Here is a 71582-nt window from a genome sequence, read left to right on the forward strand (position 1 = left end):
TTCAGTATAGTTCCCCATTGCTGATTTTTGTCTGCCGGTTGAATTTGAGCAGCACGGTGGCGTAATGGTTAGTGCTGCCGGGGTTCGATTCCCGGTATGGGCAGATGGTAAATCATTGACCGGGCTACAGCAAGGAAAAACGGATAACAAGTAAACAGGACCAGATAAGAGACTGGTTCGAATTCCGGTGCGGGCAGCCAAACAGGGCTAGGTTATTGGGTAATTGGTTACGAGCAGGAGCTAGGCCGAACCAGACCGGACTAGACTGGTGACAGCACCCCTCCGGGAACGGACCAGGCTAGACCAGAAACAGGACCGAGACTAAACCAGATCAGACCAGAGAATATGGACCAGGAAAAAACAGAATATACCAGTTCATTAAATGTAAACATATATATAATTATTTCACCATTTAATTAATTATTTCATGGCCCTGTTTCAGTGCTTCATGGATTAATTTTATCTGTCAAACTCACCCATCGAAGTTTGACCCCCTGCCTCAAAACAAATGGTTTGGCCTTCTTTAAGCCTTCTCTAAGCCCCACCCCCTTGGTTACTGTTGCTATGCCAGGCTGTTTTCTGGTAGGTAAATGTGCAGCTGCAGTCAGGTAACAGAGAGAGACACGGAGGGGCAGAGGTGGTACAAAAACAATGAACGAGTAATGTTAGACTAGTGCAAAAGTTGCGAGTGACGAGAGCATCAATAGAAATGTAGTGGAGTAAAAAGTCCAATATATGTCCTTCAAATGTAGTGAAAGTAAAAGTATCCCTCAAAAATAATACTCAAATAGAGTACAGATACTCAAAAACTGTACTTAAGTACACTACTCAACTAAATTCTTCGTCCACCTCTGCTTGAGACAAGACATTTGTCTTATTTTACATACCAGTATGGGAGACTAGACGTTATTTTGACTGAGGTTGCCAGAATCACCTGTCCAAGCTGAGGATGCATTGGTATGACTTCAGCAGTTATGATCATCATGATTTATCAGGCCGCTGGGGTGGATTTGACAACAAACCTTCCAACAGACAACTGATGGTGAGGGTGGATCCTGCAGGAGCTCCAAACATTGGCTGAATACACTGGGAAGAGTCAGACACATGGTGCCAGAGAAAACATCAAAATAAAAAGTCCTCTGAGAATATTTCACCTAAAAGCCTTTCCTTTTTCAAGTCTCTTTTTTGTTTTGTTCATTAAAGAACCGAATTTAGAGCAAGACATTATGACATTAATATGCACACCTCCTCTGTTAGCCCATCTGTTTAAAAACCACATTTCTTAAAATAGCTTGTTTAAAACTCACCAGATCAAATAAATAATATGGCATTACATTTCCTCTGCACCTCACCTGTAGTATTTAGCCCTCCGTCCATCTTCTATCACTTCTTCTGTTTCCGGGTCGCGGGGCTGCTGGAGCCAATTGTAGTATTTATGGTTAATTATAAATAATAGGCCTGGTTAGGATTACATAACTAATACAGGCTGACACTATAATTTATAGAACTGCTGATAAGAAGTTGCTCTCAAGCCATGAAAGTGCATAAACTTTGATATATTTCCACGAACTGCCTTTGTAGCCACAGGCACAGGTTAGTTAAAAGGGGCTTTATTTTGAAAGCGGAAGTGCTCTCCCTGCAGCTTGGCCAGCTTGACACTGGTGCCGTTCAGACTGCTGTCATTGACTGGGGTGTTGGACAGAAAGGCCAAATGATCCAGAGATCGGGGCGACGAGTCCAGCACAGCATGGACCGCTGCCCGCCATAGTTACCGTCATTTTTTAATTATTTTTTTTTTATTTTATTTTATTTTCACAGTGTAGCCTGTTTATCGGCTGAAAGTGTGTGTGTGTTTCTGTGTAAATATATATATTTTTTTTTTCTGTCACAACCGACAATGGATCGAGTGAAAAGCTCCATGCAGCAAGTACCCAACGCTATCCCCAAAGTGATCCGACGGACCGGAGGAGCCAACAGCCTGGAGCTGGAGAGGGAAAACTTTGAGAGGGGGCAGGTAAGGAGCGCATTAATGCGACGAAATGTTTTTACTTTGGAGCGTGGGATGAAGATCCGGACTGAGAGCCGGATGGTGGGAGGATGTCAGTCATGTCAGGCTGTGTGCTGCTAACTCAAACTAAACTATGTGTAGTGACAGTTTGACTGAAGTGAAGCTGCATTTAAGGAGCCAACAAAAATGGCACAACTCACTAACACTTTCTCTTGTGTTTTGATTATTAATATTATTTTCCATGTATTATTATACATTTTTTTGCATGTTTCGGCCATTTCTCCAGTTTTGACGCTTCCAGGGCTTGATCCAAATTATGACTATTTGACTGGTACTTTCCCTGATGTCTGCCTGTGATCAGCAGATACCAATGAGTCCAATGCACAACAAAAGAAGCGTTGAAATGTAGGTCAATGGCCTTTTGAATTCAGATAACTGTGTTGCTAGCCTATCTGCTGGATAAACCCAGACAACAGGGATGCAAGCTGATGCTTCGTTTGACAGTCTGTCAGGGTCTTCTATAGGCCTGTTGGTCTCAGGAGGATCAGTGATCTTCATGATGGTGATGGCCTAATGAGACCTGGTTTGTGACTTCTGCATTATAATAAGGCATAGGAGATAAGTAAAGAGTGGTTCATGTGGTTTTGAAATGTTTGGTTCTGATGTGATACTTGCAGATGAATAATGAATCGTGTAGTTACTTGGCATGAAGTGTTCTTTCTCTCTCCCAGTAAACATATGTATGTAGGTTGCTGTTAGGCTGTGGAGCCCACTGCTTCCTGCCTGGTGGTCTCCCCTCCCCTCTCCCCAGACCAGGCACAGCGGAGAGAAGGGGGGAGAAAGTAGGTCAGATGAATCAAGGCAGTCAAACTGCCATGGTAATGCAGCAACATGTTTCTCCCATTTACAGCAACCGCTAAATCGGACCGTATGGTCAACACCAGCCTAAATGTGCACAGCAGGTATTTGGTGATTCTGCATCTACATGGCCTATTATAGTTTAACTCCTCCCCAACCCATACCGCTCTGACACGGGACAGTTGCAGCATGGATTACAGACAGGGAGAGACGCATGCATGGCTTTATATGTCCCAAGCCAAGCCTGGTCAGTAGGTCACTGACTGATATCTCACACTTTGGAAGTGTGTCAAGGCAACACTGTAATATGTGTGCATAGTTTGTTCCCATGCCATGTCTGAGAATGCAGCTCTGATATCATGTGTTGTGGCAGCCGAAGTCAAAACAGAGGTAGAGGTATTTGTCCCAGCTCAGATTTTTATGCCTCTGCTCTGTTTGGACCCCTTGATCCATTTAAACAAATACAACTGCTTCTCAGTCAATCAGCTCACTGAGGGTGTAAGTATTCATGCAAGATAAAACAAGCCCCAGCCCTCATTTGTTGGAAGATATGGGTGTGCGAACATGACTGGCCTGCAGCATATTACTTGGCTGTTTTTGTTTTTTATCCTAATGGTTTCTCTTCTGTAAAGCTGGAACAGTAGGATTCATACTGGGCTCCAATAGTTTCAATTCCCTGATTAGGATTTGTTACAGCCATAATACCATGCAGACATTATTTATTTATATATTTATTTATTTTCGTGGTTGATTTTTGACTGGGGATCTGGGGCTGTGGCAGGCGTTGCAGGAATCAATGATTCTGCTGTCGACTTTACAGGAGATCAGTGAGAGATAATCTCATCTGATCTGTTGTGCTCTAAAGCTGCCTAAATCTGCTGGGTGGCTGGCTTTCACCTCCCCTATAGAAAACCGACTGTCTACCTGCATAGCTGTCTGTCTGCCTGTCTGTCCCCTTTTTCTCTTCATCTCCTGCTCATAAATATCTGATGCTTTTTATAAGGTAATTCTTTAAGCTATAGACTGATTTTATTGTGTCAGCTCCTTACTCAGAGAAGCCAGCCCAAAAAATGACACCTGTAGGAAGCACAAGGACTTGGTGAGAAGATTGAAGGATGACCTGTGATGTCGATTATTAAGTGTATGTCATCCTTCATATGTTCAACATGAAACCTGAGTTCAGTCTTTTCATTCACATGAATATGATCCCCTCAGACAGCAGCGTCTCCTGGTTTGACTTCAAAGGCATTGTTGTGTGAAAGACTGATTCTGAGAAGTGCTTGCCTATCTCTCTGCTGAGTTGGATAAACAACCAGGGTGTGTTCAAAACCCTCTGTGACATAGTGTCCACATCGGGTTATAAAAAGAACGAACTGGGGCGGCCACATAGCACACAGAGCTTGGTTTTAATGACATGTTTAGCCTCATAATAGCAGCTGACTCTTTAATTTAGAGTTTGGGGGGGATTTTATCTTTGGTGTGTTTGTCTTGGGCATCATTGCATGTTTTGGTGTACTACGGTGCTCTCAACTGCAATTGGAAAACCAATAAGTAAATAGTTAGTACTGGACACAAAGTGTTTTCTCATCTTTATTTTAAGGCTACAAAATGAATGCCAGAGATGTCATCTCTTTCCTGGATTTGAAAACAGTCTGTGAATTGTGAGGGGCCACAAGAGGTTTGTCATGTGAAAGCTGGTGTAGCTAGTGATCTCTGGACCAACAAGAACCACAATTAGTGCTTGTAGAAAACTTCTGGGACTCCAGTTCTTTGGCTGGGACACAGAAACTGAGCCACCATGTGACACCACACTTTATGTTACATAATTAGGGCCTTAAAATTAGACTGCCTGCCAGCCTCCTCCTCCTCTTTTAGTCTATACTTGTCTGCATGGTTGTTGCTCATGTCTGTATGTGTATTTGAGTCCATGCGTGTTTGGCAGCGATGGGTGAAAAAGTCCAGCACATGCAGGTGCAGCTGACGGATGGACTGAAGTGCCTGTGTGTTACCTCTGAACTGACACCAGCTGGCCTGTTGGTTTGGTCAGGTTTCCATTCATGCTGCCACACAACCTGTAACCAAGTCCACACTTTGATGCACAACTGTCTATTTTGACCATTTACATATTACTTTTAGAGTAATGTTTAAGTTTCACTGTTGTACTTGTCTCTTAAGACTACGTGTACAGACCCGTTCAACCGTTCAATGTTTTATCCATTTCTCTATTTATACTTTAAAATGTATGTTTTTTTTAATTCTTACCTTCAACTCTTCCTTTCCTTTTTTCAATGTATGCCTTAATTACATTAAATGATATTTCCAATTTATGCATGCTAATTTTCAGCCATTATTTATAACCATCTTTTCACATTTATGTGTTTCATCTAATATGCTAACATGCTAACTAGTTTTTATGAACTCTCGTAAATTTTCAGGATTAAAGATTTTCCTCAAAAGAGTTGAGTTATTCTTTATTCCCCCGACTAGTGGCTCTTTTTGCGCGTCCCAGGCATATACAGTGTGGGTAGACGTGCCTTAACGGTCACCCCTTGTCTCCCCGAGACTTGTTGTGGTCCTTTTTGGTGCCCCGGCAGCTGTGGAATTTGGGGGAGGAGAGGGGCCGTAGGCCTCGGGCACAGTCAGGAATCAGCCGTGTGGATGTAGACAAGCATTTTTTTTTTTAATCCCCCTGTCTCTCTGCCTCTTTCTCCTTTGTCTTTTGTCTTTAAGATTGCCTTGTTGCTCTCCCCTCCAACGCTTATTGTCTTTAGTCTGTCTTGACTTCTTTTATATCCTGGAATTTAAAATGCTGGGAAGTTATGAAGGGATATCCGCGTACATGCAGCAGACACACAGACAGGCAATGCATGAAAGCAAGACCATTAAAACCACTGAGGCAGCAGAAACAGCAGGCGGTGGTTTGTGGCCTCATTGCACTGGCTGGCTGTAGAATAATAGAGCTGGACATGAATGACAGGTCAGTAAGTGGAACAAAGTGCACAGATGAGTTCCTGGTGGCATTAACGATGGCTTTGATTTACAGATTGTTTTGGCAATCGCTTCTGTGTTTCACAGCAAAGTAAAGCAGAAAGAAGGAGAGACACGATAGAGAGTTGTTTTTGGTTCTTGTGCACACACAGGTCAAAAGTCGTTATAAAACCTACATCCTCAGTGTAAGTGTGTGGCATGCAAATTAGCCATGCTCTCACACTTCAACAGAGAGGCCTCATTTTTAATAGTCATTTAAATACGATACAGTCCTCAGCTATGTGACAACATGTATCCTATACAGACTGAGCCTGGGCTGCAGTTCCAGCACAAGCTGATAAACATCAATATTCAGTTTTTACGCCTGCCATGCAATCTCACATAGGTAAATAACACATCAGGTGAATTTAAAGGTTCAAGTCTCTAAAATAATTAAAGGCACATGAAAAAGATTGTGCTTCCCATAACATTGTAATGTGAAAGTTGCTTGAGGCAGAGGATTCTGCTTCAAATGAAAGGTTGATTTGTTATGAGCTCCAACAGCACATACAGACAATGAAGACTTAAACTTCAGTCTTACTGAGGAACTTCCTTTTTGAATAATGCATTAGATGCCAATCGTTCTTTGACTTGTATATGTACATGCCACAAACACCTACTTAAAAAAAAAAAAACTGGGCATTTCTATCTGCATTTTTATATAACTCCATAAAATTATGACCATGCCATAGCGCCAGAGTCAGCCTTGAGTCAAGCAAAGACACAGCAACATTCAAGGACTTTGACCTTTGTGCTCTGGTTTAAGCCTGTTTGCTCAACACAGATCATGGAAATGATTCAAAGGATGTTCCCATTAATCCTTTTTCTAACAGCAACTACCTTATTAAAATGAGAAAAAAGCACAACTGCACTAACTTGGCCATTCTACTGGACTTGTTTTTCTAAAGGACTTTAGGATTTAAAGGTTTATACCTACAATAGCTTTTGGAGAATACACCAGTTCAAATAACTTGGTGCATAATTTTCGCTCCTTTCCAACCATTCAGAGATCTGTGACAGTTGAGGAAAGAACATAGTAAGGATCATTAATGTGTAACTCAGTTTTGAAGAATTGATCTGAATGGAAAAACATGGCTGGGACAGATAACACAATGACATCACAAAACAAACAACCTGTTTGTTTTAAATTGCACTTTGCACCATGCACAAACTTAAACTTGTGTTTTATACACCTATGCATTAAAATGGGAAGTGGTTAGTTTACAGGTTGGTTGACTCCATTAAGAAGGGCAGGACTTCTCAGTGGCTGAGTGCAAACCCAGGCAGTGACAGAGTGGGACTTGTATGTGAGAAATGCTGTGTGGGGATGCCATCGGCGAAGGGCCCACGCCGTACCAGGAAGTGAAGAGTCATGTTGGAAAAGAGCCGGCATTGTCTGGAGACAGACAGTTTATGCTCAGCTGCCTGGAGGTATAATGCGCAGCCCCGATGGTGTAATGAGCAGCATATTGATTATTGCGGCTGGCCAGGCCTCGGGTGGTCAGCTGATGTCCTGCGGTTGTATAGAGAAGCCTTTTGGAAACAGTGGCCAGCATGAAGAAAAAAAAGAAGAAAACTTTAGTCTGATTGTTTCTAGATAGACCACCGTGACAAAAATAGCATTGTTAACCATACAAACCAAAACCGATTTATTTATGTAGAAATGTCTTCTTAAACCATATAATCTTTGTTTTAATTATCCACATGAATAATTCATGTTAAACAGCTCTTAAGGTGTCACCACATAATGTAACAAATGCAGTATATAACACCTTACTTTAGTTCAGTTTTAGTTGACTGAGAGATAAACTGCCTCACCACTTATTCTACCGGTACAAAGCTTACGATGGTCCGTTTTAGCAACACAATTTCTATTATTGACCTAATAGTTAGAGCGGTTGTCGTGCTGTATGTTAAAGTTACACAAGATCTGAGTTGGTCCACAAGTGTCCATCCACATCACACCTCAGGGTACACAAAGGCTATATATATATATATATATATATATGTGTGTGTGTGTGTGTGTGTATGTATATATATATATTTTTTTTTTGCAGGTGGTTTAAAAGTGCATTAACCTGCCATAAGACAGAGACATGACAGGACTCTGTCTTATTCTACTGTCATAATACTTTACAAACCCGGCTCTCTCTCATTCTGCCTTGCACACTGACTCACAAAACAGAACACAACAGACAGACAGTCTCAGAGAAACCAGATGGGGGCATCAGTTACCCAAAGTTGCTCTCGTGGTGTCTGGGACACTGAGATCATTGGAGCAGCACTGGACACTGAGCTTCCCTTAAAATTTCACCTTTGAGACCAGCTGTAGTCAAGGCTCTGTGTTTTTAATAAAGCACAATAACTCTGCTCACACTCAATAACCTATTACATAGTGACATATTTTGTTTGTGTGTGTGTGTGTGTTTGTGTTTCTAATGTGTGACAGCAGGATCCAGATCCTCTCATGTATATGACCTGTTAATGTTACAGTATTGATTCATTCATTCATCACTATGATCAGCCTCTTAGAAGGATGTTTGGCTTCAGCTGTTTCACCCAAAATGAACGAACAAATTCTATCTTGATCATCAATGAATTTTTCAAGCATGAATCCTGAAACTCTGTCTTGTGAAAACGAGGCCAGAGGATTTGTAAACACCTGATGACTTTATGGATCACTTAATCCCAAAAAAAACCCCCCAAAAACTACCAATGACTCACACTGTCTAATGAATGGAGTCTTCAGAGGAGACCCAGCTGTTTGCTTATTTCCTGGATAACCGCCCCCACCCCCTCCCTCAGGACCCCTGGCGGTCCTCGGACCCCAGCTTGAGAACCACCGGGCTTGAGCCGTCCTCCTCTGCGGGCTCCATGCTACCATTGTCTGCAGGAAGAGCGGGCTATTTGCAAAATAAAGGCATCCTCCTGCCTCGGTCTGAGCCGCTATGTGGGCTGAGACAGACGGACCGGAGCGGGCTGCGGTGAAATGAGCCGGGCTTTTCTGCGCTAGTCCCGGTTCTCAGCGTTTTTTCCCTGCCGGGCAGCCTCGGCTCCTCGGCGGTCGGATGCTGGAAGTCCTTGCCGATCAAGGAGCACACAGGGCCCGCAGAAAAAAGGGAGAAAGGACGCGGAAGGAAGGGAAGATAAGGGAGTGTTTTAATACCAAATTGGGACACATGTTGAGCTAACCTCCTCCCCCCCCCTCCGGCCCTTCTCCTCCCAAATGCATTTGTTGCCTCAATCGCCTTCCCGTTACTAATTACACGGCGCGAGGATAAATCCGGCGGACCGCTCCGATCTCCGGCTCCGATCTGCGGCTCCGAGTGGACCAACATGGATCTCAGTAAAATTGTAAGTGCCCAACAACCCATTAGAGATATTATTTTTAAAGAAAGTAACAGCAGCTGGAACACAGAGGATCTGCATGTTGTTGTTTTGTTTTTTGTTTTTGTTTTTTTTTTTTTTAATAGGTGGGGGTGGTGTCCACCAGAAGTCCTGTTGCACACACTCTTAAACACAAACACACACACACACACACACTCACACACGGGGTTTGCACCATTACGTGCAAGTTATGCTCAGTGCATGCAGGGACTTGCTGTCTGGTTGGATCACAGCTTAATGTGCTAATGGGAAGTTTGGGTTTTGTTGTGGAGAAGAAAGCACGAGGGTCTGAACAGTGTGACTCCTCAGCCAGTGGTCTGTAAACCGGGACACAGAGTCCTTGAAGACCAGGTCCACTAGGCCCGGGCTGTAGTTTACATCCACTCTTATTTAGAGACAGAGTCTCCAGGGTCAAAACTTTCCCTTTAGTGACTTGCAGACACGGAATTTTAATAAACCAGCAGTATTTATTCCTGTTTGCAGTAGGATTTGTGGTCTGGGAGCTTTAACTTTAAGTCTATTTTCGAGCCCAGGACTGATATGTCTGAGATGGGCTCCCCTGTTGGCCCCAGCTTTCTACTTTTCACTTGGCCAAGTCTCCACACACAGGTTAATGGGAAAAGTTCAGCATCTTAAATATGCCATGAGTTATATTGATGTCTGTTAGAAACAAACCCAAAGGAACACAGTGTGTTGATCTGTGACCGTTACTGTATTACAGACATTAAGGACACATCAGGGATTCATTCTAAGGTGGTATATGGTCTTAATCAGAAGACGATCAGTAGAAACTGTAGAACAGAGCGGATTTAATTCAATTAGACTTTTAAAGTCGCTACAATCTGAATCTTGTGTGATTTTGTGTGACTTAGTCTGCCTGTAGTCCTTCACAGTGGTCTTTAGTGTTCTGAGTGTACCAGAGCAGGTGCACACAGGCCAAAGCAACAACACTGGCCTTTCACTGCTAGCATGGATGGATGGATGGCTGTACTTTTAGCCCCTGTGTAGGTGTGGGGGATGGTGGGTGACATGAAAGGACACCCAGAGACCTTTTCTCCTCCAAAGCTCCAGAGGAAAGGGATTGTATGAGACGTGTGTGGAGGGTGTGCTTCAAGGACATTTTTAAAACAAATAGCAAACGTAAATAGTGTAGAGAAGCGACAGATCCAAACCGTTTGTCAGTGACGATTGCTCTCTGGTCCAAAGTTCATCAGAGCGTTGAAGTTCAGACATGGTGGAAGTGTAGTGATGGAGATTCTCCTCCAGAAGATTTACTTTCAGCAGTATTTTCAAAATTATTTCAGACAGGCCTGTTGCTGTCCATGTGAGAAAAAACTTCCCCAGGATGCTTCTCCATAACCTTCTTTCACTGTAGCTATATTTTGACTTTTTGGTACATGGCGAGGTGAATTGGTATGAAAATGGAGTCCAATTTACAAGAAGCAAGACTTCCCAGACCTGCTAGTCCCACACTGCAGAAAAGGTGGTGAAGCACAGTAGGGCTTAATGGACCCAAAAGGAACAAAAATTTAGAGGAAAAAATTTTATATACTGATATTGCACTGCAGGAGCACTTTGTGTTGCATTTAGAGTTCTACTCTTTCCTGGATTGGGGATAATTTTTTGAGACAATATCTTTGTGCTGTTTTATCAAAAGGTGACGCATAAGGAATTATTACTTCATCTAGGAGACATGTCTCAGATATTTTTGGTATCATTTTGGTGTGTCTCTTTTATTGTAATTCATGATATATACAAGCAGGAAACCTCAGAAAATGCTGCTCATAATGATGGCTGATGGCATCCAGCAAAGGTCACCAGCCTGAATCGTAATTGGGGAATTGATTCAGACTGTTATTGGCTGTCTGCGTAGACTATCACTATCACATTATTGTCTCAAGTGAAATCTTGATTTTTATTTTCCTCCACTAATTACCAAAAAATATAATTCAAAGATCAACTTTGGGTTGTATAAAAGAATTCATGCATCATTTCTCACTGCCATAAAATGAACTTCCAATGCACTACTTTTACAATTGTGGGATGGATTAATTGGTGTCAGATTACTAAACCAGCAATCATTAAGTCCTTCATAAAAATACACCAACGGGCATGCAGACATGTCCGTTGGTGTATTTTGCACATGCACTTCACGACCTCTTCACGAGTTCACAAGTCTTTCAGGAAGCTGAGCTTCACCAGTGACACTCCTTTACACGAGGTTGCAGAAAGCAAACTTAATAGGCTCATAAACCTGCCATGGGGATGTAGGCCTGTGAGTTTAATTATGCTAGAGCCAGGCCTTCACTGTGTGTGAGTCTTAAAACCAGCTGTTGCCCTCCACCTCTGCTCTAAGCAACAGAAGCCAGTGCTCTGAGGTCACACACACCAAAATATCCTCTGTTTTCATGCTTTCTATTGTATCACCAAAGGCCCGGTTAGTAATGGGATAGAAGACGCCTGGTGCTTTCTATGGAAGACAAACTCCCACTTCCAGTTTGAGAGGCTTGTACGCGACTCGTATAGCCGCCCTTCATTTTTCATGCTCTTGGTTGTTATTAGGTTGATAGATGCTGAGGCAGCATTCAAGGGCAGTGTCACCGTCACATATGAACAGAGGTTTAAATTGCAATGCCGATTCTATTGATTGATGATGATAGTGCAGGTCAGCCCAGAGTCATGAAGCCCACTCAATGCCATCCCTCTGAGTTTGTAATTCTGCTTTCTCACAGCCGGGTCTTTCCCTGTGTGTGTACTGGAGTACACAGGGAAAATAGCCTTCTAAAAACGTCCCATCTTTTCCACTACCTTCCTCTCCTCACTGACAGCCTGTTGTTTGTCCCAAGAGGTGTGGACTGACTGTTGTATGAAAGCGGATGTTCACGTCAGATGCCATCCAAAAATGGTTCTTAAACAAGCAACACAGATGGCTCTGTTCAGAGGAGAAACCTTTTGAATTGGGTGGAGTTACTTATGGAAAAATATTTTGGCCTAAATGCTTTTCCATTTATTATCAGAGTTCTGAAAGCATTTGCAAAAAGTGGCCTTTCATGCTGTTTTAACATGTGGTGAGAGAGAGAGCGTGTGATTGTGTAAAATGCTCTGCAGTAAAGTCACCTTCCGGTTTCCAATGTTCGTTTTTGGTCTTTCGTATTGAACTATGAGGGGAGTTGTGCTATTTTTAAGGAAACCTATTTTCAGTTTGTGAAATTTTCCTCAAACCTAATACCAAAGTGATTAATATAGAATAATCGGCTGATCTGATTTGAAAGGATTTGTTTTGGTCCTACACTGCAGCTCTTGTTGCCGTTGATTTCGGCAAATACTCTCCCATGGAAATCACCAAACGGCAGGAAGACAAAATAAACAACTAGCTGCAGATCAGAGTGAAGTATTTCACAGCCAAATATTTCCCTTAGAAGTTAGCAGAGACCAAAACAGAGCAAAAAGCGTAACCATCAAAACACAACATAGTAAGGAATTATTACAGTTTACTTACTTCCAGTTTCATATCCAAATAAAGTGGCTCAGATAATCTTCTCAAACTTTTTTTCTTTTTTCCAAAGCTGTTCATTTGTGTGTAATTAATCTGATTGTTAGTTTATGGTGCTCCATATTTTCAGAAATGTTACCTTGATCATACCGCTGTTAAATTTGGCAAATACGTTTTTTAAATAAGTGCTTGACAGAGCTGCGAAAAAGGGGGGAAAAAAAGTTTAAACTACTGCACTTTTCCTTGACGGACACCTGGGAGCATTTGGCAGGAAATGTGAGCACTACAGCAAGAATGAAACGTTTGACCGGACTGTCTGTCTCAGTCACCGCTTGTCTGGGTTGACTGAGCAAGGTTTTTAGCCGAAGGGAGAGTCGCGGCACTGGGCATTTTTCAGCAGGCAGGCAGGAAATGGCCAGCACAGGGTGTGCCAACACAGGAAACCTGACTGAGCGCCTGTGCCACCACCTCACCCCTCTCACCCCCCTTCCACCCCAGTGCCTTAGTCACAATGACCATGCCTCAACTCTTGCACCTCAGCATTACAGTGCCACTGCATTCGCAAACAGGCATTTCCCTGTTTTCAGTCCCCCCTCCCAGCTCACGATCTTGTTAACTTACCCTCCGTAAGTCTCAGCAGCAGTGTAGCTGCCTTCCTCTGTTATGGGACACCTGAATCATTATTCATTTTAAATTAGCAACACAAAGACAATTACAACTATGATGTATAATTAACAGCGCATTTCATCATCCCAAAGTGCATGAAAGAAAAAACAATAAATATTGGTATAATATAATACAGTACAATACAATATAACAATATAATATTGTTTTGATTTAGATTTCACCTTTGTGTAATATTTATGTGTATCTGTGCTTTTTCTTGCAAGTGCACTTGGGAGATAGTGTTCGCATGTGCAGTCTCCAAATGAGGGTTGTGGATAACATTGTTATCCTGTCATCTGTAATTTCCTGAATCATCAGCTAATCGAATGTCATATCAAAATTTGTTTGGATAGAAATATCCCTGGTGAAAAGTTCAACAAGATATGGGAGCATTTTGGATAGTCTGTCTCCCCAATGACCTTTAACGATTGCTAACCTTCCTGCATCCTGCCGTATTTTGTAAAGACCGCAAACGTCAGCGGCAAAGAGGTTGGTTTGACAATGATCTAAATTAGAGAAAAGCAGCAGATCCTCGTGTTTGAAAACCTGAGATCACAAACAGATTTTGCTTCAAAGATGACCGAATAATTGATTACCAAGCTAATTCCTCTTTAATTTTCTTTCAGTTAACTAATTAATGGGCTCATCTTTTCAGCTCCCTACAGTTACAGTGGGAAAAGCCTTCAGTCTGAGTATTTAATATATCATCTATATTGCTGAAGGGGATTTGTAGCATAATGCAAATTAAAAAAAAAAACAAAAACTGTCACCCTGAAGAAGCTTTTGAGACAAAGGGTGTACTTCTTTCCTAGAAAGGTTGAGAAGAAAGCAATGAAGAAATGATTTGAAAAAAGGGCTGCTCAGTCTGTCTGCAGACCATAATGACCGGGGCCAGATAGTCATTGTATAGTAACTAAGATTAATCACTCTTCTCCCATAATAACTCATCAGGGTCACACAAGGATACCTCCTCTGCCTCTACAACCACCACAGTTTAAATCCAGGGAGAACAAGTGTTTCCAAATTTACGCTGCCCCCATTCATTTGGCTCTGGCGGGGTTTTCCACATACATCTTCCCATGATTGAACACTTCCGGCTTCAAGTTCGTCCCATCATTAATGTTGATTTAAAATGTGTCGCAACTGACGCAAAAATATCCCACAGCACCAACTTTTTTCTCCTATGGCCATAGAGTGATAATGCAATGACAATGACATCTAGGTCTAACATGGAACTTACATTGCAGAGACAAGCATTAGGCATGAGTCAGATGCTTTTGCAGTCGGGTCAGAGGAGTCACTCAGGTTAGAGGCAGAGGATGAGGAAGGGAGTTGATGAGTGAAGGCTATTTCATTAGACGGAAGATGCTTCCTCTCTCTTTCTGGGCTCTGCACTCACCCTTCAGTGGACACAGCCAGGCTACGATCAGCATATCAATGCCCAGCTTTCTACAGAACGGCCGATTAGGGCTTGCCAGGTCCAACTTAACATGCTTTCAACACTGTATCAATAACACTTTGTTCAGAAGCAAAGCCGTGGAAAAAAATTTTTCCTTAGATAACTCGATTCAAAGAGGGGTTTTGTATTCAGCAGGGATGTAATTGAGTGAATACCATGATCATTGCTGTGTATAGTGATTAAAGTGAGGGAAAGGTGAAAGGAAAATACGAGGGAAGTAGTACAAAGGATGGGAGTGGAGGTTAGCCTGCTGCGGACATGGTGACGTAGGTTTCTGCCCAAATTAAGAAATCTAACAGCGAGTGACTGTACAATTTAAGACCATTCACCTCTGATCTCCTTACCTGATTTCATTTCTCATGGTTTCACTTTGTCAGCTGGTGTCAGTGGTGGCACCACAAGGAGCTAATAGGCCATTGATGTATCGATGCCAGCAAGCCGCCTCAAGCCATTGCCAGGAGTCCTAGGCAGCTGGCATTTTCATTCAACCCAAACACAAAGTACAAAGTCTCACTGTGGGCTAATTGGGTCATCCTCATGTGGGAACCAGTTGCATTTGGACTTTCTCAATCATCCTTTCATTTTAATGTGTGAGTGACAGAAAGAAAGGGGGATGGAAAATTAGCCAATACCACGCAATTACGGAAAACTCACTGATGATATTGATGATATCTTCATGTGACTTAGATGGGTAATTAACATCTATAACCAGCTGACTTCAGAAGCAGAAAAAATATCTGTTGAAGGGTAATTTGTTGTTGGGTTTTTTTTGTGTTTTATTTATTTTTTTATTTTTTTAACCACAGTATTGCTTGTACTGATGGCAACATGTGACAATGTCACCATTTCTAATTTTACAACCAGGGCAGTGACAGGAAATTACCAGAGTTACTTCCTTACTAGCTATTATATTGCAAATGTGAGCAGAATGTAAACAAAATGTTCACTGCATTTCGTTTAAATAGCTGCATATTCCTTTATGTCATCCCCCACAATACAAATCATTATTTTTCTGAACTCTGGGATCAAAACCTGAACCGTAACACCAGTCAGTTCCAAAAAGCTTTACTTTGGTATTCTTCAAAGGTTGACATAACCTACAAGCTGTTAAATTCTGACTGTAACAGCTCACTCTTGATTTTGAAGATAAAATACAAAATAACCCTAATTCTGCTTTCTGACTTTTTCAGACATTTTAAAAATCCATAATTACGTTAAAAGCTCTGGAAAAATTAGACAAATTGACCTTGAGCTAAGCCTCAAATTCAGTTAATTGTAGTTCAAAATATAAAGATTTTCATTCAAGACTGTGATGTGAGTGAAGCAAGAATTTACTTTAAAGTTTTGTATTTTCTTGACATTTGTGCAACTGTCTGTGTAGTTGTTGCGGAGTCTTTTGTATTTTAATACGGGCCCACTTTGTGCGGCATCTTTTTTGTGCTAGGTTAGTTGTCCCCTACAGAACAATCTAAAGACAATATGGAAGAAGAAGGTGGAGATGAACAAAAATGGATAACAGCCAGTATCCAGTCAAGTGCAATGTCCGACACCACAAATGTGCTTTGTGTGAAACACCGTAATCTCTACACAAAGTTAAACGAACATCTCTCCTACAAAACATTTCTACAATAAACTGAACTGAATAAATGAACTGAACCTGTGTTTATTTTACATACAAGTAATCAGAGAAACAGCGTCTCTGCGAAAGCATTAGCTTCTTAATGGTATTGATTTGTTCACCAGTGAGCCATGCGAACCGTGTTTAGCTTGACAGGAACTTCGTAATAACGGCAATGTTGGAAAATCTGATTTTATCAGAACTGATCAACATAAATCCACCTGTTTGTGACTTTTGTTGACAAGCCACAGGCAACTTTATTCATAAGCAGGAAGTGAAACTTCTTACAACCCAAAAGCTCCAATGTAACCTTTTCATTGTTGTCAAGATCAGAGGAAACAGACTGGACTTATCTCAGCTCTCCTCTGCAGACCCTGCACAAGACTGTGTGAACCCTGCTGTGTGTTGACCTTTACAGTGGTGCCACACACACACACACACACACACAGGCATGCACGCACGCACGCACAGCTAGAGCCCTTGGCTCAGGTTGTGCTGCTGATTCAACAGGACAGGTGTTGGACTTGTTGCTCCAGTGGTAATGTGTAGTCAATATCATGCATGTTTAATGACAGCCACAGGGGCATAGCCAGCCATCGTGTTTACATGCTGTGATGTCATACATACTTGATGACAGAAAGGTGGAAGGTGTGAACGTTAAACTCTGTGATGTTGAAAATAGCAGCTGGGTCATCATTCCTCCTGAACTTCCTTCTCTTATCCTAGCGCTGTCTGAACTTTAGTGAATTGCTCCTGTGACTTAATCTGAATTTTGCATGCCAATTAGATAAAACATTTGGCTGGTGATCACATTGAACATGTCACATTGTCACACAGTTTACACTGTGCTGGTGTGTGGACTGTTGTGTAATGTTTGGTGGAGAGCATAGGAGCTGAATTTTGAACCGGATTGTTTTTGTGTAATCCTACCTTTATTTTGAGCTATGTCTCTGAAGGGATTATGGTTGTAGATAAAATATTCTCTGGACCGAGTTTCCAGACATTGTAAATCCAAAACAGGCTTTGACACGCCTGTTTGTTGTTTGTTGTAAATATATAGAAGGCGGCAATGCCTTTTTTGGTAATTATATTTGTAGAGAGTTGGATTTGTGTCATCCTGATGACACTGGTATCGTCCAGTGCGCACAAGCTGCTGTTCCTTGGTTCTCTCCTTCAGTCCTGCCCCCTTCCCTCCTTCTCTTGGCCCACTCCTCCTCTTCCATCAATGATTTCTCATGGTGAACAGCTCACATACTGGAAGAGGAGGAGCACACTCAGGACATCTGTGGGAAGTGAGATTATGAAAGAGGCCTCCTGTCCTCTGCTGACCCCAGCCATCGCACTCTCAATTCATACTATGAAACCAAAGTGACAAAGTGATTGTTCCAGCTATGTTTTTTTTTTTTCCTTGTTTTGAGAAGATTGATAATGTTGTTTTCATTTTCCTTATGTAAGAAGTGATATGTCAGCCAGATGCTGCTCCAGAACACCTTGTTTTACAACCTTCTGAAACAGTTTAGACTCAAATAGTGCAGGCGTTAAAGCAGGAACATTTCACAGGCTTGTTTTCATGTTTATTTCATCACATTGCTTTCCTGTTTGGCTGCCTAACCTTGATGGGATCTAAATAAAACGTATATCAACAGGAACAATGCTGTCAGTGCTTCTAACAGCAAAGTCAAAGTCAAGGTCAAAGTCAGCTTTATTGTCAATGCCATGAGTACCTGACATACACAGACATTAAAATTACAGCGCTCCCCGAGGCCCACAGTGCACCAACAACAACATTAGTGCACAGCTAATGAATGAGATGCCTGCTGGGTTACTCAGTCAGATGATCCAGACTGAAATATCTTGACTTGTAATGGATCAATTGCCATGAAAACGTCTACAGACAATCATAATTCAAAGGGGAAGACTCTCACTGATCTTCATCCCTTGATCTTTTTTTTTTTTTTTTCTGTGAAATGTGTCTAAAACTTCAAAGTCAAAGTGTTGCCAGGTCTGAGGAGATCACGACTGTATGAGGAAAAAGAGTAGTACAAAGTCTGTTGTGTCTCTGGAGGAAGTTTTTAGTGATGGAGCTCGCTCTCTGATGCCTGCTGCTCATCGCCGCTTGAGGGTACCGTTCAAGGCGACATTATTTTCTATTAGCATAGCACTGTAATTTCCCTCCACAAACTGTGGACGGTGCTGTTGGATTCTGGGCAATGCGGCAGCCAGCGTCAGGTCACAATTTTAATTTCTCCTTTTTGATTAATCTAATTACATTCCTATCACCCTCGGCTGCCGGCCTACTTTGTGAGGAGTGCTAATGTAATGATGTTTAGACAAAAATACTGAAATGGTTGGTATAAATTTAAACACCTGCTCCTAACTAGCTGAAATTAATACAGTTTAGCTGAAAGCACCTAGCTTGGCTGCTAGCATGACTTAAGACTTATTTCATGATATACATTTTTTTTTTTTTTTTTTTCTGTTGGAATGACATTTTCTCTGTCAAAATAGTTTTCACAGCACAGACAGGTAATATTTGGAGCTCAATCATTTTCTCTGACGATAGTCCTATTGTTAATTATAATTTTTTGGCTCAGGTCAATTTGTTTATATCCTTGCTCCACACATTTTGCGATGGCAGGTCCTTCAATAGAGCCCAGAAACAAGCCGTTTTTTTCATGTGAGCATCGCTGGAGAGAGCACACACACTATTTTGACGCCTTCCTCACTCACGTGAACTTCTTGTGCCTTTTCCGCCTCGACTCTGGTTTGATATAAAGTGATGAACGTGTTGTGCAGGTGGGAGATGTAGATGCATATGTATTGTGTGTTGAGACAGCCATTTGCTTCTGAGGCAGCCAGGCTCCTCAAAAGCAGAGAGTAGCTGAGGCCTCTCGGCTGCTGCCTTGAATATCAACTCCAGAGAAAATGGGCCAGTCATCCTTTATTAAAAAACTTTTCTGCTTCCATACCCCAGGTGGTTACAAAAGGAGAAAGCAACTTTCTGAAAGGTGGGAGGGTGCCGGATTTTAAATGGAACACTTGACACTTGAAGGATTTTCCTTTTCTTTTTTTTTTCTGTATGCAGTGAGGAAAAAAAAAACCTGTGGGCTGATCTGTACTCGCTGTTTCTCTCCTCTGTTTTCCTCTGCCTTCCTTTTCCTCCTCTTCACAGGCTGTCAGCATCAATAAGGCCATCAACACACAGGAGGTCGCTGTCAAAGAGAAGCATGCCAGGAATATCCTCATATTGTCTGTGAGTGTGTCTGTGTGGGTGTGTGTATGTGGGTCTTTGTGCTGCTAAAGTGTCATGTTGGTGCAGGATCAACACAACAAACTTAGTGTAGCCCCATCATCTACATGTGGTCCTGCAGCAGAACTGATTAAGTCATGTGTGAAACAGACATAGAGGAGCACTGTTTGAAGGAGGCTTTTTTTTTCTCCCATTTATGTTTAATCGTAATTTCACAAAGCAGTAGTCTAAAATCCCAAAATGAGGAGAATGTTTATCCAGTATGTGTAAAGTTCATTATTTTTGCTTTCCATTATGTTGCTCATTTTTAAAATGAGGTCTGCAGAATTATTTGTGAAAAAATCATGAGATTTAAAATAAACATCTGCAGTGCACACACTGAATTGTTTAGCCATACTTTTCATGTGTTTTTCTCACTTAGTACAAAATTCTATCCCTCAGCAGTTTTTTGACCTTAATTTTAATAAACAAAATTATTCTGTGAGCTGTAGAGTTTCATGAAGACCAAGTTTAAACTGCAGAAATCATTGACTTCTCGCAGAAAACGACAGATTTTGGCAATATGGGAGACATAAATCTTGACTTAAAAAAAAACAAAAAAACAAAAACTGTACGCTTCTATAAAAGGGTGAGGGTTGGTTTGAAAGGATTTCCTTCAGTCCAGATGTGAACATTGAGCCTGTTATCCTTGACTGCCTTTGTCACCCTGCATCTTGGGTACCCATCATGAGAAAGGTGCACACACTTTCTGGGCAGCGGTCAACCGGCTTCCTCTCTCCAGCAACGCGGTGCTCTGCTGGAAGTTCTGTCACGTCTTCCACAAGTTGCTACGAGACGGACATCCGAACGTACGTCATCACAGCACAAATCAGACTCTGGCTTCTTGTCTGCTCCACTGGAGCTTTGTCTCTGCTTAACACAATGTGTCTACACAGCGGTCCAAGCAACACTGTTACACTTGATAATTATACTTCATCAGATCTTTTTGTACGTGTGAGTTCTTCTCCCTGTTTGCTCTTCCACTTCCTCCCTCTGTTTCTACTATTGTCCCTCCAGGTGATAAAGGACTCCATGAGGAACAAAGCTGATTTAACTGATATGAGCAGGATGTGGGTAAGGACACAGAGACTATTTTGTTAATGTGGCCACATCACAGATTGTATAGAGATGAGTCTAAAGGAGTACAACATCGTGCCGTTGCTATTGGGGACTGTATTTTCATAAAATGCAGCCGAATAGCAGACTGAAACATGAAATATTGGAATTTTTTTTTTTCATCTTTTATTTCAGAACAGCCTCCAACTGACTTCCAAGTTGTTGGCATGATTGTTTGTAATTTACTAGGACATGTGAAATTCACCAAATATTAATAATATTATGTCAACTGCGAAATCTTGTTATGTTGTCAGAACAGAAAAACATTATTGGAGAAATGCTAAGTGAAAAGTTATGATTGAGCTAAATGAAAAGAAGTTTCACATTATTGATTGACAAATTTATCGTATACATTCATATTAACTGCATTTCAGTAAGCTGTAAAATCTGCCAGTCTGTAATTATGTCTTAAGCAGAAGTGACTCAGGCTGAGGCCAAGTCAGAGTTGCGCACTCTTTAAATCATATGTTCCCAGATTTTGCTGATGTCACTAGGCAGGAGGATACAGGAAGTTTGGGGTTTAGGTTACAGCCTGTCTATCCTGTTGGGTCATCACCCCCTCCACACCCAGGCTCAAGGAAAAAGGAAGTGAGAAGCCAGATTGTTAGGGCAATTTCACTATCGGCACACTCACAGAAGAGGAGCATGTTCACACAGAGTGAAGTGAACTGCACTTGCTCCACTTCCAATCAGTGTCTTTCAGTGAAGACTGTACACAGTGCAGTAAGCATAAGCTTATGTGCTGCAATTTAGCTCTGCAGTATGAAAATGTTAATTGTATGCTGCTTTCAGCCAAAGTGCCACAACGAATTTCTTCAAAATGCGAAATGATTTGCTTGCTCTGCAACCAGCAAAACTTCAAGTCTGCAAAGAGGAGGAAAGTGAATTTTCTGACTTTGATCTCGTCTCTCCTCTTCTCTCTTAATGTCTCTTTGTTCGTTGTCTTCTCTCTTCCCCAGGGTCACCTGAGTGAAGGCTATGGGAAGCTGTGCAGCATCTACCTCAAACTGCTCATCACCAAAATGGAGTTTCACATCAAAGTGAGTTGGCCTGGCCTATAAAACCCAGCGCCAGTCTCCCTCATCACTCATTATCTTTGTTTCAGTCTCTCCTTTTAGTGCCAGCATGTCTCTGCAGTGGGGAGGGTTAGAGGGGGTGGCTTCATACAAAATTCTGGCTTTTACACTAATGGCCTCTTAAGAATCTGTAATGTTTTTATGAGACAGCTGCAGCCACCAAAAGCCTGTTTTGATGCTATCACAGGCAGATATGGTTAGTTGTTGCTGGGGTTTAATTCGTAACCAGTATTGTGGGGCAGCCTAGGCACACACAAACACACTACACACATATATATATATATATATATATATATGCAGAAGTGTATATTATCTTCTGAGCTTACAGAGGAACAAATAATAAACATTCTCTCATCACCCACTCACTCAATAAGGGTCACTAAATCAACAACCAGCTGCACCTTCAAACACCTGGCAAACTAGAATAATAATTTGAAGAATAATTTACATCCATTTTACTTTCATCATCTATTTATGCGTAAAATATTGCACAGAAAGATAACTGCATTGCCCACAAGTTCTTTTTTCTCTTTATGGGTCCAGTGTCGTCAAACGCAATAAGAATAAATGGCATAATTTCATGTAGAGTTATCAGCTAGCTGACTTTCAGTGCTACAGTTTTATGTAAGTCCAGCGTTACTGGCAGCAAAACAGCAGTGGACTTCATGCAGAGCCAGAGTTTGTTTGGACTGGATCTAACTAGTGAGAGAAGATATACGGTAGGCTACAGGAGACAAATTTTGTGAGCAGACAAGGTTCAAACACTACATTAATCTGATTGAGGAAGCCTTCAGATATTTCACCTCAAGCTGTGTGTCGAATATTACAAACACATCAGATTTATAGGAACTTATTGTAACCTTTCCAGCTTGTTGTTTTGGTTTTTGGCCTAGCAGCATTATAATTTTATGTTACTATCTCAATTTCTTGATGCTAGTTCAGCTAAAAAAAAAAAAAAAGATTCACTGCATACTAACTGCTCAACACGAACAGACAAGATTAACAATTGGCTGCTCGACGGAAGTGTCTGATTTGAGTTTGAAGCTTTGTCCTCTCGTCTCTCTCAGAACCCTCGTTTCCCTGGTAACCTGCAGATGTCAAACAGACAGCTCGATGAGGCAGGAGAAAATGACGTAAACAACTTGTGAGTATGACTCGCCGCTGCTTCAAATCCTGTCGTTGTTGTTATTGTTGAGCAGGAGTGCTATTGGCCAGGCCTGCAGGATCCTCCAGTTAATTTTGGTGTTAATGCTCAACCTTGCGGCCAGAGGTGTGATATAAAATGAAGATGCACCAGAGCTTCTATTCATAGCTCAGTAAAACAAATGAGGATATTGATATAAGAATCCCCCAAAGGTGTTGTAACCTGCAACAAATGCAGTTTACAGTTTTAATGTAATGGATACATTAACCCTGATTTAGAGTCATGTTCACAGTGTAATAAACTCAAAAGATTGAGACAAAACAAGTTGTCAGAAGTAAATCACTATATTGCAATTATCAATCTAACGTACAGCAATTAAAACATCAGCAGGTTTGACCTATTGATCTCCTTTTTTAATTTGTTGTCCCAGCAGATTAGACTTTGTACATTTGTTAAAGTAGCCACTTTAATACAACCATGCCAGGTACTCACTCATTTTAGAGTGCCGAAGAAACAAACCGATCTTTCGTTAAAAGGGCAAATTAGAAGTTTAGATTATCAGAGGCCTGAAGAAGTAAAAGTATCTAGAACATAATTTTGTATAGCAAATCATATGTTTTATTTTGTTTCTAATTTCTTACATTTACTTCTGAAGCCTTAAAATGTATTCCCGTGTGTGTGTGTGTGTGTGTGTGTGTGTGTGTGTGTACACTTATTAAAGCATACACTCTCTCTCCCTCATAGTTTCCAGTTGACAGTAGAAATGTTTGACTACCTGGAGTGTGAGCTCAACCTCTTCCTGGGGGGTAAGTTACTCTGTAACACCAGCTGTGCCCATTTGAGACAGACCATAATGTGAGCACACATAGATGCACAAAAAATGACACTCTGACAGACCGGACGAGACTGACAGGAATAGAAATCCTTTACAGGCGGATGTGGATTCATGACATCAATAGTATTATTGCAGCTCAACCTCATCTGTCTGCTACAGGGCTGTAAGTGGTTTCTTACTGTACTGAATCCCCTGTTGTTGTCTGGGTGAGTCACCCTGGATTAATATCCTTTAAAGTATGGACAGGGCTAAAAATAGACAACCAGGATGTGACCAGGAGCTCAGAAGAAATGCTGGAAAAGTTGTACACTCCCATTCATAAATGAACAGGTGGAAATTACATTCTGGTTTCTATTTTTCATTGCCCTTCATTCTGTGTCCTGATAATGATGTTATCTCCTCCTCCTGGACTGACATTTTTAAAGGATCACACGATAAAAGGGTAAAGAGGCCAGGCCTGAGGTGTCTCTGTGTTTCAGCGTGTGTTTTCTGGCTGTGCAGGAAACCACGCCTCTGCAGTGCACAGAGGCTCTCAGGGACTGGCTTTGGTGATGGTGTGAGCAAGGCAACATGGAAATGCAAGAGGGTGTAGTGATGGAGGCAGAGAGGACAATGCTTTTAGTGTTTCAGGTTGCTGCTTCCTCTCTACCACACTTAAACCTTTTTTTCCTGCTGTTTTTACGCAGCCCTGGACGTCTTTTCTTTTCAAATACTTAACAAGTCAATTTTAGTTGCTGATGAAGTGAAAAGAATAGAGAGTTCAACTTGATTAAGTCGTAAAATTCATGATTAATGAGCTTCACTCTGTGTATTTGCATTAAAAGTAACTGATGTGTGAATGGGTGGTGGCTCCTTTCTTTGTTTCCAATGATACATGACAAGCTCACATGACTTTGTGTGTGTATATATTAATCTTGTGAATACATTTTTTCATATGCCCTATTCAGTATTCAGCTCCCTAGACATGTCTCGGTCAGTGTCTGTGACGGCAGCAGGTCAGTGTCGTCTGGCCCCCCTCATCCAAGTCATCCTGGACTGCAGCCACCTGTATGACTACACTGTGAAGCTGCTGTTTAAGCTGCACTCCTGTGAGTCACCCACCTCCTCTCTGCCAGTTGAACAGCTTGAAAACAGGCTCAGTGAAAACAGAACATAGTAAAAACTGCTCATTGTTATAGTTCTGGACACAAGTATTTTGAATTCTTCTAACAGTTCTGTTGTGACTGGACAACCATATTATTTCCAGTCTTGGTGAGTGGGAGGACTGACTCAACGTTAAAGGGAAATGCCACTTATTTTAATAATTCAGTTCGTAAATGGGCTTCATGCAATCACCAGTCATACAAACAGATTTGTTTTTAAGTGGCACCTATGAGCAACTCCAAGGAATTTTGACACTCACTAAGTCACTGTACGTTCTCTGTATTTTTTCTAGGTATTAAAAAAACCCGATATAATTATTATCACAGTTAGTGAATAATTCTTTCATAACATTAGGATAAATACACAAACACTTCCCTCTTCAGGTCCACTGTCTATCAGACTGTATCACAGTAAAAGTAGCTTGATACCAGGCATGAATTAAAGGTTAAACCTTAGTTTGCTATCAAACAAGTCACTCTCAAATCTTTGATCATACATGTTGGACTCAATAAATTCTCTCAGCTGCAGAGTTGCCATTAATTGCAGTCTGATAAACCCAAGCTGTTGATGAGGAGGTGAGATTTTCTTCTTGGAACAGTCTTTGGCCTAAACCGTGAAATAAAGCAGAGTAAAAATTTCACAGCACAGTTTGAAGGCCTGCTGTCAGAAATCAGCAAACATAAGAAAATTTGCAGTCAGTTAAATCTCTTGTATGTGCCACTTCAGGATGAATAAGGCCTTTTGTTTCTTAAGCAGCGTTATATCAAGCTGTATTTAGTTTCGCTTTTACTTTTTAGCGATTCTTTGGTGAATAAATACAAATGCAAGTGTATATTTAAAACAGGTGTTTTTTCACAAGGATTTAAAGATAAAATATCTATTCCCTGAATTTGTCAAACCAGTGGGCCCATGAAATCTTTCAAAGACCAACTTGATAAAGCAGATGTTTCCCATTTTTGGCTCTCCAGCTTTGATATGTTCAAGCTCAAATCCCATAATATGTCTGAAAAGTTTGCTAGTCCAACCACTGATGTGTTTGTGTTTTGTGTGCACCTGCAGGCCTTCCAGCAGACACTCTCCAGGGCCACAGAGATCGCTTCCAGGAACAGTTTAAAAAGTACGAAGTTCACTGGCAGTCACACACTCAGGCACAAAACCAGTCGGTCGCAGCTTCACTGTACTCAGTGAAGGGTGACCCAGAGGATGGAGCTCTCAGTACTACGCTGAATGAACTACTTGGACTTCCCTTCTCACTTCACTCACTGTTGCTCTTTTTATTCTCTCTAACCTTATCTGTCTTTCGCTCCTCTCCAGGTTGAAGAGTCTTTTCTATCGCTCCAGTAACTTGCAGTATTTCAAAAGGCTGATTCAGATCCCACAGTTGCCTGAGGTGAGAATTGCCCTCGCCAGTTCTTCTTTTTGTAAAGCTCCAAATCGCTCCAAGGAAAATAGTTTCAGGTTTTCTTTTATCAATCTCATTAATATACCAAAAAAAAAAAAAAAAAAAGCTTTGCTTTTTGATAATTTAACGTTCAGCATTGGTTGTTTATACACTATAAAACTAATCTTGATTGAAACTCAGATGTTCTTTAGTCATTGTGATTATTCAGACTACAATATTTTATTGCTTTTTTGTTAAAATGCTGCTGCATATGTCTCATACTCCTGTCCTAAATTTTCATATCTATTTGAGGGTGTAATTTAAATCCATCACTAACATGAAGTGAATAAGAAAAGACAGACATGTGTTGTACATCATGTACTTGAATGTGTTGAGTGAGTGAAATGAATTGATTTCATTGTTGTAACTCATGTTGAATGCAGACACCAGATACTGGTTAAATGTAGTATTAAAAGAAAAAATGCAATCAGCTTTTTATCATAAAAAGCAGTAAAATGTTAACTTCAGGGAAAAGTGAAAATTATAGTGAATGATTCAAATCCTCCACAAAATTCCACAAAAGAAGCCCCCACCCACCCATCCATGAATTTAGTGTACTCCTCGCATGACACATAAACCAACATGGGTGAAAACAATATCCCCATTAAACTTTCTTGTTTTCTTATCCTCGCAGAACCCTCCTAACTTCCTGCGTGCATCAGCTCTGTCGGAGCACATCAGCCCTGTGGTCGTGATCCCTGCTGAGTCCTCGTCCCCTGAGTCGGAGCACATGGTGGAGACGGATGACCTGGTAGACACAGAAATCCCCTCGCTGCCGGTAACCACACAAGAGTGTACCTGAAGGATGTAGAATGGGAGGCAATATATTTGTTTTGTAGCTTTATTTTGGCTACTTAGCTGTGTAATCAGCAATCAAAAATTTCAAAGGAATGCTTTGGTTATGGGAGTTTCAAGAGGGAGTAGATACAAGAAGGGAAAATGGAGGAGATAAGAGAGGAAACAACCTGCCTCACCAACAGACTCCCTCTGAAACCACAGACTTTTTTAGATTCTTTGTAAAGCTACTCTAAACATCTGGTTGATATTTATTCTGGCCTGTCAATTATATCAAATTTCAAATAACTGGCTGCTGAGGTGAACTACAAATAAAAGGCATATTGTCCTCTTGTGAAGTGGGAGATAAGGACGTGATTAAAGACATTTACTGGCAGAATAGTGGTTAGCACTCTGCAGAGTTCTGCCCAGGCTTGAATGGGATTCCTCCGGGTACTCCGGTTTCCTCCCACCGTCCAAGGACATGCATGTTTAGGTGACTCCAGCCCCCCCCCCCACGACCCGGAAACTGATAAGTGGTAGAAGATGAATGACTGAATGAATCCAGCTGCAAAGCACCTGGATCACAGAGTGTGTATGACCAGTTGGGTTTGATTGGTAATGAATATTTTTTAGCTCAAAATCCAGATTAGATTTGTTATATTCAGCTGATCGACTGTTCGGCACACCCAAATAAGAATCACTCGCAGGGGAACTGCCCAGACAACTTCACACCTTCAAGGGCTACTTTCTGGTTACATCCACATCCTGAATGGGAAATATGAATTGATCACACTGGCTAGCAGTACATTAGTGGTCGTTATGTCACTTTTGTGCAGACATGGTTGGAGCTGTGTGTGTATTGTACGTTGTGTTTTTCACAATAGTAAATTGAGATGAGAGATGTTGACAATATGATGTGTGACTTTAGAGTAAGTTAGAAAATGGATAGTCAGGAGCCAAAAGCTGAGAACACTACACTGCAGGGAAGCTAATTTAATGTTCTTTATAATGTTGTTTTTATGTCATCTGAACAAAATATTTTGGTCTGGATCAATCTCTTGGATTACATGAATTTCCTGTTTTGCTGGGAAGTGAAGTGAGCGCTTAAAAAGTCCCTCAGAAGGAGTTTTTAAGAACCACACTCGTTTAATTTTCCAGCAGTGTGGAAACAATAAAAGAGGGAGAGTCCCCCATTTGTTCTTACTACTCTAGTCTGAAAACACTAATTTAAGTTGATGGCTTAAGATCAACCGACAATACAATGGTGCCAGTTTAGGTTTTGTATACATATTCAATTTTTTTATAGTTCGCTCCAAACATCTTTATTTTAAACTTCCAGGCTGCTGTTGAGACGAAGTTTGATGACCTGTTTGGCACCTCAGCTGCTATAGACCCGTTTAACTTCAACAGTCAAAACGGCATGCGCAAGGATGACAAGTAAGGCTCATCGAAAGAACACATTCACATTTGCCTTTTGTGTAGCTATGGATCTTTGCGTCAGTGTGTTTTATGTTTTATGTTATGTAGCTGTCATAATGATTGAAATGATTGTGTAGGCTTTCATATAGTTTTGGTTTCTACCAGTTAAAATTTAAAACAAAGATATAGACCTTTGGTTTTATAACGTTCTTCCTGTATATGTTATGTGAGACAACATATTGCTTTAAAACTTAATTCAAAATTATTAGCAAAAATTGTGATGACTGCAAAATACATTTTTTTTTTGTACTAATTTTAATTAAATTTGTCTGAATCCATCAGAGACCGTCTGATTGAACAATTGACGAGGGAGATCCAAGCCCTCAAAGACGAACTTGAGTCTTTCAGACTGGAGGTACAGAAACTCACTTTACTTGCTGTTCCGTCTTTTTTCTTCTTCACATCAAGTGTGAAACAAAAAAACGAATAACTGAGACATTTATCCGTACACAGCCCGCAGAAGGGACGCAACTTCTCTCCATCTTTAGTTCTGCTTCTCTTCTGAACCTCCACTCCTCCTTCTTCATCTCTTTCCATCCGTCACCAGAGCGGTCGGCTGTGTCAGGTTTTGAGGGGCCGTGTCAGTGAGCTGGAGGCGGAGCTCGCCGAGCAGAGTCACTTAAGGCTGCAGGCCGTGGGAGAGAGCGAGTTCCTGAAGGCCGAGCTGGACGACCTGAGAAGGGTCAGAGAGGATACAGAGAAGGAGCAGCGGAGTTTGACGGAGATTGAGAGTAAGCAGTTTTGACTTGTTGAAGCCTTTTTTCCCTTCACTTTTTCTCCTTTTTATGTTAAAATTCAACCATCAGGCAGTTAAACAAGCTACACCACAAACACAGAACAACGATTCTATTTCCTCTGGCAATAATTGCTTGTTTGTGCCTTCATTTGTCTTTACAGGAAAAGCCCAGGCCAATGAGCAACGCTACACCAAACTGAAGGAGAAGTACACAGAGTTGGTTCAGAGTCATGCAGACCTGTTGAGGAAGGTGAGAAAGTCAGGTGCCCATTCTCCATGCTTACCCCCTCCACCCCTGTCCTTACACCCAACTATAAAACCTGCCACCTCCAAGTTAAATTAAGTGTCCTCTTTTCACTGCCCGAAGCGAAAGGCTCTGTCCTTACTTTTTTCACGTGTATCCCTGTGCCTGTGCTATTTGTGTGAAGAACGCAGAGGTGACCCGGCAGATGACGGTGGCCCGGGCGGCGCAGGATGAAGTTGAAGCAGTGAGGAAAGAGATGCAGGAGAAGGTGAAAGCAGCTCATGATGCTGCAGACAGGCAGGTGAGGACTGTGAATGTGGACTGAAATTTAATTTCACTTTTCTTGTTACTGTTGATTTTCTTAATGTTGACATAATGAGCTAACGCAAGATTTTGACTTGTCCTCCTCAGGAGAGGGAGCAGTACGAGCAGCTTCAGCAGCTGCAGCGAGAGCTGGTCTCCAGCCAGGCAGAGCTGGACTCCCTGAAGGCCACCGTGGCTTCATCACAACAGGTCACTCTTCTCTCACTTTTATCCACATTTACCACACAAGAGTTACTTAATTCTGCTAACGAGACCCCGGAGTGAAAAGTTACTAAGATAATTCATGATGTCCTCATTTTCTGTCCCACTAAAATGAAAAGATTAATGAAACACTTTGCCATGACTAACAGACCTGAGTAATCCTAATGGATTGTAGTCTGGATAAAACCTAATAATGTACTCTGATTACAGTCAGCCAGCTTTGATTAGTACATAAATTGGACTGTGCTTGTGATCTCTCCTCAGTTTTAAACACAGGTAACAGTAGTTTTAGTGGTTGTATTCTGTATCCTCTTCAAGAACAGATTGTGAAGACTGAATCCTGACTGTAGATATTAACACCAGGTCTTGGAACATGATTGTTATTTTGGAAGTTGGCTGCATGTTCAAATCACATTTTCGATTTCAGGTCACACATCTTAGAAATACTCTCTACATTGCATTCTCTGCAGCAAACATTTCAGATATTTCAAATACATGAAGTGCCTGACAGAATTTGTATGTGTACATGTTATTTTCCTGTCAAACAGCGATTGAGCGAATCAGTTTTCAAAGTGGTTGAAGTGTTTAAACAGTAGCCAAACTAACTTTCTCTCTCAGCCTGCATTTGTCATCTCTGCACAGCTGAACCAAGGGGAACATGAAGAAGCCAAGTTGATGTTTAAAACAGGCAACTAAAAACATTTATTTAAAGGAGATACCAGAATGAAAACACAGAAGCAGTGAAATCTTCTTTTAAACAAAAGAGATGATTGGTTCCTTGCAGTCAGTGGAAGATCCCTTCTAGTATGAGCTCTGGTCTGTGGATCTATCAGAGGCTAACATGAAAAATGTGAAGATATAATTGAAAGAGGATGATTCTTTGAAAGAAGCCAGTTATAAAAACAATGTTCATTACCATTGTCATTCCTCATCGTCCCACTGATTTATTGTGACTCTCTCAGTCTCTGATTTTACATGATTTTTTTTCCATGCACAGCTCCCTGTATCTCTCATCTGTCTCTCAGCCTCCCACTCCTGTTGTTCTATTTTTGTAGCTGCTACTTATCATCTCTGTCATTCTTTCTGTCCTTCTTCTGCACTCTAATCTCAGTCGTTCTTACAATGCATACAATGCCTCACATTTTATTACTCTTTGTCTCCTGCCACCAGTGTCAGGCTCTCACAAGCTCTCATATACTCTGTTTCTTCATCCCTCAATATTTCCTCTTCTCTGTCAGACCTGCTGGCACCCAGACTGTAAGCCTCCCACCTGTTCTTCATGCAGACACCTATTTTTTTTTTAACTCTGCTTAGCAATGATGGAAGTTAATAGTCCATATATTTCATGTGACCAGCCTGCCTGTGCCTGCGATCTGATGTAACTTAATTTAATGCACAACTACAGCCATTCACCTCAACCCAAAGATCTCTGCACAAACTTAAATGAAGACAACATCGTTATTATCAGTTGTTGACGATGAAGTGTTTTATTGTGAGGCTAGAGCACTTGCATCATACCACATCCAGACTACTAAACATCACCAGACTGTGTCCTCCACACAAATCATTCAAAGCACATGTTCATCTTTCATTTCCTCCAGTCAAGCGAGGTGCTGAGCACTCAGTTGGTTACCCTGGAGTCTGAGAAGGCTGAGCTGGTGCAGTCCTTGTCCAAGGTGGAGGCAGAGCTGGTGGCCCAGGGAGAGGACCTGAAACGTGTCCAAAGCTCGCTGGCCACCGAGCGGGAAAGTGGGGTGAAGACGGCAGAGTCCCTGCAGAATCAACTCAATGAGAAGGTGAAGATTTTTCATCAATTTGTCTTAAGAACTCTCCTAAATAACAGTAAATAGTCATGCAAATGTTTCTGCACCCACTGACAGAACCACTGAAAACCTATGTGGACAGCTGAACTTCCTATGTTTAAACTCTGATTTCTGATGCTGGTCGATTTCTTAAGCTGAAAGTTTCTGTGTGTGTCTCCTGTGTGCACAGGAGAGCAGAGAACAGGCGCTGGAAAGCCAGCTTGTCGCAGCTCGCTGGTCCAGTTTGCAGGGAGCTGTGGAGGAAGCAGAGAGGATCATCCAGGACTCGCTGGCTCAGATAGATGACCCGGCACACATCAGCTGCACCAGTTCCGCAGGTCAGAAGACGATGTTCTAACTCTATCCCAACTCAAAACGAAGCTGCGGTTTCTTAGTGAAGAAAGCAAGCACCATGTACTTATTACCATGTATTGTGTGATAAAGTGGTGCGCATGAATTGTGTATTAGCTCCCAACTTACTACCTTGTTACTTTTTCTTCTCTCTGCAGACTACCTAGCATCCAGATGTCAGGCCTCTTTAGACTGTGTGGACCGCCTTCAATCTTCCACAGAAGCCTTCATAACCGACAGCACAGGTGAGAGGACAGAATTTAACTTTGTAAGGGAAGCATTGTATTTAACAAGCTAATGCATAATTAACTGTTTTAGTCAGTCTGATGGTGCATTTGATCAATTCAGCAATCACAGCCATTGAAATATTATGAAAATTCAAAAGCAGATTTTTTGATTATTTCAGCTGATTAGATCTCTCCTAATGTTATCTTCAAGGAAGTGATAAAACATTGACTTAAAGTGACCAGTGTTTTGTGTGTATATGTGTGTGTGTGTTTATGTTGCCCGAGTTGTGTATGAGTGCTGTCTGGCTGTAAAGTCATAAAAATATGTAAGCATTTGAGCAACTTTCTATGTCTAGGTGTACCTGAGCTGATAAGAGCAGTGACCCAGTGTTGCCACCTGGTGGGAGACACCATCATTCAGGGTAGTGCCACCTCGCACATGGTGCCTGTGGAGCAAGCTGATGGTAAATTTGAATGACTGTGTGTTCGATATAGAGAGAGTTGGAGATGAAGAAAGTGCAGTCTCCACCTCTCACCTGGCATTACTTTATGGACAAGTCTGTCAGTCGTGTACACGTTCTGACAGGCCTATCAGGAGTACGCATGTGAGCAGAGTTAAATATCAGTAAACATAAGTCAAGTAATCTGCTGAAAGAACTTTGTATGATTCTACATATCTGCACATCCTGCTGCAGGAGTCACATTGTGATGAATAATAGCTCTTAAAATAGTTGTGTCTTTATCAGCCTAAACATGCATGGGTAGAACAAAAAGGCTGACTTCACACATAAGTAATGTTTGCAGAATTTGCTCTCACGGGAGATGGTCGCAGTCTAAGTACGTCCAAACATGCCCAAATATAATGGCATTCTGGCTAGCGAGCGGTCTTATTTCTGCAACAGAAAACCAACATGAATTGAAATAGGGATGGGCTGAAGCCACGTCAATAGCTGTGGCTCCGGGAATCAATGGAGAACACTTTATTGAGCATGTTTACAGTTTGATGCAAATTTCTTTTCCTTCTTATTTTTTCTCAGAGATTCTGCATTTGTCCTCATAGTTTAACCCAACAAGAGGCATCAACTTTTTATGAGATCAGTTTCATGCAATTCAAATGTGGCTATCTTGCGTCTTAAAAAAACGGACCAACAGCTGGTGTGGAGGTAGTTTTAGTTTCTCTCGTCCTCTCGTCAGAGGAGCTGTTTGATCTCTTAGTTGACTCTTGGCCTGGGCGGGGGGTTCTATAGTATAATCAGTGCCACAGTCACACATCACAGTTTATAGAACATACAGTGTGGTTTTTTCCTAAAATTAAATCTAAATGCTATCATCGAATATTGTCTGCTTCTATGTTCTAATGTGAGTAAGTTGTTGGTTACACACTCGTCCTCTCTGTCCTTATCTCGGTGCCTTCTAGCCCTGTCAGAGAGCGTGAAGGCATGTGGGGCTGAGGCTCTAGCTCTGTTGGGACAAATGAAACACCAAGACAGTATGGTGGCAGCTGACAACAGCAAACTGAAAGCAGTTCTGGAGGCTATCCTGGCTACTGCAGAGGTTTGTACTTCTATGAAAGTTGCTTAAACATAAAATAGGTCATGCCGTTGCCAAACTTGCTGTATAATGGCTGTTTCCCACAATCTAGTAAATGGTTCCTCTGCTTTAATATTTGGCTTCCCTCTTGTTCTTAAATGGTCTCAGAAATTGCGTCCCAAGGGTTTGGAGCTACAGCAGGGGGAGCTGGGAGATCTTGTGGAACAAGAAATGGCCGCCACTTCTGCTGCTGTGGAGTCAGCTGCTGCCAGAATAGAGGTGCTTAAGTGTGTGTGTGTGTGTGTGTGTGTGTGTACCTGCCACACATCTTAACATACTTGATGTGTTGTTTGTCTGATTGGGTCGTTCTCTGTCATGTACAAACATTACCCCTTGTTTAATTTTACAGCAGTATTAACTTCAAAGTGTGTGTTTTTCCCCTTCATGCCTCTGTGTGTCCCAGGAAATGCTCAGCAAGTCTCGAGCAGTTGATACAGGAATCAAGATGGAGGTCAATGAGAGGTAAAACACACACAGAGGAGGGCTAACAGAGGAGGAGTAACATATGTAACATAAACTTATGTAACATAAATTATATATAATCATTTCAAAAACTCAATCCTGTGTCTTTCCAAGTTAAAAGGTCAGTATACAGTACAAATTCTAACATCTCCCAGAAAAACCTTAGTTTAACTAAAATAAAACTTTAGTTAAGTAAATACAAAAGAATCTTGTATCTCAATGAACTTGAGGTTTTGATCTAGATTTATCATAAGGATCATTACATTTAAAAGGATATCACATTTTCTTGTGACAGTGACGTGTAGAAATACTTGTTGACCCATTAACATTTTTTTAACTTCTCTCAGGCTTTGTCTTGGTGTTTCTCTTGTTTCTCGATAGCAGTGGTTATGGAGGTTAGGTGGTTTCATTTGTAGTAAAGATGAAATCAAAACTACGGAAATGCAGAACTAGCTACATCCATTTCTGTGGTGAAACTGAAAATGGATTAAAACAAATGTATGCTTAGAAACTGCTTCATCTGTTAATAGCAAATAAATACAGAAATCCAGGTCTCCAACAATTTGTTTGTGAAAGAGTTCACCGTAAAAAAAAAAAGGCACTGAGGTGGAGAAGGAGATAGAGATGTTTTTCAGTGATCTCATGATATTTCAGTGCAGTTGCAAATGGTCTCACACTGAGGGCTGTGCAAAGGATTTCATCAGTTCAGGCACGAACGCCTGAGTCTGGTGCAGCACATAATGTCTGTCTGCAAACCCCCAATTCATTTCCTTCTGTTCTGTCATTCTAATCATGCTGTTCCTTTTTCACTCAAGCTATAGACTTCTTTAACCACGTGGATTTAGCTGACTAGTGCAGTTCAGACTCTCTAAGCGTGGCTCTCTTTTGTAAAATTGGTGTGTTCGTGTGTAATAATTCTCTTTGTGTGTATTTAAACCAATCAAACTGCACTCCTTTTCCTATCACACCCCCACACAAATTCAGTTATTAATGGTTTCTCAAAAATTGCTGCACCACTGATATTAGGGATTATTATCAAAAGAAACAAACAGCTATTGCAGCCTCCAAAATGATTGTTGTTTAGCTAGGCTGTCCATCGGTCACACTACTAGACTGTGATGCAAGTATTTCCTAAGAAAAAACTCGTAACAAAGCAACTGCATGTCTAAATTGTTTTTTTTTTATTATTTATTTATTTTTTGAACAACACTGAACAGTCTCCATGATGTTGTGCCTCCTATGAAATAGAGCCGATGGAGTTGTTTACAGTGTGTCAGCTTGTGTCCTCTGTTCTGCCGCCCCCTGCAGGATTTTGGCCTCGTGCACAGAGCTGATGCAGGCGATCAAGGAACTAGTTTTGTCTTCAAAGGATCTGCAAAAAGACATTGTAGAGAGTGGCAGGGTGAGTTAACCAGCAGTTTCACTCCTTCGTTTCTCCACACAATAAACATCCGGACACAGAATGAGTTTCGTGTGACTTTTAATTTCTCACTAGACTTTGGGTGGTTGGTGTAATTTCTCACATCTTACAGCATCATCTCTGCATCATCTCTGCACACTTAACATCTTCAATCTACATTTGGAAAGGACACATTATATATTTGCAGTGCTTGCTGCATTAAAAAATCATAAGCTCCTAAGATATATACGAACTGTAATACTTTGAATTGAATGCATTAAAATGCAGCACCAATAACCTCCACCACAAAGAGGGTCAGCATCTGATTCGAACACAAACGAAAAACTGAACAAATCCATGAAGTCTGTATTTAGTGCAGGCTGTAGTAGTGTGTGATGTCTAGATTTGGCTGACTGGAGATTAATTTGATTCATTTGTCCTGCATTATTAAGATTTATTTGTGTGTGTGTGTGTGCGTGTGTGTTTCCTTGTTTTAAGTTGAGAAAAAAAAAATCTTAAATTAAGAAAACTAAATCTTGTCTTGGATATATTCAAATAATGCCAATTTTCAAATCAGTCTTAAGCAGCAGCCTGTGTTCATACCAGTTTGATAAGTGTCTCCTTGTCTGTTCCATCCACCAGGGGGCAGCCTCCATGAAGGAATTTTATGCCAAGAACTCACGCTGGACTGAGGGCCTGATCTCTGCCTCCAAAGCAGTGGGATGGGGTGCCACGGTCATGGTGTAAGTGTTAGTCCTCCTGTCAGTGTTTGTTATAAAACTGTGCCCAGAGTTACGGGGGTAAAGTGTACTGGGAACAAATGCGACCCCTCTTGTGAGTCCCGATAGAAAGTCCCAAAAGGAAATAAACAACTGAGGAAACCAAAACAAAACTTTAAATCAGGTTTTAATCATGGACAGTCGTTCATGAAGCAGCTCAAAGACAAAGTGGTATTAACTTCCATGGTAATATAACCTGGCTCAGTGAGTCCCTTTGTCTTACACCGTGTTGCTGTTGCAGAGATGCTGCTGATCTGGTGGTGCAGGGCAAAGGGAAGTTTGAGGAGTTGATGGTGTGTTCGCATGAAATAGCTGCCAGTACTGCACAGCTCGTGGCTGCCTCTAAGGTGAGCAAAAACTCCATAGATATGTACATAACACGAGTTCACAAGGGCTGGGTACATGCTGGAGTTTGAATAGTTTGGTGTTTGCTGAATGAATACAGGCATAAGCAGCATTCCCTTGTCATGAGGCCTACCTTGATTTCTCCTTTTCAGGTCAAAGCAGACAAAGACAGTGCCAACTTGCAACGTCTGCAGCAGGCGTCCCGTGGCGTCACACAGGCCACTGCTGCCGTCGTGGCCTCCACCAAGTCTGGGAAGTCCCAGATTGAAGAGACTGGTGAGTTGATTAATCAGCAGGTTTACGACTAGCAGCGAGCTCACGTTCTTGATTGTTCAAACTTAACTATATTTGAATAATAATAATAAAAAATATCCAGTTGTTACATTTTCTGATTTTATATTTCTTAGATGAAGATGAACGAAGAACCTAAACAGTTTTTCTCTTTGTGTTTTCAGATACAATGGATTTCTCCAGCATGACTCTCACACAGATCAAACGACAAGAGATGGATGCTCAGGTACACAATAGGATACAACAGATATAAAAGAATATATGTTAAAGAGCCATAAATATTGTTTTTGTATTAAATGTGGAACCATCATGTTTGAAATCAAAGTTTGGCGGTGTTGGTGTAAAGGTTTGGAGTGTTATTAGCTCTTGTATTTGAAGTCATACTCCAGAATGTTCCAAATGAAGTTATTGTACAGGATAAGATAGTCCGTTTGTAAGTGGCTCTTAAAAATCATTGAGGGATTTGGGGTTTCAAAGTTTGCAAATGGAAGATACCAGACTGCAATAAAGTGACAGGGTGTTTTTCTGTGTCTGTGTTTCCTCAGGTCCTGGTTCTGGAGCTGGAGACTCGTCTGCAGAAGGAGCGAGAGCGTCTGGGCGAGCTGAGGAAGAAGCATTACGAGCTGGCCGGTGTAGCAGAGGGCTGGGGGGAGGAAGAGGAAGGTGAGGCTAAAGGAAAAGGGAAATTAATATTCCCAAAAAGTATTTTGGTATAAATGTCCGAGATGACTCATATCTGCTTTCGCTGCCTTCTCCCCAGGCACAGGTTGAGGCCTGCCAACGATCCCGATCACCTCATCCCCCTCCACTACCATAAGACCGGCTTCTGTCTGCCTCTTTCTATTTATACACACATTTTTTTAGTCTCTTCTTCCCTTATTTTCTTCTTTTTTTGCTTCTATGTTATCTAAGCCAAATGAAAAGGTGCTTCTTTTCCAGACCTGCTTCCTCATCTGTGTCTGGAAGCTTCCAAAAGGGACAGCACCCAGCGACGGGGGTTTCAAAAGGAGAAACAAATGGATTTTCTCTCCATCAGCTACAGTACAACAGCTAATGGGGGTCTAACTTTGTATTTAAAAAAAAAAAAAAAAAAAAAAAAGAAGAAGCTGCCTCTCCCCCGGGACTGTGTCGATGAAAAGCAGCAATGAAATTGATCCGTTCAGCTGACTATTTATTGTCGTCTTCTTCTTCTTCTTCTTCAGTTTTTTTTTTTTTCCTAAACGGTTTTAAATAACAGCAGAGACACTATGAGCACAAGATCTACTCAAGATATCCCAGGATGTACTGCACAAGGGCCAAACTTTTAGTAAAGACGGGGAGATCAGTGAGTATTGGCCTCACCCCAGCCCCTGCATCACGTCTCTGTGTAACATGCTGTCCTATACAAGTGTTACTGGTCCACGTCGTGAGCTAATGAAGCCGTGGGAGCCCGAGCTGCTCCTCGTCTGTCTGTGCAGTTTGAAACTCTTTTCTTCACTCCTTAGTTTCTTTCTATTTTTTTCTCACTGTGAGTTTTCACCTTATTAAGTCCATACGGCTTAATCAGCTGGTTCACTGGACTTTCTGCCTTTCACCTCCTCACCGTTGTAAGGACTGCGACTGTTAGCTTAAGCTGACCCCCTTTTATGTTATCTTAAAATATTAAAATGTTAAATATTGTGCTCACCAGGAAAAAGGTAGTAGCACACAAAACAGTCTTCTCCCTGTGAGTGTTGAGACTGCCGTCTACCTCATGCTACATCATCAGAGGTCAAAAGTAGTGTTGCATCATGGGGAGATTGAGAACTGCAGGGGGTCATTTTTTCCTGTTCCCTTTGAAAAATTACATTCAGAAAATGGGGTGTTGTCAGAGAGAAAATTGCCACAACACTGAGTTCTGTGACTATTTCTGTTCAGTAATAAAGGTTTATTTCCTTAGCCTCGGTCTGGCAACAGCGAGTTGTTAAATAAAGCCCCCTTGTAGGTGCATATTTTTAGATATGTCTTTCAATGGTCAAGCAGCAAGACTACAAATCTGCTACAGAAGGAACAGCAACAATTCTGGAAATAAATCTGGGATCCCGTCATATAATGAACTGCTAACAGTGTTCTCTGACAGACAGTGACAAACACAACCAGTCCTGGAGATGTAATGACCCTGCCAGCAGGACAACCATGCTCCTGGTGAGGATGGTAATCCTTTTAGGGTATTGCAGGAGACAGGCCTGCAGGCTTTCTTAGATAAATCTGTAGAAAAAGCAAATGAAAATCAAGTCAAAGTTGAATGTGAGATTTAAAAAATCTGAGGCCATTCCACAGCAAAAAACCTTTTACTGGGGAAATATTTAAGGTGCACCTGCCTCTTCAAACGCTGCAGGACTGATAGCTGACTGCAGTTTTATAAATCCTTCACTATTGATCTGTATTGCCAGGACCACAATGAACTCTTGAGATATGCGAGACCGCAGCGTTTAATGGCATCCTCAAGAAGACCAACTAGTTGTGTATATAAACTACGAGCCTCTCGTTTTTGGAAATAATCTTTTGCTTACTTTAAATCTAAGAGAACTTGGTGGCATCAACTTTTGTATCTCTTCCAGTAAGGATTCAGTTTAATTGAATTAGGGATACAAAATGGTGCACATGACAGCAACACATAACGAATATAAGTCACTACTTCTTCTGTAAGAGGTTGTTATTTAACAGAATTTCCTGCTGAGACTCATGAACTACACTTTCAACTTGTTTCCATTGGACTGTGAGAAAACTGACCATGTCTCTGTGTAAAAACCAAGAGATGAACAGGCATCCATTTTAAACCTGTTTTGTTCTTTCTGTTTGATGATGGCAATGATGATTCTCTCCGAGTTTTATCTCTCTTTGTCTTAACAAACTTAGTTTTGACGCTCCGCTTCAGCTGTGTATGTAAAGTTGCAACACTGGCTATTTAACAGATGCTGGTCAAATAGTGTTTGCCAATCATTCTTAAAAACACACAAAAAGAAACGCTTGGAAAAGCAGATGGTTGTTATCACCCATCTGCTGCACCAGCCATGGTTAAAATATCATTTGCAGTACTTTTCACTCCAAGTTTTTGTGTTAAATAATGACTTTAGCTGCGCCCTGTCACCTCTCCCACACGTAGCTGATTTCATTAGAATGAGTGGAATATAAAACAACAACAAAATACCATACAAAAGGATTCGTGTGCTTTATGGTATTTTAAAGTGTCTTGGAAGATGAAGTGAATGCACCTTGAGTGATGTTTGGTTGTATTTTTTGCCCAAATATTCTTTATTAACTTTCCTGTCGTTTTGTCTCTTTCCTCTCTCTTGGTTCTGTGTCTGTAGTCCTACCAGCTCAGCCAGCCTTTCAAACTGCCTCACACTGTAGTCAAAGAGAAACAATTACTCACATAGCAACATTGAAATATGTCTTTGTATGATATACTAAAACTTTGTTGGTGGGTTTGTTTTATTTTATTTTATTTTATTTTTTTGTTCATTTGTTTTTCAGTTTTTAAAATAAATATTTCAACTCGTTAATACAGATCAGAGTGGAAGTGTGTTTTTTTTTTTTTTTTTTTTTTTTTTTATTTCTCCTCCATGGTTAGTAATGTGGGAGACAGTTATTTTTAGCAAATTCAGTTTTCTCTATAGTGACGTTCTTGGAAAAGTTCGAGATTACCGAACAATTGCATACTGAAAATCAACTGTGAAGTCAAAACTCTCACTCACTAATGCAAGACATTGAGGAATTCCTTAAAAAAGAATAATTGATTGCGTTTAAGCTTTTTGTTTTTGAGGAGATAATTTATTGAATAATGTAATTAATGCAAACGAGGTTACTTGTGTGTGTGTGTGTGTGTGTGTGTGTGTGTATTAGATGGAGAGAGCGGGAAAATTAGGGTGTGTATCAGGTCAGTAATCGTCTTATACAGGAGCAGTAAGCTCAGAACTATACTTGAACACAAAGATAAAATCTTAATGCACCTAATTGATTTGTATTCATATACATGCATATATATATTTGGGTAGGGATGGGGGTGTGATTGTTTTCCAGTAAACGTATTGACTCATGGAATTTAAAGTGCTTTGTTGGCAACGAACGGAAAATAAATTATTGTCAGCTTGGAGACGAAATTTAACTGCGTAGAAGTCTGTTGCTGTTTCTGCGCCGGAGAGAAAGTACAACAAGTGCACACACATCACACAACGCACAATGGCTCTAATACAGATTTGTTAGGCATTGCAGGATTTGTGAGTAAATGAATCAATGTAATCTGAAACCACTGTACTGAGATTACAGAAATCCATAATCTGGGCTAAAGTGTGTTCAGGATCAGAGTGTTATTTCCTTGTAGCTTCAGTGCAACAGATTCCCACTGCGACGCTAACACGGAAAATAGAGGCTACTTGTAACAGCACCACACTGATGCCAGCCTCTACATTGGTCTTCAGTCATCCAGGTCGTGGTGAACTTGCCTGAGTCAGAGGCAGCTGGCCTTGTTTTCACCTCTCATCCTCCATTCACTAAAATAAAAAAAAAAAAAAAGGCTTAAATGTCTTTCACACCTAAAACAAGTCCAGTTGCCTTTGACTCATTTACTTAAGAATGTCATTGTGTTATAAATGTTTTTCTTCTCCCCTCTGCATTCAATAGATCCATCTTTAAAATTGGCCTTTATCGCCTGGATTGTTTGTTTTCGTTGGTGTTTTTTGACATTAAAGTCAGTAGATCACGAATGTTCTGACTCCCTTCAGCGTGCCAGCTGTTCCTCCATCACCGTTAACCAGACACACCTGGTTTCAGGTGCACTCAGATCAGGTGTGTCTGGTTAACAGGCAGCCTGACTCTTTAGTGTGTTTATCATTTCTGTTTCTCCTCTGGAGACAACCTGAAACAACCCAAACATGAATAAAGTATTCTGATTCTGGATGGATTCCTAAACCTGAACCGTGAACCTGCAGCTCCCCGTGACATCGCAGCAGTAACCCTTCGGTGTTCAACATCCAACAGCAGACCAGCAGTGGATCTCCAGACAGGACATTCAGGAGTTGGGTCTTCCAAGTGCCAGGTGAGCGACAGTATGGTGCAGGTGTCGTTTAAGGTTAAACAGACACCCCATTCCCATCAGATGAACACAACCATGGTGTATCTTCATGCTGGAGAGACTCCCACACAGGCTCAGGTTCAGAGCTACACTGGGAATCCGCGTAGTTTACTTGTTTTTAATCTTTGCCATGTTATCGTTTCATTGCTGTCATAACTATTGCTGCTATAATTTAAATCGCCACTGTATTCCTCTGTGTGTGCATGTGTGCTATCTGCCCTGTTTTAGAACATTTTGTTGTTGTTGTTTTCTTGTTCTGCTCTGATTCATGTGCCAAAGCACTTTATAAGCTTTGTTCAAGGAGTTATATAGATGAAGTTATTATATCAGTATTATTTGTTCTGTTTTTAACTGGTATAACAAAGCTTACATGATGCTCAGTCTTAGTGCTTTAATAAGGAGTACAAATTGTTCTGTAGAAGATGTAAACTGGTTTGTGTGAAAGATTGCTCTGCCTCCAGCAGAGCCTGCAGTTAATTTGTTCGCCTTGCTCTGTGACCATGACGTCGTTCGGCAGTGAGCAGGCTGCCTCTGATGTGGTACAGTGTGCAGTGGTGATGTGTTGTTGTGCTCCGAGCTGCTGTTCTGTCACATGGGTAATGTGGTGGGTGGTGCCCGTGAGAAATACAGGCTGAACTATTTATAGTCTCTGCAGTTCTGAGCTGGGCTGCTTTACAGCAGGTCTCCTGGCGGCTGCAGCAACGGCAGTGTCTCTGTTTGTCTGCCTTCTTGTTTCCAACAGCAACTGACCGGCCACACATTTAGACATATATGGTTAAATTTGCAAGTACAAAAACACTGACAGACTGGCTGATCATTCACAGGCACTCGTGGAATCCCAGTTCTGCTCAGGCATGCATGAGCGTCTCATTATGCATTTGTGTGACTCAACATTCAATCTGTTGTTTGCTGTTTAAACAACTTACAACAGGTGAATGGAATAATATGTGATACTATATATAAAATATATATATATAATCGGTCACCACTGTTTCTATGCTCTGACATTAGGTCTAGAGGTGTCACAATGTCAGACCTCAGTCCTGTTGACGTCCTCTGCATACGTCATGACATTTACTTCCTGATCATTACTTTCTTTTCATTTAATGTCTCAGAACATTTTATTTATTTATTTATTTATTTATTTATTTATTTATTTATTTTGGGGGGGGGGTTTCACTGGTCTTCGGGGAAAATCAGTGGGTATTGTCGCAGCTGACACAGCTTTCAAAAAAATCATTTTCCACATCATCACAACACCAGTTCATGTTCTGTAACAGACCATATCCCTGTTTTTATCTGATCAAGAACACATTTGTCTCTTACGTGCATCTTGTTGAGTTTTATTCACACTTGGCATTTGTCTTAAAAAAATCTCCAGTGTTCTACCCTGACATTTTTGCTGTATCGCAGTTAGATATTGTAGTGGGACTTAAAGATTATGTAAATGGTTGACATAACAGCCGTTTTCGAATCTTTAGGAAAACAGACATACATTTAAACAAGGAGCCGGCTGTTAAACCTATGCAGGATTTTTGGAATCAATGCAATTATCTGCCTCCCCCCCAGTAACATTTGTTGATTATGGCAATGAGATGATACATATGCAGCTCATTTGACCCGCTCTGCTCATGAGCTTTTGTGGAAAATATTTCATTATTTACTGTATGCTATACCAAGAACTGTTCTTGAAAATGTGAACTAGTTCAGTTCAGTTTTTATGTTCGGTGGCCCAGGTTTATATATCTTTTGGCCTGAGCCCTGCTGTCAAATTGCAGCGCCACTGTCATGTGATGAAAGTCCATGAAGGGTACCTGGAAAGAACAACCTTTGTATTGTGCAAGTGTCTGAATGCTCTTACTGTTTATGGATGGGTTTATCTGAATACCGGTGTCCGGCCTCTGAACAGCCAAGTGTCATCACTCGCGCTGGCCTCACTGAAGGCCTCTGAATGCACTGTTTTGTGCTTGCCATGCACATTGCACTCCAACGAGGCCTCCGGTCGCTTTTGAGCGCCTGACACAGATATGAGGTCACAGGGTGAGAATAAAAAGCCTTGCGGGCACTTCAATCCCAGTAAACAAACAACCAGGCGGTACTTTGCTTTCCTCGGGGGCCAACGATCCCTCTCAAACCACAAAGAGCCACAAAAGCAGTTTTAGATGCTGCTGCAGACAATCATCATTGTTTTCCTTGTCAATATTTGGGACCACATTGTTATTCACTGAAAGCACACAACAGTTATTTAATGCTCTTGTGAAGCAGTGTGGTGGTGGTGGTCTTTTGTGCTACAAGGTAAAAGGTGTCAACAAAAATGATGAAGCCCCCTTTTTTTTTTTTTTTTCTTTTTTTTGTCTCTGTGATGCAGCTGGAAAACAAAATTAAAGTGATTAATTGGGGATAGAGGTAACAGCATGGCTTGTGGTTACTATTATTATTTTTTTAATTTTTTTTTCTCCCCCCTTTTTGTTTGAGTCTGTAACTGTTAGTTTGTACATGATGGATGAATGACGTGATGTGAAGCCGGCTGTGTACATGTGCATCTGTTTTTGTTGAAGAAAACAGTTTGAATTGATGATTTACCTGCACAAATTTCACAAGTTAGATGAGAATATCATTACTATCATTTTTTTTTTTCCTTCAGTTGTTGGTGTGTGTGTGTGTGTGTGTGTGTGTGTGTGTGTGTGTGTGTGTGTGTGTGTGTGTGCGTGCAAACTTACTGTATATTTTTACTAGAATGATCAATAACAAGCTTTTGAATTACTCGTGAAAATACCCGTGCAGATACACACATGCAGGTAATAACACCAAAATCATCTGTAAACCCAGCGTGACCCAGATGTGATCTTTCCCTGCCAGCACAACACACATGAACATCTGTAAAAACTGGGTCACATACGGTAACAAGTCACATTAGTTGTAGTGTCCTGCTTTGCCCATTTTGTTAATCAAATTTAATCATCACACATGTAGAGTAATCCAGACTCTCAGCCCCCTGCCCTACTTTTTCATCTGAGAGAGAGACAGACATAAACATGGAACTAAGAGAGGGGGGTAGTGGAGCCATACAGGGCACAACACCAAGTCCTCAGCTACTCTGATTTTGGATGGATGGATGGATGGATGGATGGAATTGGGGGTTGCTAGGAGATCTGGCCAATGTAAACCCAGCACCATCTGCTGCAGTGAGATCCTGAGTGTGTTAGCCAAGTTAGACAGACAGACGGAGAGAAACAGCTCAGAACGATCATTGAGAAAAATTTGTCATAGAATGATAAAGGCAGAGGACAGGAGGAAGGTAAGCATGACGAGGAGCCTGATTTTGTGACGAACAGGTGTGACTCTTAGAGCGCTCATACACACACACATCAACACATACACCCCCACATCCACTTTCACACCAATCAACAATTTTTCTGTTCAAATTTAGATGTGATAATGTTGTGGAAAGAAAGACAAACTGCTGCGTGCTGCTGTTTTTTTTTTTTTTTTTTTTCATGGTGCCCTACAGAAACAAATAAACAAAATCTCACCATCTCATACAACTATTCAGTCATTGTCACGTTTGTGTGCAAATCCTCTGACGCCCAGTCAGTTTAGCTGTTACAGACTGACTAATCTATCTCATCTTATTTATTGTAAAGTTACTTTATTTTAATCAACCAAAATGTTGTTGGTGCATAGAAGCTGCACTGGCACTTATCTTCAAAAGCAAGGAACTGATTTAACTTTATCACTGTCAAAGCCACAAAGCCAAAAAGTAGCTTAACAGGACTTTTTTTTTTTTTTTTTACTGAAAACAAGTAAACTGTGGAAAAAAATAATAATAATAAATTAAATCCTTTTAAGCATTTAAATATTACAGTTGACAATAAAATACACCTTTTGCTGCATTCAGTTCCCTGTTTGGGAGCTTTCATTTGACTGTTGGCAATCGTGAGCAAACTTGCCCAAAAGTACTTGGCGAACTAGGAGTATAAAGAAGTGTTTCAAAACATGGATCTAACTTTCTAATTATGCGGACAATAAATATTGAAAATCATAATTTCTAGAGTGGAAACGACACAAAAAATCTCAGGAATAAGAAAGTGGAGGTTGAAATCAATCTTCAAAGATCAACCACTTTTTCCTGTCCCAGTATCATAGTAACTAAATTTGTGCGTTTTTCAGCCCAGTTTAACAACAGTTGTGTTTTGAAGAGCATGACTGTGTACACATGAAGATGCAAATTGTATAGTCGATACAGATATCAAGGTGCTTTTTATTAGATGAAGATCCAATGATATATATAGTCAACATCAGCATCCTCCTTTACAAAACATTAAAATTGAAACATTTTCAGTAAAAAAGTAGTATCGTACAGCCAATGTGGGGTACCAGAGAGAAAGCATGACATGACCTAAATCATATTCATTCATCATCTTATAGATCATAGATAAAACACAATACATTAACACTATTTACAGTCTGTAACACAGAGGTTGACATAAATGGTAATCCTCATGGTGAATACAGTAAATAGAATATATTTATATATTAAGATCTTTTTGTTTACAAAATCATAATGCATTATATATATCACAGAGAAAGGCTATCCGCAACCTTGGCTTTCAACTATGCATACACCCCCTTGTTTTGCAACACTTTGTCCAAGCAAAATGAGATGTTTTGTTTGGTCAACTTATTGTTCATGGGTGGGTTCTTTGGTTGTGCTGGGTTTAATGTCACAGCCTCCGACTGTTACTGGAGATAGTTAGCTGTTTCTGTTTGAGTTTTGAACAGGCCTCACCGTACACAGGGCAATGTTTGCAACAACGGGAAACTATATGTGACAGTGCAATTAATTTTTCTTTTCTAAACCAGACTTACAAATAATATGCAGCGCTTTTGTGAAACTGCAGAAGGATCTCAGAGTTCAAATGGACTGGGATGCAATTGATCTGACGTATTACAGCACAAGGTTTCAGTGCAACTCTAGTACACACAAATTTTATAAGGATAAGGACAGAGCACAAAACTGGTCAGAAAATGTTTTCTGTTTTAGCTCGTGCATGCATCAATGTCCAGAGGATGGAAGCAGCTGTAATGGACTCTCTCATTTGAAAATAATACATTTCCATCTGAGAATACCACCTCCAGCACAATAAGTACGATCCTGGCCTTAGCAAAGTGAACTTTAAGGTACCTGAGCACTGATTCCCATTAATGTTTTTCAAAAATATTACCCAAGAGTCATAACTCAAAGGCCCATGATGCATGATGACCATTTAGTAAGTCAGGCGAGGTGTAAGAAAAAGAAAAATGATCTAAATCTGGGATAAAACCCAAAAAGATCACATGTTGGTGTACTGAGAAGCAAAAAACAAAAGGTGAAACGCATTACTTCATCATGTTGCCCAGACGGTTTGTTAAAATGTTTTGTGGGGGCCAGTTAGTAATGTTTAAAAGTTTAACAGCAGTTATCCCAGACTGAAAGAGAGTTGTATGTATCGCCTTTCATACATGTGCATCTGCAGTGAACACTTTTGTGGTCAGGTATGTACATTGTAACTTAAACTTTATTATTTGCTTTTTCCCTTGGCCCATGAAACCTGTCAATCTTTGTGGAGGTATGTTATTGGCATGGTAGCGGGGGCTAGGTTTGTGTCTGACTGATCATTAGCTGTCCCTCTGAAATCACCGGAGCCTTGTTGCCTTCGCTCACTGATCCACAAACGTATGTGAATCCCTGAGACGACCCCATGTTATACAATTTTTATCTAGCAAAGTGACAAATATGGACAGATATGTCCACCAACAGTGGACACACACAGGGAGCATCAGCAGATCCCATTATGTGACACCGTGTATTTTAGGATGAAAACCCAGTGGAACAGCTCTGCTGCTTCTGCTGCAAGGGCAAATTCCTGTGAGGTTTTAGGGCAAGCTGGTAGCTGCCCGTGTGTATGTCTTTAGCAATCAGCCCACCCTGCCTGTCGCAAACGGCATCACTGGCAAGACATGGACTGGATCCCAGCCAGAGGCCATCAAAGCCACTGCATAACTGGATCAGGATCTTCTTTTCCAAGTAAGGGGCCCACCCCCAACCACAACCCAGAATCCATGTGCTCAGGCCTCCGTGCCAAGCCTCAGTGCCAGGCCTCATCACTGGCCCAGCTGGCCCAGCTGGCATAGCCCCGATCAGCTGGATTTGTGATAATCATCTTAGGTCATTGTCATATCATTCACACTGTGGACCAAGAGAATGTCCATCAGCTCATCAACCAAGGCCACTAAACGCCAGGCTGAGCCAACTGGCCTCTTTATGGCTAAGTTTACGCAGATTTACCCCTTAACAACAGGCATTATTATAACTGTGGGGAGAAGGTAGAATACCTCACTCAGTGAAGATGCATCCTAGTGGCTGTACGGGGTTCTTAAACACCTTTTTAAGAGCAATAAAATGATGTTTTTGTTGAGAATGAAACGTGAAAATGAGACCTCTAGTCTTGTTTTGCTGGCCAGTCACCTAGTCCTGCTAGCTGAGTACAAGCCTGCCTAGTCTGTGTCTCTGTCAAGCTGGGATGTCTGGGACTTTGATGTGTTGGGTGTGTGTGTGTACATCAATTGGCGGGGTAGGGAGGGATGGGCGGAGAGTTACAGAGGTTAATAGTAAATCGGCCAAACCAAAGTCAAACACTCACCCACCATATGATGCCCCACCATTACACCCCCCCCCCCCCCCCTCCCCCAACCCCACAGCTGCGGTCGTATCCCGGCTGCTTCTCCCTCAGTCCCAACCGTTGTCCTTGATCATGTGGGCCAGCTCGATGATGAACTTGCCCTCTTTATACTTCTGACTGCTCTCAAAGGCATGTTCCTGGAGGGTGTGACGGAGGACAGGAGACAGACTGACTGCATTTAATTTGAATGACAGATAAACAGAGAATAACAACACGTTTGTTTGTCTAACAGAGCAGAATATTACAGGGGAAGAGACAAGTAGCACATTTTCTTCTCTGGACAGTCTTTTCAATCCTTGGCTCAGTTCTGGCCTGTCTCTGCTCCTGGCTCTTTGGTAGCTGGTTATATAACCATCGGTCAGTGGACACTGCAGAGGGGGCTGCAGATTCAAATCTGACCAGACTGGATCATTATACCTTCTATTGGTAACATGTCCTTATCCATTAAAATATGCCAGAGAATGGGTAAAGGAAAAAAAACAAACACAAACACACGACTTGCAGGTTGGAGATTTGCAAATGGCAACTCTTACTGTGTGCTCTCATTTTACAGGCTGCAACCTGCTTTTCTGATGTTAGGAGTGTAATCCAAAATTCCTTTGGAAAATATGAATGGGATTCAGTCTGAGCTACACAGACTCAAGCTTCTCTTCACAGTTCTTTGATTTCGAACTCCAGCAAAATTTTACATAGTAATGATTTAAGACCAACATTACTGTGAGTTGTGTATTTTAACATGCTTACATTAAACACCAGGCATGGTTTAAGCATGACAAGCTGTTATGCTGATATATCTTTCACAAGGACATCTGTCTTAAAAGCTAATGTGCCTTTTTATATAGTATATATGTTAATATGTACTCTTTAGTCCATCAGCAGAGCAGGTGTTTTTCTGTATCCACTTTCTATTTGCCCAAATTGTAGAAGATGAATCTGCGTATGTTAAAATATGTTAAAGATGTAAAATGCATATCCTTTTAGTAAGCAATGTGTATGGACATTACTTTCACACAGTTCCAGAGGTTGCTGCAAACTTTCTATTTTGGATTACAAACAGAAAAAATTGTTGCTGATCAATGCAGAACAAATGGCACAAAAAAAAAAAAAAAATTGCTCTCTCTCCAAGTCCATTAACAATCTCATGCTCTTCTTCAAAGCCCACTCACTCTCTGTGGGCCTTTCTTGAAACCAGAATCAGTCTGTGGGTTGATACAAATGTTCTTTCACTGTGGAGCGTCAGTACCTTGTTTTGTCTTCAGCTATTTTGGTTCAGAGCTGCAGAGACAAGTTATCAGATTTCGCAGTGTAGAAGTGCAGTAGGTCAAGCCTCTCAATCAAACTTTGACGAGTGCAGAAAATCAACACTGCTGAAGCTGATATTAATGGCAGCCCTCCATTAAGTCCTGTCTGGTGTTGGTGACTGTGTGTGTGTACATGTGACCTCTGTTTGCTTTGCCTTGTGGGGTCCTGACAGAAATAGAAACCTCCCAGAAAAATTGCCAGCTTTGAAATCGCTTTACTGGGTGTTTGTCGGGCACCATAAGGAATAAACAACTATTTTTAGGCAGAAAGGTGAAAGAGTCAGGTTTAAGGTTAGACGTATAGCATGAATGTTACCATCGGAATATGCTGGTCAGTGGGACTTTCTTAGAAGTCAAACAACATAGTGTGCGTGCGTGCGTGCGTGCGTGTGTGTGTACACACGAGCTAACCCTTCAAGAACAGTCACGTGCCCTATAATGCAAATGCTGCCCTCCATGCTGACAGGGTCACTGACAGCTGCACATGTCCAGCTCTGCTGATGTATGAAGACCGTTCACGTTTGGATCCTGCTTTATTTGCCTTGACGTGGGACGCACAATGCTGTCTAATTAAATATGAACTCCACCTGTATTCTGACTACAGCTTTGCAGAGACTTTGACAGTATATATCACTGTAATATTAGCCAGAGTAGAGTGAGCCTGTCAACGTTACCCTCACACAAAGTGTTAAATTAACCACACTGAGATTGTCCATGTTTTTCATCGACAGTTGGGATGAAATGTAGCAACAAAAAGAAGGCCTTGATTACAGTAACTCCTGTAGTACATGTTTGCCTTCTAGTTTGAGAGACTACAAAACTATGAATCAACCTCCTATCAAGATGTTTTTCACTTCACAATCAGTAAATTGCTCTGCTCTGAGAGGCCTGTCAAATAAAGAATTCAGCTCACAGCTGGACCACTGCTCTGACCCTGAGAGGAGGAGGAGGTCCAAACATAATCAGTGCGCAAATAAAATTAGGGAGTGCTATAATAGCAACCTCCCAAATTATCATCCTCTAACCTTGGACGCATTTTGCATCAAATCAGCCAAGGACACTTACATATTTCCAGCCCAGGGTCGTCTTGCAGTTCTCACAGTAGATATCTGCTACAGCATGCAGGCCTGTGAGCAAGACTCTCTCCTCCGCAGGGCCACACCCAACGTTCACCCTGAGAGAGGACAGATCAGCATAAGAGGAGCAAAGTAGAGAGGCAGGAGGCAAAAGAGGAGACATTGAGAACAATAGTAAATAAAATAGCAAAAAACAATATTAGAAAAGTGGCTGAAGTGGCTCAGTACAGTACAATGTGCTCAGAGTGAGTCACTGCCTACAGCCCACTGACACAGTACACAGTGATGAGGCAGATTCAAACAGCCTAATTCTCACACTCGATTCAGCTGACAGAGACAACACTCAAAGGCACAGACTGGCTCCCTCGTTTCAAAAACAACTACAGTACTGTGTTGAACAATATGCACTTGGAGCAACATGCTGGGTCTCTTTAACAACTCCATAAGAAGTTTGGTCTAGTCCTTCTCTACCTGCAAAGTGCCTCGATGTAACTCCGCGACGATTTTGCGCTATGTAAATAAATTTGATTTGACTTACCTTTTTCATCAAACTTGAATAGATTAAATTTTTTTTCTTTTTTTCCACATGCAAAACAGCTGTGTTTAAACACAACAGTAAAGGCCTGTTTGTACAGATACTTACACTGAGTTGAACAGGTAGGCTCTGCCCTGGCTGCCCTGGAACGACTGCAGAGATGGGATGAGACAAAGATGAACAGGCTGAAACAAAAATCTGTCTTTTCATACATGTAATAAACCTTTTGAAATATGAGCATCATGGTCATAATGTTTCAGTTAAATAAGAGCCTTGGTTTGGTTCATTAAAAATCTGTAGAAAAGTGTATTTTTACATGTACTTTAAATTGGTGTGCAGTCTCATGGGAACAGCAAATATTCTTCAGGTATTATCATGTTTGTCCTATTCATAAGTAGCCTGAATATTAATAATGCAGCCTAACTTTTTCACACATCAGCTGGAGGTTTTTAGAGCAGCTGTTTTACAATCAGCAGAAAGCCTCTGAGCACAGGTGAACGTGTTTTTCATTTTTGCATATGGAAAAAGTGACAGTGCATTGATAATCCAATTCACTAACCAGTTTAGAACATAATCCATGTGCAGCAGGCCAAAGTGTAGAAGCAGCTGACAGAGATATGCAGGTGTTCAGCCTGTTGTTTATTTTATATTTCATCTGTTCTTTCTCTTTGAAATCTTCAATGTTTGGCCTTTCAACTGCTGTAAACCATGGTAAATTATATTGTTGAGACCAAAAATAGACAGTCAATCACTTGTTTCCAAAGTCACGCTGAACAAATGATGAAACAAAGCATTAAGGAAGGTGCATCTGCCAGTTAACTAGAACTGGTCTGTAATAATTAGCTGCCTGATGTATTGTCTCCAGGGAGTACCGCTATTGGTAAGATGAGAAGTCACTGGAAAAGGGGACGTTGCCAGCCGTTACCTTGGAGATGAGCTCATCGTGGTTGGCCAGGTGAGCTCGGCAGTGGATGCAACTGTAGGTTCGGTGGCAGCTCGGCAGGTACGCCTGGAAGGTCTTGGAGCGTGTCATTCTGACCATGGGCGGGGTTGGCGGGCGGTGCAAGAAGGGACTGCCAGCCCAGGTCGGCTCACAGGGGAAGCACCGCAACACGCAGGTGAGGGCCGTGGTGGGCGGTGGGTTGGGAGGCGAACACCTGAGCGCAGACGGGATAAAACGACAGCTAATGGTTACATGCTTGTGTAACAGCTGCTTCCTTCAGGTGATGTTTCACACTGAGCCCTGGGCGTGTAATGGCTGATAGGATTACAGTCTGCTCTGCGGCTTTAGAGAATTCTTCAATCTGCTTTAAGTGCAACTCCTAAAACCTCAAAAAGCGATGACGTAATGAGACATTGTCCATTATTAATGAGCTTTTGTCCCAGGCTGGGTCAATTTCACATTATATTTTCAAGCGCAAAATGCTAAAGCACGTTTACTGCAGAAATTCGCATAAATATGGTTCACTTTGCCATCACAGGAAACAAAATGGTCCAAAATTAATCCCAGTGTAGAAGAGAGCAGTTTTGAATTTAAAAATATTTTTGGTTTGTTCTATTTTTGCATTTTGTTTATTTTTAAGTCTTTCCTATATCTCTTGGCAAGGTCAGTCCTTTGGTACAACTGCAAAATTTAATATATAACAACCATTGGAGGAGATTTGTTGCTGAGATTCATGTTCCACTGAGGATGAATCATTGTGACTCTCGTGAAGTGATCTGGTGTGATGACCAGGTCAAAATGTATACAATGCTGGTATGGCTATTGCCACCTGCTTAAAGGGGAATGCTCAGGCTGGTCACACTGCAGCGGCCATGGGACAAGACTCAGGACCGAAGACCTCGGATCACCTAAAGTGGAGCTGTGTGGATATTAACCAGCTGTTTTAGCACAATATCTTATGTGCCACAAGTATCAATATACATTTCAATGTACTTCCCCATTGCTGAGCCTATTCTTATTAAGGAGATCACAGGTTCGATTCCCGGAAGGGGCAGATGGTAAATTATTGAAGAGTGACTGGGCTACAGCAAGGAAAAGTGGATAGTAGACAGATGGTAAACAAGACCAGAAAAGAGACGCAGTTGGAATTCCGGTGCGGGAAGCTGAACGCGGCTAAGTTAATTGGATAATTAGTAACAGTAATGGCCTGGGCTAATGCAAGATACAGCGCCCCTCCAGAGAATGGACCAGACCAGACTAAACCAGAGAATATGCACCAGGAAAAAACAGAACAAATCACCCACAGAGATGACTTATTTATGGAGGAAAAAAGGACAGAATTAATATACCAGTTAATTAAATGTAAAAATATATATCATTATTTCACTATTAAATTAATTATTTCATGTTTAGCTGTGAGTGATGATGAGTTGGACCGTGTTGTAAGTGATGTCCACAGAAGACGTCCAAACACCGGCTACAAGCTAATGCGTGTTCAGGTAATAATACGGCCACGATGTATGATGAAGAATCAGCTGATTGTTGTGGAGAAATAATCCAGGTAGGATGAGTATTATACATCGTGGCCATATTCTTACCTGGAACAAAAAAAAATTACGAGTAAAAACAAAGGAGTAATGTTAGACTAGCGCAAAAGTAGCGAGTAAGGAGAGCATCAATAGAAATGTTGTGGAGTAAAAAGTCCAAGTCCAATTTGTTCTTCAAATGTATTGAAAGTAAAAGTATCCATCAAAAATAATACTCAAGTAAAGTACAGATACTCAAAAATTGTGCTTAAGTACAGTACTCAAGTAAATTTACTTCGTCACTGTCCACCCCTGCCATGATGACACTGTCTGATCAGCACCGGGCCAGCGGCCAGCAGTCTGTCAAAAACATGATGGATGTTTCTCATTGACCATTGATCAATAAATCCAAAACAAAAATAACTACGTTTCAGGTGCAGAAACATGTCTGTTTCCATTCTGCTCTGACTCCAGTTGAATTGCAGACATTTTCAGTGCACACAGGCAGCAAAGCTAACTCAGAGTCTGTGTTTAAGTCTATGAGGCCGCAGAGATAATCTGCTTAGCCCAGCACAAATGTGAGAATTGTGCTATGCGCTCTCCATGATATCCAAATAGAACAAGCCCCCAAAATACTTCTGCTGGTATGCTCTGGAGACTGAGAATATTAGCTGCTGGCCTGGGAACCCATCCTAAAGGCTTCTGGACAAGAGAACAGGCGTGTTTAGACTGACTGTACATGAGAAACTAAAAGGTTAGAGGACCATGCTCTCTACCTTGTAGTGCAGTTTTCATCTTTGTACTTTCATTACATAATGCAATTTTAATTGTTATTTCAGCACTATGGCCATGCTACTTAAAACAAATCAGTACCAGGATTTAATCTACTTTTATGTCCCAGTGATAGTTTCTGCAAAGTTGTTGAGGAGTTGCTCCTGTTTACTTGTCTATTTCAACTAGAATCTTATCAAAGCAGAATAAATGAAGCTCTTTCTAACAAAATAAAAGGATTTTTTTTTTGTCATTTACAACACCATATGTAAGCACTCTGTTTAAGTTGTTTCATCACCTTCACAATAGTCCACGTCATCCTATTCTGTCTCCACTTCGTCCGATCTGTCGTTACTGAACCATCTGGAAAAACTAATAAATTACTGAATGGGAGCAAGAGGCCTCTGAGAGTTCAGCACAAACAACAGTGAGAAAGGGGTAGAGTGGCCTCTTTACTGCTCTTCAATATGATTGTTTTTGGTGTCAGACGGAGGCTGATAAAGGCTCCAGTGCTGATGGAAGGACTGGGGGATATAAATAAATAAGGCAGTGAGACGTGCCCTTGTTTTCTCCCCTCTGACTCCATGCCAGCGGCGTGGGACTGGGGCACAAAGACTCACTCAGTGCAACTGTCAGACTTGAGCCATAACGTACGTGTGTGTGTGTGTGTGTGTGTGTGTATATATGTATGTATGTATATATATATATATATATATATATATATATATATATATACACAGATTGATGTTTAAAGTATGTTTGATTCTCTCATATCAGGACAAGAACAAGGGGTAAATTTATGAAGCAGCCAGTCCGCTTAGACACATCATCCTCAGCCATTCAGGAATTTATATTTCCATTTATATTTGGATGCTATATTATTATCATTAGAAATCTTATTATTAAAATACTTAAAATTACTTTTCAACAATTTATAAAGGAGTTAATTTTATCTTTTATATTTATCATTGTAAAATGACCATATGGAAAAAAACAAACAAAAAAAAAAAAAAACATTTACAGATATCCCTTTCTTTCCTTACAGATTATCGATGAATAATCAATTGATAACAATAACAGTAATAAGTGTCCTTATCAAACACGTTCAGCCCCACACTTAATAAAATTGGCAACCTGATTACAGATAAGTAATTAGTCTTAGGTACCGTAGGTAATCTAAGAACATAAGCTTCAAACTTGACCTTTTTATCAGAATTTAATTACATTAAATTTAAGCTTCTCCTTTTAATCCTCTACTGCTGTATTTGGGACAGGACACTACAGTTAAAGGGAGCTTGCTAAATGTCGAATATGTAAATGCGAAATCCATCACACTGAAACCAGATGACACGAACAAGACGTTTACTTATTCAAAGAGCAGTAGGAAGAGCTCTGTGTGTTGATGCCAGCATAGTCACATAATGCATCTCCTAATGTGCTAATGTACCTTAAACTGGGGTGATATTAAACAGCAAAGAAGGATTATAGTGTGGCACGTGTTATACATCTTCTCATGGGTCATACGTAATCCATGTGGAGCTCTCTCTGTGTATTATCTCCTCTCACTCTGAAGAATCACTTCATTACGGCGCCAACAACAGAGTGGCAGTGTGGGTGTGAGTGGCTTTGGATGAACTCTGAGAATTCTTAGTGCAAAATAAATTCTAAGATAGCGAATAAAGTCATAGCATTTATTCAACAGGCCTACAGGCCAGCTAAGCACTAAAGCTGACAAATTTGTTCAGTCCTAATGATCGATGCATTTCTTAAACAAAAAATTGCTTCCATTAGTTTTGAGGATTTTCTCTCAGTTCCTTCCTTCCTGTAACTCATGTCAAGCATTTACTCACTTTTGGCTGACACTTCATATACCAAATTAAGATACAAATAATTGAATTGGGGGAATAGATATTGATATGGCAGGTTATTGGGATTGGCTCCAGAGATAGAGGGTGATTGAATCAATGACTGTAAAATAACTATCATCGATGCCATCGTTTGTTTTGTCTCATAACAGATCCAGTATGATAGCATTATAACAGGGAGAAAAAGGAAACTGTAAAAGGCTGTAAAAGTAGGAAGTAATTTCCATGAATTTCCTAGAACAGGACAGCACTCATCTTGGTGGTTGAAAATACTTGAACATCAATTTGCAAGGAAACAACACGGATGTTCATGTAAAATGCTGACGCAAAGAATCTATCCAGGCCAGTTTTCACCCCCTAAAAAACTCTGATAACTGGACGGATAACTTCAGGAACTGATTGCACAGATTCAGACAGGCTCTGCTAGCAGAAAATGTTATCAACACTGATACATCCGGACAAAAACTGTCTGCATAACCTCCGTGTGTGTCTCCGATATTTGTCCATCTTTTTCCAGTTTATCTTCCTCTCTGTCGCCTTGTGTAGCCTCTTCCACTGCCTTGATGCCTCTCAGCATGTTTTTTTTTTTTTGTTTCTTTTGTTTTTTTTTATTTTTTTATTTTTTCCTGTGTCAATCTGGCTATTCATCAGTCATGCTGTGGGTCATTTGAGGTCACTGAGCTGTCCATTCTGGTCATTTCTGGGTGTCATCACAAAAGGCTACATGGTATGCATCTCACCAGCCAAAACGGCCCTTGTATCGCAACAACAAACCCTTTGTTATGTAATGCACTGATGTTGCCGCTGCTGATGCTGTTTCTGACAATGATCAAGAGCAGGAGAAGATGCAAGGGGGGAAAATGAGAGTCAGACAGGGAAAGGGAGGTTGGTTAATGAACAGAGAAAGAGAGGAAAGAGCAGCCATGAGTCTCTGTCTCTGCAGCACAGGATGAGATCTGTGTCCTACACAAGCCTAACCAAAATTTTCTGCGCTTCCTGGTGCTCTTCATTCACCAAAGCCAACTGCATACAGCAGCATGACATCACTGGCAGGGGGAGAAAAAAGATCCTCTCTGCCTCCCCCTTCATATCAAATCTCATGGATGAAATGGTGCACTCATCCAAGTGGTGTGTGTTTGTGTTTGTGGTTGCTGTTGCTATGTTTTGTGCACTCTTCTGTTGAAGACAGTTTTATTGAAGGTGATAACTATTTTCTAACACTTTAAACATACACATTACTGCATTGTCTTGAAAGAAATGTACTTTGAATGCTCATCATCTGTTGTTCTTGGTGGTTTTAATGTATTGTTCTCTCAAATTGATCTTCGTGCCATAACTAAAAACAAAACAGGAGATGTGACATCTTCATCTACAAGTCCATTTATAAACGATCACTTTTTTGGGCCTGCAACTCTGTAACCTCTGTCTCCGATCACTCCCCTCACATGATCAATAACTATGTACATGGACACTCAGCAAATGAAAAAAATATTGTAAACAGAGGACTGGTTTGTGCATGCCATGATATGTCAACCAGTGGACTTCATTTTGTAGATTTAATGTTGTTATTTATTTTTATTTATTTAATTGATTATTTTGGGTGGGTGGGGGGGGGGGGGGTTGCAGCATTTCCACCTGCTGGTCGATTTACCATCCAGTCATGTAGAGGATGGCAGAGTCACTGTCACATTATCTTTGTGTGTGTGTGTGTGTGTGTGTGTGTGTGTGTGTGTGTGTGTGTGTGTGTGTGTGTGAGAGAGAGAGAGAGAGTGTGTGTGTGAGCGATCCCTGGGATGGATCAAGTCGCAGGCAGTGGCGCACTTTATCTGGGGCAGAACTTCAGCCACCACACGGAGCACAGATGGCGGGGGTGAAAACACTCAGACATGTGCACGCTCGCACACACGAGCCGCTGGTTGGTTTTAACATCTGCGGTGCCTTGAGCTGATCGATTGCGATCAATGGCAATCGGCGGCTGCAGTCAGACTTCATAATCACATGAGCCTATATTACGCGATAACGCGCATCGATCACAGCTGACGTGAACAATAACAGCCGGGCAAACGCACGCGGATGATGGCGCATACGTGCGGGACTGCTAAGACAAACAGGACGCGTCTTAGTAGATTAGTGGATCCTACAGATCCACTACAGAGCGGACTTCAGCATCCCATCCACGACCAAATCACCAAATCACACATGAAAGATAGTTCACCCAGGATCCAGAATCCCAAACGTCTTTTAGTTGTCATTTTCCCTCCTGTGTATTTTCAGTCTATGTTAAAAGTTGCCCTGATAAATAAAGAAGTATTGGACAGACTGTAAAATGCCCACAAGCTTCAGCGATTTAAAAACAGTGCGTAACAACAAATGCAGCAAAGCGGAAAAATAATGCAGAGGAAATCATCTTACCTTTGAAGGAGAGAAAAAGCGGATCTCCACGTAGACTAGAAAATGTCACACCTCCTCGTTTTCCTCGTGGCAGTGCCAATCCTAAAGCCTGGTTCGCATTCCTTCCAAGGCAAATTTCCTCTCCTCTCCTCTCCTCTCCGGCCCTGACAAGTCCAGCAGAGACGCAATGTTTTGACGCGCAGCGATGCTCAACAGAGTTTAGACGAGGCTCACAGAGAGGAGAGAGGAGCCAATAGGCGCAAGAGGATACCCTCCGTTCTACTTCCGTGTTTGCAGGAAAACCACTCTAGAGTCTTGATAGTTTCTTTTATTGAACGGGAGTGTCGGGCCTCTGTCCTGTGTCTGACTTACTGCTCCTTGCAGACGTGTAGCGACGTGATTTTCTCAGTGTGCTGCTTTTTGTTTGCGGGGACTAAAACGTGTTTGTTGCTACTGACCGAAGACCACGGCGCGCATGCTCAGTAAGAGAGTGGCGACCGCTGACGTTAAACATGTCTTTGTTGTTGCGTTATTGTGGTGAAGGAAATACACCCGGAGTCTGCTGTCATCGGTGAGAAATGTGTCTGTTCCCTTTTGATAAAAACTTCGGTTTGGTGTGACACAGAACGGAGTAAAACAAGAGATCATCTGTTTTCTGTATCTCGTATTAGGTAACGATATAAGGTCTCACAGCTGTGTTTTTCCCAGCCACGTTTAATTCAGTTTCCCACCTGTAATATATTCTGACGCTTTAGCTCCTGTTTATTAACAATTAGCCCCCCAAAAATTAACCGTTAACGTGCCAAGTCATCAAGAAGACTGGAGCCATCTTTTCAGACAAGTTTACGATCTTCGGTATAAACACACTGGCTGTTGGCCTGAGGAATGAGTGACAGCCGCGTCAGCCAATCAGCACACCGATAAGGCATAGCAACACGATGCTCATTGGTCGCAGACAGAAGCCGGGAACCAATCGCATCACTGAAAGCGTACGGTGTTTGCTGAACTCTTTTAGAAAGTATACAAACTACACGTGAGATTTCTTTCGTTGTAATTGATTTAACGACCGAAAGCTCTCAAAGAGTTCACCGGCCGGGCTTGTAAAGGAGAGCAGAAAAAGCGCACATGTCCGACTTTCTGTTTCGGAAACATGTGCCGCTTCACTAAGTTTTTCGCTGCAGGAAGACGTCCGTCCGGCCCGCAGCGCCCCCTCCTGGTGGCTGCAGGTGGTTTCCTATACAAGCTGAGCTGCTTTCTAATATTTACTCAGAGAAATAAGCACTTGTTTCATTTTTTTTTAAACACACCTCGTATCACACGTTTGATATGTTCATTTTTATTCATACTTTTAAAATTCAGTGATTATTTCGCCAAATACCACAATGGGATGAGGCATTTTGAGAGGCCAAAGCAGCCCAGTGCCCAACACTTACTGTCAGACCCACAGCTTTTTCAAAACACAACACTTTGTCAGACATTGGTTTGAGCATGCAAAACAAGGGTACACACAACACAGCACAGCGTATATATGATCAAAAATATCCTATATTTAACATGTAAGATATGCAATAGAATTGGTGGATCAGGAGTTGTTCTGTCAGAGAATAATCATTTTAGTTTTTGATAGTTAAGAAACTGAAGTGATTAGTTCTCCAATACTGTTTAGACTGCAACATACCAAGCAGCATACAGTACATTTAACTACTTCTACATTCAATGCTGATCATCACGGTCTGGTCAAAAGTTTGAAACTGAGAATTGCACTGGCATGGATAATCGTAAATGTAATGATCTTTAGACATTCAAACTCTGAAACCCACTGTGCAATATTGCTAGTTGATTGCTGTTTTAAATAAAGTTACATTTCAAATGAACAACATGTATCAGTGCACCTTCACTGTTCTCAGCAAAATTTAAAGCCCATATATTTCAAATCTTCATATTAAGTGTTCACAATCACAATAACAAAGGTGAAAAAAGGAACAACTGTTTACTGAAATAAGAACCTCAGTACTACACAAAAACAACTATATAGCAATGCATTGTCTTTGAAAGCACCATAAAACAATTTTTTTTTAACAGAAAATCCACAGTTCAACTGGAACCTAATGTGCTTTTGTCCTCAGTATTAACATTGTTTATTCAATACTAAAACTTTGTGAAACAAAGGACTTCTGACTGCATCCTGTCATTTCTGACAATTTTTGACTGCATCTGACAAAAATATCTCCCATTTACTTAAATATTTTTACTGGTGCATGTGCTAAGTAATAATCAGATTGTGAAAAAAGTAGACCACAAAACAAAGTTTTGACTGTATATAAATTAATATTACATACCAGCATAAAGATGCTGTTGCTGGTACTCCTATCAGAACAATACACAATGCAGCGATACTCCAAATTGTCATTTACTTGAAGGTAATACAAAAATTAAAATAAAGTGTGACATCAGTGAACGTACAAAAATATTTTGATGAATCAAGTAAAATTTGCAAAACTGAGATAATACTTCCCAGCACGTTTCAAAGGCCGATTTGTCCCATTTTACTGTATGTGTCTATACTGTATGTGTCCTCGTGTATTTTATCTGACTAAAAATACAAAAAGACTGTGTTAGCATTATAACCACTGGTACCTCAGACGTGTGCAAGAAACAGAACATGGTGAAGATCACCAGTGACTATAAAACTGTACAACACAGCATGTGAGTTGTAGCCCTGCTGGAATGCATGCAGGAAAAGTGGGTGTGTGTTGTGGGGGACTGGTTTGGCAGGCCAGTCAAGTGGAAGGATAATCAGTGGTGGCGGGGGTCGGGTGTTGAGGTAGATTTTGGCAGGTCATTGAAGCTTAGAAATGCCATTCCTGTCCATAAAGTCTTTAAGCCTGGTGGGAAAATCTGTCATAACTCCTGTGGCTCCCAAGTCAAATGCCCTCTGGAAGTCCTCGTCATCATTCAGCACCCATATGTACACCTGAAACCAAATGCAGGACTCATATGATCAAATGCATACAACACACAGTGGTGGGAATAACATAAAGCTAAAAAATGTCTGTACCCATAACAGTAATGTTAGTGGGCATGCTGGGCTATTTTTGAACTTGTAAGAAATGTGGACATTAACTATGTGGACATTTTACCTGTATTCCCCTGGCAGTGAGATGCTCAAACAAACTTTTCCTCATGAGCAAACTGCAAGAGAAAATTAAACACTCACTGGCATGGAGAAAAAAGTATAGCAGAGGTAGTCTGGGGTTTGGTGCTGAATTTGTAACGATTTTGACTTAATCATGGTGGCGCAGTAATATACAGTATGGATTTACAGTGTACACGGTGGATATAGTTTCACCACTTGGATGTGGAGTGCTCAATATAGATGAAAATTAAAAGTATTGCAATAAAAAAAAAAGAAAAGAAAAAGCCTAGCTATACCGATATAGGGGCTTAAAACTATTATTCTATGAATGTGGACAGATTCAGATTATGAAAATAAAATAAAGTGAAAAGAAATCTCTTTTTGGACCAAACAGTAACCTACTTGTCTGCCAGCCAGGTGATGAATCGCTGACTCTTAGTTAATCTGTTAGGATCCTTGAGTCTGCAGAATCATATAGGAACATAAATAGGTTAAGTGTTAAAACATTGCCATGGTAACCAAAGTCAGACTTGACCAAAATTTGCAGTTGGAAATCTTCAAAATATAGCAGATTAGAGTGAGTGTAAGTATGAACAGATGCAACAGATTGCCTATTCATATATGTACGATAACAGTGTTACAGAGTTTGAGGGAAGAATTTGTATGAAGCAGTAATTTAGTACAACAAATACCGTAGAGCAATAGAATTGTCATAATGTAAATCACTTAATCCTAAATGAATGTTCAGCCCATATAATCTGCTCTGACCACACACCCTACCCTACAGGTGAGTATTTTCTTTTATTGGCTTAATTAGTGAGTGAGATCATCTTTCCAAAAGCATTTCAGCTGTGATAAGAACCTGAAAGGACACACTGTGAAAAAGTTGAATAGTGAGCCAGAATACCTGCCTACAGTACTTGGTGAAATCAAGTGTGTAACTTATAAGAGCCACTATAATGTGGCAAGTCTTAGCAGCAGATGTGGCCCTTCATCAAATTTACACAACTTCAACCCATCAAATCTCTGTTCAAGGTTTGTTGGATATTTTTCTGATGAAGGCATGAGGCATGGCCGAACTCCTTGAAATTTCCCAGTAAGCAGCTATGTTTTTTCTTTAGTTTTTTCTTCTATTTGTGTCTTGGAGTTTAGGACAGAATTAAATCTTAATTCGAGGCAGCATGACATCATAGTGGTTAGCGCTGTTACCACACAACAAGAAGGTTTCGGGTTCGGTTCCCGGCCTGGGAAGTTTGCGTGTTCTTCCTGTGCCTGCGTGGGTTTCCTCTGGGTACTCTGGTTTAGTTTCACTGGTGAGTCTAAATTGCCCAGAGGTCTGTGTGCGAGTGGTTGTTCGTCTTTGTCTCTGTATGTTGGCCCTGTGATGGACTGGCGACCTGTCCAGGGTGCACCTTGTTTTTGCGTAGCCTAGTGTTACGATTGTATCATTTTGACAAAGCAAAATTGTTGGATGTCGGTACAGATGTTGAGCTTTCTCTATTGAATAACAAGCACTGGATCTTTGAATTCTTATGCTGAAGATGAGCCATTCGTTACCGACCGGTCAAGGTCTACTGTTATCTACTGTGGCTCCAGCAACATCAGCAGAAACCCACAGCTATGTATGAAGGAGTTGTCTGTGCATCACCTTCCACAAAATATACTGCAATAGCTGTGCCCTATGGCCACTGTGACCTTATTTGATGTTATTTTGTATCTTTTTAATATTTGTTCTTTTAAAATTCTTTTTTGTGTTTTGTTTTATTCTGTCTGGCTTGGTCATTCTGTGTCTCTTGTTGGTTTTTATTGGGGTTTTTTATTGCTAGGTGTGAACCTACTTGGTAATAATGGAAGGCATGGGGATCTCAAGGAACTGTTCTTTAAGGGGAACAAAGGGCAGAAGGCCGGTGTAGAAGAGGCCCAACAACTGCAATACTCTGGGAAAGCTGAACAACACAGGTATTCGAGGATTCTGCAAAAACACAAACATACCACCATGTTTCAGGCTTCATTCTCTTGCAATTGTGAGTTATTTAAACATTTCAATTTCAATATTTCCAATTGTGAAATCTTTCTCAACAGTGACAATGAATGACTTATGATATAGAACAGATAACAGTTTACTTCCTAGTCAAATATGGAATTTAAAGGCCCACCAGATGAAAGGACTTGCGCTGTTATCAGTGGTTATTCACCTCAAGAAAATGGACCAAACATAAAGTACTGGCATTTTTCAGGTAAATAATTTAAAAAATGTACATGCTGAAGTACCTCTTTGTAACACTTCTTAACAATCTCGTTGCTGGCATTGCCCCACACGGTCAGATGTTCTCTGTCATACTTAACAACCAGCTCGGACACCTGCAAGGATTAAAAACTCAATGATACTAGGACTGTTTTCAGCACTAAGATTTGGCAGCTGAAGATGTGATATACCTTACAACCAAAATTACACAATAAATCTGGAAATGAAAGAATGACAAAGATGGCTCGTGCTGCTTCTCTACTCCTTTTGGTGTTCAATGACATAAGCAATAAAGCTGCTTTTTTTGAGGACATGCTAAAAATCAAAACAAATGGAAAGGAAATAAAAACAAGATAATTGTTAAGAAGATTAAAGTCACCCCCCCCCCCCCCGAAAAAAAAAAACAAAAACAGAACAGAACAGACAAAAACACATACAAACCTTCTTGATAAGTGTGTCATTATTGACTTTGATGTCAATATTGACAGGGGTATTTGGAAAGGCTTCAAAAACGTCCCTGAGGAGAGGGATACGTTTGTCCTCCCCTCCTTCACAGAAGCACTCTGCACATACAAGGACAAGTCAAAAACACAGTCAGCTTCAGGTTGAACACATTTCTGCCCATTAATTTGTCAAATAAAATATATTACTATCTGTTAAATATCATACAAATACAGTACATTCAATTGCAATTGTATTTTGATTCTTTTGTAGATGAACTGACTTTTTTTGCAATGTGAACTTTAAACATATTTATGTACTTGGTCCTGTGCAAACATTACATATGCATGTACAGATGATTTAGCACACTCAGAACACATCTATATGTGGTTGTGTAAGCTTTATGGTTATTGCATCCATCTTGTGAATACAATACTCGCCTCTCTGAAAAGTTACCCCCAACTTGCAGAGGTATGGAGGTAGCTCCTGCAAGGGGCACAAAGCACTCACTGATTAACAAACAAGAATTACAGTAGTCCCAGTACAGCCAGGGCAGACGCAGATATTAAGAATCAATGAAAGCATTGAAAGTAATGATAATATAAAAAAAATCAATATAAAGCGGAACGCAGAAGGACATAGGAAAGCAAGATTATAGTATTACTAATCTCTGTACCAAATGGCCAAAGGTCACCAAAATGTTATATTTCACAAATATCATTTTTGGCTCAAACCAGTGGCCTTTATCTGCATCAATGCCAGTGATGTATCATTCAACTATTTTTGTGATCTCTTTACTTCAAATATACGCATTTGGCGGAGATAGTTTCTTTAAGTTAAAACGCTGAAAATGTAGACCGGGGTCACATACATTTTTATTCTTATCTATCTATTTATTTAACCTTTATTTTACCTGGTAAAATGTTTGAGAAGTAATTCTCTTTAACAAAAATGACCACGACATATTAAGTTCCACCAGAGGCCATTTTCCTCAGAAATGTTTAAAGGGGAACTTGATAAGCAGTGGAGATTTAGGCATTCACCATATTAGAACCATAAGCTCAAATGCAAACAACTGAAAAGAAAACTTGTGCTTTTGCAGTTCTGTTTTTTTTAATATATTGTTGGTGGAAGGTTGGGTTCATCCACAGGCCTCTATTTACCCACCACCAATGTTGACTATCAAAGCTGTGCATGACAGAAAAGAAGGTTGAATTTAAGTGCGCTGCAGCTGACTTAACAGGAATTTCTCATGGATTTTTAAAGTTTAAAATTAGGCAAGAGTTCATCGTTTGTCATGATCAGCTGATTTTGTACGAACCTCACCTGATCAACTCATATGCTTTACCACGTCTGTAACCTCATTTACACAAGTTTATTTCAGGTTTCCTCAGTTTCAAATTTCTTAACTGAAATATATATGGACATCACTGTCTTTACTATGTTAATGAAGATAGATAAATTAACAAGTACTATGAAATTACCCAAATGATTAAATACTCTTCTATAGTTTTCTATATGCCACCATAAAAAGAGTGCACACAGCTCAACAATCCCAGAGCTGGAAGGGAGATAACATGTGGTTTTATTTCTCCGCCTGATGTTGAAATTGAATTCCGAAAGAGACATTTAAAAGCAATAACTCACAGAATAGGCCATGTCACAGACTTGGGTATTGACACCAGTGGCCCTCTTCAAGTTCGAATCATGTGAAACCACAACTTGTTCATCTTTTGTCAGTTGGCAGTCCAACTCCAGCATGTCTGTGCCAAGATTCACGGCACTGTATGAACCAACACAAATCACACACAAAAATGAAAACACTACATGATAGGATCCATTGATTTTTTTTTTTATTTTTTTTTTTTAAATAATAGACCTCACCCATCTCAAACAAGAGATCATAAACAGTCAGCTTTGAGGTCATTAGTAAATCATTGAGGGACGACAGTAGTAAATCTCTCTCCGCCTCTAATACGAACAGAGACCTAAGATGTGTTTTTAGTTTAGAGTTAGAGACAAATGAAGCTGATAGTGGGTACAAAATAAACAGTGCTGAACTCAGATGACCCACATTCCCCACAATCACAAGGACAATCACCACAGACCTTTACCACATACATGCTGAAACAAACTAACCAACTGCTTTGTCATTATAACTAAGGCTTCTACTCACTGCTTGAAAGCTGTCATAGTGTTTTCCAGGTTTTCACCTGCCCCTGTAATGCAAAAAGCAAACAGAGTTTTACAGCATTTTTGATATAATAGCACTACTGAGGGACCCACAGCTGGAGCACTGCCAGGTAACAACAAAACCTAAATCCATTATCTTCTATTTGTCCTTTTAGTCCAGTTTATTTACACTTTTACACAGGTGTGACCCTCTGTAGAGCTACATACAACCCAAAAAAGTAAACAAAAAACATACAGTATTTGGGTAGCCATAGATAAATGCACTGAGATACAGCTGAAGTCAGTATAAATGTTGGCACCCTGTAAATCTGTACATTAATAACTAGCTCAGAGTGGAAAGCAAAATGTAGATGTTAATACCATATTCATAGAACAGAAATCTTAAAATTGGAGTATCATCATCATAATCTTCACACAACCATTTTCTGCAAAGTAAGAAAACTAGCTAAAATTTGTTACAGCTTAAGTTAATAACTGCAATTGCCTTGCAGCCTTTTATTTCAGACAGGATTTTTGTAAAAGAATGAAAAACTCAAATACTTTCAATACAAAAATTTGAATGGGTGCCTCTGACTCACCTCCACGGTGGGAAATGTGCTGGCTGAGAAAATTTTCTCGCTTCTTCCGATGCAAAAGAGTTGGGCATTTCAGCAGCAAGGCTGAGGTAAGCACGTAGCCCGTTACGGTGGACAGTACATACACAGCAGCACACATCTCCTATCAGTCTGCTCCACACCAGAGAAAACACATTGTGCAATGGTAGGAAAACCACTATGTCACAGGCGGTCAAAAAATAGTTACAACTAATCAGAATAAGAAATACTTTACTAGCCCCCAGGAGAAATTCTGTGTGTTCCAGCAAAATAGCAGTAGAAATCGAAATATTACAAGAATATATACACAAAGAAGTTATAGCATAAATAGATTTATATAAAAAAGTATAATAATACCAAAGTAGAATATAGGAAGACATTTACAACGATGAGCAACTATTTCCTCAATATCAATTCAATGAGTTATTATCCTGAGAAATCATTTGGCCCATAAAATGAAAAATGCCCATTAGCTCAGACATTTAAACTTTTTGCGCTAAAAAAAATATTCAAAATTCATTAATTTCTAATTAATGTTTTGCTTATTGGCCCGGATAAGCGGATGAAGATTGATGGGTGGATGGAAGTAGTTTCACCTCTACAGCAAACCGAACTTTTACAGTTGAAAGTGGAAAAAAGAAATCAAGACCTTGCATGTGAATGAAAAATGCAAAAGATTTCACATTATAAAGACGTGCATTTCCCCAAATTACAGTCAGTAACTTAGTGTTAAATAGGTGCTATAGATTGTATGTGTTTTATGTTATATGTGCCCTGTTGTCAGCCAGAATGGGTTTACTTTCTAATCAGAAACAATAAGCCATGAAAAACACAATTTCCTCATTAGTTACAACATTTATATCACAATAACGGGTTTAGCCTACTAGCTAGATTAAGCTAACGTTACCAGAGTGAGTTGGAGTTAGAAGATAAATCTTACCTTTGTCATCAAAATGTTCAATTTTCTTTGTGACTTCGTATGGACTGAACTAGGTGGTTCTGCGGTGAGTTGTTGTCTGTGAACATGGACAGAGAGCTGCGGTGCAGGTTGTGTTTACCAGCTGACGGACTGCTCTCCGCCGAGCTACAGCTGTTTTCTGACGAGACCGCCGACCTGCCGCTGTCAGCTCACCGCGCATGCGTCAAACCACGCGCACTTCCGCTCAGATATTTCAGAATAAGACGGCAGCACTGACAACAACAAAAAGGAAGGAAAGAAAAATTAGTAATTCAGTAAAATTTGAAAATTCAAGTGCGATGACTGGAGAAATGCGTGCAAATACCCTCCAGAGAAAGTGAGCGGTAGCTCAGAGAAAGATAATGTAATTAATTAAAGGTAATTAAACACCTATGTGATATTTGTGTCTACACCCCCCACTCATGTTAACTTTCATATCCCTCTTACCACAGGTCCAGGAGGGGGAGGTGGCTGCAATATTTCAGTCAAGCTCACTAATCAACCCTAGACCAAAATCTGGCTGCAGGTCTTTTGAAAGTCTCACTCTTAAGTCTTTCCCATTCAGACTGGAAAGGTGAAAAACCAGTTCTGTTAGTTACAGTGTACCGTCCACCTGGTCTGTACTCAGAATTCCTGTCAGAGTTTTCTGAGTTTATATCAGAGTTAGCACTAGTAACTAACTAGTAACTAGTAGTACTAACTAAGATAAAATCGTTATACTGCGAGATTTCAATTTACACGTTGATGTAGAAAGCGACAGCCTTAGTTCTGGGTTTCTTTCCCTACTAGACTCAATTGGCATTTCCCAGCATGTGAATGAACCCACTCGCTTCTACAATCATATCCTTGATCTTGTTCTAACATATGGCATTGAAACTGACAAGCTAACAATTCTTCCCCAAAACTCTCTCCTGACTGACCATTACCTTATTACATTTGAGTTTAATTTAATGGGCTCCACAGCATTGAGGAATAAATTCAGCTATAGAAGATGTTTATCTGAAGCTGCTGTGGCTAAATTTAAAGAGAACATTCGGTCATCATTCCCAACATTGCCATATCTAAATTCAAATGAGGATTTCTCCCATACGCAGGTTGATGACCTTGTGACTAGCAATATGACCACACTGTGTTCAAATCTCGACAATGGCCCCCCTTTCAAAAAGAAAGTATTCAATCTGAGGAGGCTGGCTCCCTGGTATAATTCCCAAATCCGTGCCTTAAAGCAAACATCAAGGAAATTAGAAAGAAATTGGCGTTCCAGTAAGTCAGAAGAGTCTCACAGAGCCTGGAAAGATAGCCTAAAAACATATAAAGAAGCTCTCAGCAGCGCTAGAAGTTCATATTACTCAGCACTCATAGAAGAAAACAAGAACAACCCCAGGTCTCTCTTCAGCACTGTAGCCAGGCTGACAGAGAGCCATAGCTCAGTCGAACCAGTGATCCCCTTAGCTCTAAGCAGTGATGATTTTATGAACTTTTTTACAGATAAAATTCTCACAATCAGAGAAAGAATTTATCAGCTCTTGCCTACGTTAGATAAAAATCTCCTACTGAATACAGCAACTCCTGAATCAGCTGCAACGGCTCTTTTACATCAGGAATCATTCTCACCTGTGAATCTCTCAGAGCTAGCTTTTATAGTTTCATCATCCAGACCGTCATCCTGTCTATTAGACCCAGTACCAACTAGCCTCTTTAAAGAGATCTTTTATTTAATTGAGCCGTTTATTCTAGATTTGATTAATCTGACTTTATTTCTGGGTTATGTACCTCAGGCACTTAGGATGGCGGTCATCAAACCCCATCTTAAAAAGCCTAATCTTGATCCAGATGTTTTGGCAAACTATAGACCCATATCGAACCTTCCATTTATTTCTAAAATCATTGAGAAAGCTGTAGCAAAACAACTACACGACCATCTGGATGGGAACAGTTTGTTTGAACATTTTCAATCAGGATTTAGAGCCCATCATAGCACAGAAACGGCGCTGGTCAAAGTCTCCAATGACATTCTAATGGCTTCAGACAATGGATCAGCCTCCATACTTCTCCTTCTAGATCTCAGTGCTGCATTCGACACCACAGATCATATTTTACTACAGAGACTGGAACGTGAAATTGGAATGAAAGGAACTGCACTAAGGTGGTTCAAATCCTACTTATCAGACAGACATCAGTTTGCTCATGTTAACAACAGCTCCTCCTCGTGTACTGTAGTCAGTCA

General features: G+C 40.8%; 3 protein-coding genes across 5 annotated transcripts; 1 reads left to right on the forward strand and 2 right to left on the reverse strand.

Moving 5' to 3' along the window:
* Positions 1–1708: 1708 nt before the first annotated feature.
* On the forward strand, positions 1709–41095 carry hip1 (huntingtin interacting protein 1). Of its 2 annotated transcripts, none has more exons than XM_029517536.1 (31): positions 1709–2014; positions 19689–19752; positions 20472–20614; positions 20823–20879; positions 21881–21961; positions 23065–23141; positions 23886–23947; positions 24924–25064; positions 26179–26236; positions 26434–26509; positions 27195–27338; positions 28677–28774; positions 29099–29171; positions 29364–29547; positions 29714–29802; positions 29981–30097; positions 30208–30309; positions 31923–32117; positions 32314–32461; positions 32633–32719; positions 33058–33165; positions 34119–34255; positions 34400–34510; positions 34695–34753; positions 36062–36155; positions 36795–36895; positions 37173–37278; positions 37429–37552; positions 37732–37793; positions 38113–38230; positions 38328–41095. In XM_029517536.1, exons 1-31 carry the CDS (start codon positions 1898–1900, stop codon positions 38336–38338), a joined length of 3144 nt encoding a protein of 1047 aa, XP_029373396.1. In that variant the 5' UTR covers positions 1709–1897; the 3' UTR covers positions 38339–41095. The 2 variants fall into 2 exon arrangements, with proteins under 2 accessions (XP_029373396.1, XP_029373397.1); XM_029517537.1 differs by lacking the exon at positions 1709–2014 and adding an exon at positions 8782–9247.
* An 8304-nt stretch (positions 41096–49399) lies between these two features.
* On the reverse strand, positions 49400–60131 carry ypel2b (yippee-like 2b). Its single transcript, XM_029517407.1, has 5 exons — positions 59811–60131; positions 53219–53450; positions 52402–52445; positions 51748–51856; positions 49400–49518 (listed from the first exon to the last, which is right to left on the reverse strand). Exons 2-5 carry the CDS (start codon positions 53333–53335, stop codon positions 49429–49431), a joined length of 360 nt encoding a protein of 119 aa, XP_029373267.1. The 5' UTR covers positions 53336–53450; positions 59811–60131; the 3' UTR covers positions 49400–49428.
* A 980-nt stretch (positions 60132–61111) lies between these two features.
* Positions 61112–69505, reverse strand: gdpd1 (glycerophosphodiester phosphodiesterase domain containing 1). Of its 2 annotated transcripts, none has more exons than XM_029518300.1 (11): positions 69338–69505; positions 68383–68463; positions 67788–67830; positions 67259–67394; positions 66052–66097; positions 65612–65733; positions 65197–65286; positions 64764–64897; positions 63328–63387; positions 62930–62981; positions 61112–62763 (listed from the first exon to the last, which is right to left on the reverse strand). In XM_029518300.1, exons 3-11 carry the CDS (start codon positions 67802–67804, stop codon positions 62629–62631), a joined length of 792 nt encoding a protein of 263 aa, XP_029374160.1. In that variant the 5' UTR covers positions 67805–67830; positions 68383–68463; positions 69338–69505; the 3' UTR covers positions 61112–62628. The 2 variants fall into 2 exon arrangements, with proteins under 2 accessions (XP_029374160.1, XP_029374159.1); XM_029518299.1 differs by having other exon boundaries at positions 68383–68529.
* Positions 69506–71582: the final 2077 nt, after the last annotated feature.

Source organism: Echeneis naucrates, chromosome 13 (genome assembly GCF_900963305.1).
Source record: "Echeneis naucrates chromosome 13, fEcheNa1.1, whole genome shotgun sequence".
Classification (NCBI taxonomy): domain Eukaryota; kingdom Metazoa; phylum Chordata; class Actinopteri; order Carangiformes; family Echeneidae; genus Echeneis; species Echeneis naucrates.

Bases quoted from the DNA above. Each gene is read 5' to 3' on its own strand.
- hip1 (XM_029517536.1), top strand. From the start codon at position 1,898: ATGGATCGAGTGAAAAGCTCCATGCAGCAAGTACCCAACGCTATCCCC. The intron at 25,065-26,178 runs GTGAGTCACCCA...GTGCACCTGCAG, and splicing joins GCTGTTTAAGCTGCACTCCT to GCCTTCCAGCAGACACTCTC. The intron at 32,462-32,632 runs GTCAGAAGACGA...TTCTCTCTGCAG, and splicing joins CAGCTGCACCAGTTCCGCAG to ACTACCTAGCATCCAGATGT.
- ypel2b (XM_029517407.1), bottom strand. From the start codon at position 53,335: ATGGTCAGAATGACACGCTCCAAGACCTTCCAGGCGTACCTGCCGAGC. The intron at 51,857-52,401 runs GTAAGTATCTGT...GTCCTCTCTCAG, and splicing joins GCCTACCTGTTCAACTCAGT to GGTGAACGTTGGGTGTGGCC. The intron at 49,519-51,747 runs GTAAGTGTCCTT...CACACCCTCCAG, and splicing joins CGACCCTGGGCTGGAAATAT to GAACATGCCTTTGAGAGCAG.
- gdpd1 (XM_029518299.1), bottom strand. From the start codon at position 68,518: ATGTGTGCTGCTGTGTATGTACTGTCCACCGTAACGGGCTACGTGCTT. The intron at 67,395-67,787 runs GTGAGTAGAAGC...TGGTTCATACAG, and splicing joins ACTATGACAGCTTTCAAGCA to TGCCGTGAATCTTGGCACAG. The intron at 65,287-65,611 runs GTTTGTATGTGT...TAATCCTTGCAG, and splicing joins ATGACACACTTATCAAGAAG to GTGTCCGAGCTGGTTGTTAA.